The sequence below is a fragment of the Candoia aspera genome, chromosome 5 (assembly GCF_035149785.1).
Source record: "Candoia aspera isolate rCanAsp1 chromosome 5, rCanAsp1.hap2, whole genome shotgun sequence".
NCBI classification, from domain to species: Eukaryota; Metazoa; Chordata; class Lepidosauria; order Squamata; family Boidae; genus Candoia; species Candoia aspera.
In genome coordinates this window covers 91,950,096-92,022,184 of record NC_086157.1, presented here as the reverse complement: position 1 = coordinate 92,022,184, position 72,089 = coordinate 91,950,096, and the positions used below count along the sequence as shown (strand labels likewise).

The window sequence follows — 72,089 nt, the reverse complement described above, 5'->3', positions numbered from 1 at the left end:
CTTCTCTGCACTTAACTGTTTATAAATAACACTGCAGTCATTACCACAGCAGCATTCACAATACTTGTTCTGATTGGCAATTACATGGAATGAGCAAGTTAAAACATGCTGATGCAGACTACATCAAAGCATGATTTTACTAATTTTTGTTTTGAGATCTAGTGAAAATTATCTTAACAACCACACACTAGTAGATTGGTAGGACAATTAAATTTAAAATGCTAATTCAGGATCATAATCAGGATCAAACCTCTACTCTTGTAAACGTTTATTTTGTGCCTATGTCATTAAAATTAGTAGTTCTGAAATTAGTAAGGTTTATAACTTTTCACAAAAGCAACTGCTCTGTAGGGCCTTCTAAAAAACAGAATGTCTTCTTTCCAGCATTAATTTTGGGATGCTACCAATAATTGATTTTGGAAATTTTCTCTTCAAAACAACTAAAAATCAGGCAGATAATATAGTCTGGGACTGGAAAAAATTGTCAAAGCAATATCTTTTATATAGATCTATAATTATCTGGAAGGGCTAGAAGAAGGGTAGGAAATCTATTTGTTGAACAATGATGGAAACTCTATATAGAAATATTAAAAATAAATTAAGCCATAATAGTATTACCATTGGAACATCACTTCATGGAAATAAAATTCAGATAAAAATAATGGCAAAGTTGACTAATTTCATAACTTTTGGCAGAGCCGGTTCCTAGCATGTGCTGGTTTTCATTTTGGTTATTTCAAGTAGAGAAAATTGATATCCACATTTAATGGAACTTATCATATGAAATTCAAGCCCATAATATGAAATTCAAGCCCCACCTATTTTGGGTGGGAGAAACAGGGCCTCCCACTCGAAAGAGAGGACTGTCCAACCCATAGCATAACTGAGGGTTGGGGGGAAGAAAAAGGCACAAACCAATGAACTGATTTCACTATGAATACACAATGATTTTGATACACAGCTGTCATGTTCACCATTCCAATGTTGCCGGTACATCGTAACGTTTCGCATGTCATTTGGCTGATGCGTGTTTCGTCTGGGAGGGGAGGAGGATTCCATCTCATGGGATTGTTATATGTTAGCAGCTGGATTGGAATGTGTTTGGGTTATCTCGTGTGTTCAAGGTTCCTTTCCCAGGACACCAGCAGAAACGGTTATCAGCACCTGGGGGGGGGGGTTGCAACGGCAGGGCGAGGGGAGGGATTACGTTTGAGCTGAGGGTTTTTAGTTTGTATTTGGCGTGCTTTTGCTCATTCTCAGCTTTCTCTGTATTTGCATACTATTCTTTAATAAATCAGATATCATTAAGTTCCTGCTTGTGAGTCTGAGTCTATTAGAGTAGGCAATCATTACAACAGCAATCACTGTATTCTTTCATAATGACTTGTTTTTCCTACAATAAATTACTTACCAGAAATTCATGTGTGTTTAGTAAATTTCAACCTAGCCTTACAGAAAGAAAATCTGACACACTAGTAGTCACAACGATATTGCAGGTGATCCATAGTGTGGACAAAAATAAATAAAATAAAATATCAATAAATAAATAATTAAATGGCCCGAATCTCTTGAAATCACAAAAAATTGTAAGTTCTTGCCCCAAATTTAATGAGATTTGTTGATTATAGAAAATTTAAAAAAAAATTAAAAATATTTAATTTGGGGGTTCGACGGGAGCCATTTCTGAAAATCATGAATCATGGCGCTGTCAGGCTCCATTTAAAAACCCTGCCTTATGTAGTGGTCCTCAGAAGTGTTCAAAGGCACATGGTAGTTTGTATTTTTTTTTTTTTACTGCAAAGCTAGGAACAGCTGATTTAGAAGTTAAGTAAATTCTGGATAGAAATGCAATGCTTTACATAATCAGACTGATTCCATTTCCATTATACACTAGACAGAAGAATAGCAGTAGTAGTCCAGGTATGCAGATCTCACATATTGTATCTTCATCCTCATCTAAAATTTAGCAAGGTGGCTAAATTGAATCAAATTGCTTTAGCTTTGGAACGTAATGCTGATGAAACAGTGTGGTTTGAGTATTCATAGCTACATTCTCTCTCTTTCTGTTTCACTAGCTCCTGACATCCCTGCAGCAATTCGTTGCCTCTTAATGTTCACAGTCTCCTAGTCTTGTTGCCTCTGCAGGTTAGGAGTCTAAAAAATATGCTACAGCCATGCTGAGAGGTGTTGTACTATAACTAAGGATGCACTGATCAAGGGTGGACACATACAGACATACACCATAGGAAAGTATGCATTGGCTGGCGAGACAGCTAAGCTTCTGGAGATGATCTCATCTTTTAGCACTGCAGAGATAAGAACCTAACAGCATTTTGGGAAGAGGAATCTGTGAAATAGCGCTAAGGATGAATCTCTTTGTGATGAGTCAGAAAGTAGGGTAGGCCCCCCAATTCTTAGAAACGTTCATTTCCATAGCCATGTCGTGAGTCTGATAAAAACAAGCTACACCTCAATTTGTCATCAGCTACCATTACTGATGACTAATACAAAGATTCCAAAAGCATGTACAGTAGGTCATCTAAACATGCCCACCTAATATCCCCATATATGGGGCTCTAAGAAGTTTCCAGAAACACTTGACCAAACTTATTCAGGATTTTCTACTCAGATGGAAAATGCCTTACCAGGATTCCTATTTCTATGGATGATTAAAAGCATTTCAATCAAACAAACATAAATCTACAGAATAACAGGCTCAGTGTGCAAAGATCTTTAAAGCAGCCTTCTCCATGGATTTGCTGAAGGAACCATATAATGAAGGAATCTTATACATTCATACCTCTCTACAAAATTTTAGCCCTCACAATTTCAGGCAGCTTCCTAAAGAAATGTTTAGGGCTGCTGACTGCTTAGTTTTGCTGCTAATGGAAATTATTCAGTCCTTCCATTATTGCTAGCCACTAGCCTGCTTGTATCCAAGTGATGTCCGTTCTTAAGCCTGAGTAATTAAATGTCTTAAACTTGTAGCTTGAAATTTCTTCTTGACCCAGTTATTCTCCTTGGTGCCTCTGCATGTAGCAATGGCCACCAGTGCTTTCTCTCCCTATCGCGCCCCTAATCCAAGACCAAAACTATTGTTCATGTTACAGTAGCTTTGTGGATTGCATCCTGCATAGGCTTATGGAATTTGCTTCCTGTATCTTAATTCAAATTTTATTGGGCTGGTTCACTCATCACCAGAAAGCCATAAGTTAGTTCATTTTTGGCTTAGCACAGTGTTGGATCAAGACATTAGTGCTTGTTCAATAATCTCAATTTTTAAAAAAGCCCTAGCATATCATTATGCATGAATATAGCCATCGTCCACTATGATAAAGAATCTGTGAACCTTAGAGTTCATGGATTCACAAACAGAAATATATTATAATTGCTTTAGAAATAATATTCAGAATGCCTACTTCAGCAAATTATGATGTATTTCATTGGTAGCCAGTCTGAACACAACACTTGTGAAGGTGGGAGATGCATATAAAATAGGAAGTACAAAAAGAAAATTTAGTGTAGTTCAGTATTAAGTTTTGTTGTTTATTCGTTTAGTCGCTTCCGACTCTTCGTGACTTCATGGACCAGCCCACGCCAGAGCTTCCTGTCGGTCGTCAACACCCCCAGCTCCCCCAGGGACGAGTCCGTCACCTCTAGAATATCATCCATCCATCTTGCCCTTGGTCGGCCCCTCTTCCTTTTGCCTTCCACTCTCCCTAGCATCAGCATCTTCTCCAGGGTGTCCTGTCTTCTCATTATGTGGCCAAAGTATTTCAGTTTGGCCTTTAATATCATTCCCTCAAGTGAGCAGTCTGGCTTTATTTCCTGGAGGATGGACTGGTTTGATCTTCTTGCAGTCCAAGGCACTCTCAGAATTTTCCTCCAACACCACAGTTCAAAAGCATCGATCTTCCTTCGCTCAGCCTTCCTTATGGTCCAGCTCTCGCAGCCATATGTTACTACGGGGAACACCATTGCTTTAACTATGCGGACCTTTGTTGTCAGTGTGATGTCTCTGCTCTTAACTATTTTATCGAGATTTGTCATTGCTCTTCTCCCAAGGATTAAGCGTCTTCTGATTTCCTGACTGCAGTCAGCATCTGCAGTAATCTTTGCACCTAGAAATACAAAGTCTTTCACTGCTTCTACATTTTCTCCCTCTATTTGCCAGTTATCAATCAAGCTGGTTGCCATAATCTTGGTTTTTTTGAGGTTTAGCTGCAAACCAGCTTTTGCACTTTCTTCTTTCACCTTCATCATAAGGCTCCTCAGTTCCTCTTCGCTTTCAGCCATCAAAGTGGTATCATCTGCATATCTGAGATTGTTAATGTTTCTTCCAGAGATTTTAACTCCAACCTTGGATTCCTCAAGCCCAGCTTGTCGCATGATGTGTTCTGAATACAAGTTGAATAGGTAGGGTGAGAGTATACAGCCCTGCCGTACTCCTTTCCCAATCCTAAACCAGTCAGTTGTTCCGTGGTCTGTTCTTACTGTTGCTACTTGGTCGTTATACAGATTCTTCAGGAGGCACACAAGATGACTTGGTATCCCCATACCGCTAAGAACTTGCCACAATTTGTTATGGTCCACACAGTCAAAGGCTTTAGAATAGTCAATAAAACAGAAATAGATGTTTTTCTGAAACTCCCTGGCTTTTTCCATTATCCAGCGGATATTGGCAATTTGGTCTCTAGTTCCTCTGCCTTTTCTAAACCCAGCTTGTACATCTGGCAATTCTCGCTCCATGAACTGCTGAAGTCTACCTTGAAGGATCTTGAGCATTACCTTACTGGCATGCGAAATGAGTGCCACTGTTCGATAGTTTGAACATTCTTTAGTGTTTCCCTTTTTTGGTATGGGGATATAAGTTGATTTTTTCCAATCTGATGGCCATTCTTGTGTTTTCCAAATTTGCTGGCATATAGCATGCATTACCTTGACAGCATCATCTTGCAAGATTTTGAACAGTTCCGCTGGGATGCCGTCGTCTCCTGCTGCCTTGTTATTAGCAATGCTTCTTAAGGCCCACTCAACCTCACTCTTCAGGATGTCTGGCTCTAGCTCACTGACCACACCGTCAAAGCTATCCCCGATATTGTTATCCTTCCTATACAGATCTTCCGTATATTCTTGCCACCTGTTCTTGATCTCTTCTTCTTCTGTTAGGTCCTTGCCATCTTTGTTTTTGATCATACCCATTTTGGCCTGGAATTTACCTCCAATGTTTCTAATTTTCTGGAAGAGGTCTCTTGTCCTTCCTATTCTGTTGTCTTCTTCCACTTCCGCGCATTGCTTGTTTAAAAATAATTCCTTATCTCTTCTGGCTAACCTCTGGAATTTTGCATTTAATTGGGCATATCTCCCCCTATCACTGTTGCCTTTTGCTTTCCTTCTTTCTTGGGCTACTTCTAGTGTCTCAGCAGACAGCCATTTTGCCTTCTTGGTTTTCTCTTTCTTTGGGATGTATTTTGTTGCTGCCTCCTGAACAATGCTGCCAACTTCTGTCCAGAGTTCTTCCGGGACCCTATCTACTAAGTCCAGTCCCTTAAATCTATTCTTCACCTCCACTGCATATTCCTTAGGAATATTAGTGAGCTCATATCTAGCTGATCTGTGGGTCTTCCCTAATCTCTTTAGTCTGATCCTAAATTGTGCAAGAAGAAGTTCGTGATCTGAACTACAGTCAGCTCCAGGCCTTGTTTTTACCGACTGTACAGATGTCCGCCACCTTTGGCTGCAAAGGATGTAGTCAATCTGATTTCGGTGTTGTCCATCTGGTGAAGTCCATGTATAAAGCCGTCTCTTAGGTTGTTGGAAGAGAGTGTTTGTTATGCAGAGTGAATTGTCTTGGCAAAATTCTATCAGCCTATGTCCTGCTTCATTTTGTTCTCCCAGGCCATACTTACCTGTAATTCGAGGTGTCATTTGACTGCCCACCTTAGCATTCCAGTCTCCTGTGATGAAAATAACATCTCTTTTAGGCGTGTTGTCCAGTAGGTGCTGCAGATCCTCATAGAACTGCTCTACTTCAGCTTCTTCAGCATTTGTGGTTGGGGCGTATATTTGGATCACTGTGATGTTAGATGGCTTGCCCTGAATTCGAATTGAGATCATTCTGTCGTTTTTTGGGTTGTATCCAAGCACTGCTTTAGCCACTTTACTATTAATTATGAAGGCTACTCCATTTCTTCTGTGGTCCTCTTGTCCACAGTAGTAGATCTGGTGGTCATTTGAGGTGAAGTGGCCCATTCCAGTCCATTTCAGTTCACTGACGCCCAGAATGTCTATCTTTAATCTTGACATCTCACCAATAACCACATCCAATTTGCCCTGGCTCATAGATCTTACATTCCAGGTTCCAATGGTGTGTTGATCCTTAGAACATCGGATTCGCCGTTCACCACCAGCACCGTCGGCCGCTAGCCGTCCTTTCGGCTTTGAGCTAGCTGCGTCATCACGTCTGGGGCTAGTTGAGCTCATCCTCTGTTCCTCCCCAGTAGCATTTTGACCATCTTCCGACCTGGGGGTCTCACCTTCCGATGGTATACTGACATATCTCTGGTTGTACTGATCCATTTAGTTTTCACGGCAAGAATACTGGGGTGGGTTGCCATTACCTTCCCCAGGGATCGCATTTAGTCTGACCTCTCTGTCATGACCTTCCCGTCTTGGGTGGCCCTTCACGGTTTAGCTCATGGCATCATTGAGGTGCTCAAGCTCCAGCACCACGACAAGGTAACGATCCTTTGCTGAAGTCAGTATTAAGTAATATCAGCAAATCTATTTTATGGTGTAGCCTCTGCCCCCATTCAAAATAGAGAATAAGCATCTCCAATGTCTGAAAAAAGTATTTTTAAAATACCATTGTATGAACCACAAAGTGTTGTAACTTCCCACATTAAAAACAGTTAATGAAAAAAAAAAAAATGCAAATAACAGAGGTCTCTGGTAGCAAAGATCAGTCCTACATCTGTACTTCTTCCTTGCTTATCAATCCAGCTTTGTTCAGATAGTCACCCCTGCTAAACAGTCTGCAACTGCTACAGTATGGAAGATCAAACTCAATTGGGTATAAAACTGCACAATAATTAAATTGTGTGTAAATGTGGCACAGTCAAATTAAACCTAACCAAATAATGTCTCAGACACAAAATGATAGAACAATATTGGTGCCATATGGTTGTCATTTTCTCTTTCACATCACTGTCATTTTTCATCCTTGTCTACTGCCCATGTTGACTTACCAGATCATACTTGCACCATAGCCAAAAATTTCTAACAGCTGGCATAATGCTCTTACACTGATGCAAGGCTGGTTAAGTACCTGGTATAACTCAAAATTTAGTATGCCCCTAATCAAGTTAGGAAATAAATAATCAGAGCAGCTGTTAGAGTTTGTACTTTGTAAATTAACTTTTGCACCAGATTCTAATAAGATTTCTTATTTTATCTTACCCTTATTTTGCATTCTTATAAAGTAATAATGCAATCCTATTTATCTTTACACAGAAATGCACCCCACCCCATTTAACAGAAGTTGTTTTTGCTCCCAGATATCTCTAAATCAGTGTTTTTCAAATTTGGCAACTTTAAGAAGTGTGGACTTTAACTCCCAGAATTTAAAATGTGTGGAATTGAAGTCCACACATTTTAAAGTTGCCAAATTTGAAAAACACTGCTCTAAATGGATTGGGTGCACTTTAAATACATTCCCAAATACATTCCCAGGCTGTTACATGAAATATCTGTTGTTGACTGAAGTAATGAAGTATATTCTATGTTAAACCAGCTAAAAAAACCTAGGGGTCCCTTGGTTTAGCCATTTCTTCTGTACAACCTCTGTGCCAGACCTAAACACGTTTATTTGACATGAACTGTCATTGTTGTTAACTAAAATGTCAGTTGAAATAATTGGATTATATATTTCACAGTTAAGGTATCTAGAACTAAGACATAACTTAATCTCAAGGACATCTTGTGGGTGATAGTTTATATTTAAAAGCAAGTAAATCTAGGATGCTAAAAAGAAATTCTTCCGGAAATGCACCCCCACCAACTATTTATGCTCTATAAAAACATAAAAGCACACATCAAATGTGGAGCTGAGAAGTTTTTCATAGCAGGGGTCTACTTGGTGAATTTTGTGGGGACGGATAGTATTTGAGGAATTTCTCCGTCTCTTTTTCCTTCTCTTTTTTTCTATCCATTCCCTTTTTGATCTTTTGGGAAGATGGCATTAAAAATATGAAAATGAAAATGTGTTCAGACTACAATACAGGTTCCATTCAATTTCTGTCCCAAAGTGGCAGGAAACTAAAATTCAGTAGTGAAATTAAAGGCTCCAGATGCTGCGGGGGGTGGGTGGGAAGGGGGGGGTTCTAGGGCTGCACATGGTTCATTCCTGATGTCATCCATAACTTCCTTCTTGCTGAGGCTAAACAGATAATTCTGAGATTCCTGCAAGCACTACATGAATTTGTAGCAGCAGATCTCCTGCTTTGCCTTCAGGCTTTCTGTATAACAGATAGATACAAATGATGGCAAGGAGAGAAACCTGGGAGCATGTCTGCATGTATCAACCCTGGAAACCCTTCGGAAGGAAAACAAGGAACTTTTATTCAGCATATTTTCTATTCCGTGAAAGTATTACTCCGTATGTCCAAAATTCATATTTATGCGTGTAATTGAAAAATAGATTTCTCATTGATATGGAACATTTTTTTCTAAAGAGATTAATTTATATTGGTTATATAATAAGTAATTTAGAATAATATAGGTAACCTGCAAAGCTTGTTCTGGTTGTTCTGCCTCATGAATAAAAATTGGAAAATGAAAAATAGAGTGCCAGCTATTTATATTCGGTAAATAACTTGTGTTATATTTGGGCTGACACCTGCTGTCCTTGCATTCATTTTGGGGCACTTGTTGAGGAGACAGAAGGAACACCTACTGGGAACATTGTAAAACATTGTGTATTTACTTAGCATTTCCATTTGCTTGATTCTTAATGCATGTTTTTACAGTGGAGTCATTAATGTTGCATCAGCATTGAATTTATGGGCAATTTGTACTATGGGGGGACCTTTGACATGTTTTGGGCAAACACTTTCAGATAGGATAGACTAAAGCCACTTAGAATTTTAGTTTAGGATTATAATCTGGTTCTATATTGCATAAGAATTTGTATCTAATTACTGGTGAGATTGAAAAAAGGTCCAACCAACAGATAAAGTAAGTTGTCTACACACAAAGAATAGGAATAATTTAATAACTGTGGATTTCAGACTAAGGTAAAGCTTTGTAAAAGTATCTCCTCTCCTGTCCGTTTTAGGAAAGAGATGACAATGTTAACATATGAACAGTTTTTTCCTCTCCACAGTAAGATAAATTTCTGCTGTGTCCTTCCAAACCCTCTCTGCAGTGATGAGAGATACTTCCAAAACATGAAGGGTAACAGCAGAGCCATCAGATCTAAATAAAATGGCAAGAAGTGTCTTTAGGTGGTCCATGAAAACTAATGTAGTATAGTGGTTAAGGTGTCACACTGGGACAGGAGAAACCCAAGTTCAAGTCCATATGCAATCCAAAAGCTCAGTGAATTACTCTGGGCTAGTCAGTATCTCCCAGTCAGTCTATGTCAGACGGTGCTGGCTTTGGGATAAAATTAGGGAAGTTTCCTGTATATACCACCTTGAGATTTCATGGAAAAAGCAGCATATAAATGCAATAATGCATGCATTTGTTCAGCTTTTTAACTTTATTTAATTGTACTCATAACCTGTTTTATGATTGTCATACACAACTGATCACTGTCAACACAGTTTGCATCCACAGATATGAATCTAAGCACATACCTCCTCTATGGATCATGTTAGCAGCACTGAATGTCCTTTCATTTCTTCTTTCCCGTGTATCTGAGGAAAGCTGGGGTAAAGCATAAAGTGGAATGGCATGAATCCATCAAGCCTTATAACTACCATGAGGATGCTTTATGATAAGTGAATGCATGTGACTTTAGCCATGTGTTCCTAAGTCTAATTCTCTTTCTCTTTGCAGAATTTCATACACAATAACAGGCTTCAGCAGCCAAATGAACATCTTTGTAGGAATGGGTTAGTTACATTGCTTTCATCGGAGTATCCATCTGAGTCATCTTCTGGGTTTTGTTTTGCAATGTGGAAAAATTGCCAGTGTTATGTCCCTTTTAATGTGTGTCCCAATATGAACATTTGTTTATAGCTACCAATAGAAATGCACCAAGTAGTATAGTTTTATCTCTCAGTAGCAAAAAATACTTATTTTTATGTGAGCTTGTTATGTATAAAATCTAATACACAGATCTATATGATATAGAGAAATATTGTGATGTAGCTCACTTCTATTAAGTAATCCATCTATTAAATGGGAGATGGGGGGACATATTCTATTTCAGAGGTTGCTGTAATGATGACGATGATGACGACGACTATTATTATGCTTCCCAGGGAGTCCAGCCAACATTGCACTGCATGTTATGAAGGACAGATTTTCACTATTATGAGAAGAGACAATGTATGTATTTCCATAACCAGGAAATACTGTTTATGTATTATAGGTAGAACTGGGGAGGAGGATTTTGTGGGAATATATATTTTTTCTGCCAGATATGCCCCATTTTTAAAGATGGTCTATCCTTTGTCAGATTTTCCCACTATACCAAATTTAGTCCCGCTCCGTTTAGTTTTGTCATTTGGCAGAAGGACACAATCCCAATCCCTTTACATAACCTATTTCCAACATTCTTTTGGATTAGACAGAATCAAAAGTATAATGTGTGACCTCATCAGTTGTCTATGGTGTTTTTCTTCAATTGATCAAACACAAAAGATGAATCCAAATGTCCACTCAAATTCCAAATATGACCTATTTGCAACTGCAAGATGCTCAGTGTAACTGAAGGTGGGACTATAGAACAATCTAGACAAAGACTAGAAAGAGTAGTCTGCTAATAGTGACCAATCTTCTCCACGTGGTATCTGGCAAAACTAATGTCTATAGGTCTCTGTCAACACCTGACTTTGCAGGCCAAGAAGATTATAAGCTTTTGGTTAAATTCTTCCCTAGAAAAGTCTGAAAAGCTGGAAAAGCCTTCCAACCAGCAGCAAGGAGGGATTAATGATGCCTTTAATGTGCTGATGGGAGGCAAGAATAGCTTGCATGATCTTGACCCCCCCCCCCTTTGCATGGATACAAGATAAATAGGATTTTCATCCTATTTATCTTGTTTCCATGTTTTTCCTATGCAATGTCTAGCCTACAGATATTTAAAACGTACAATTCCATTAAAGGTACTGCATACCTAAAGTGCACTAGGTAAACATTAGAAAAGGAAGTGGAAGGAAATATATTTTCAGGATGAAGTTGTGTTATAATCTATTTCTTCTTTGTATTAATACAATGAAGTGCATTGAAGAGAAATATAATTAAGTGATGAAGTATTTGCTTTCTTTGGTTCAATCTCCTGCATCTCCAGGTTGAGAAAGACTGAAATCTGAAATGCTACCAAGTTGCTGCTTCTCTATATAAACCAGGGGTGTCCAACCTTTTGGCTTCCCTGGGCTACATGGAATGAAGAGGAATTGTCTTGGGCCACACATAAAATATATAAGCCAGGTTTGGGTTTGTTGTTTATTCATCTAGTTGCTTCCGACTCTTCGTGACTTCATGGACCAGCCCATGCCAGAGCTTCCTGTCGGTCGTCAACACCCCCAGCTCCCCCAGGGACGAGTCCGTCACCTCTAGAATATCATCCATCCATCTTGCCCTTGGTCGGCCCCCTCTTCCTTTTGCCTTCCACTTTCCCCAGCATCAGCATCCTCTCCAGGGTATCCTATCTTCTCATTATGTGGCCAGAGTACTTCAGTTTTGCCTTTTGCCTTTCAGTTTTGAAATATAAGCTGGGCCGTGCCTTTTAATCCACCCCCAGACCCCCCACCTTCTCCTGCCCCCCTCCCTCGCCACTCAGCATTCCCAAAAAATGCTTGAGCCCTGCTTCCTGATGCATGGAACCACAGCTCCCACCATCCATATGCAGCCCCCCATGCACCCCGCAAGCCATGCAGTGGGTAAATGCCGCCTGTCTCCGAGGATGGGCACGCGGGGTGAGGCGGTGCAGCGCGGTGGGCATGGGCTCAAGGGGCTGTCACCGCACCTGCGCGTGCTCCCTCCCAGCAGCTGGGGAGGGAAGGAGGGAGGGTGTGTGCTCTGCCTGCCCCACATCCAGGCCAGCCTCCTGCCTCTGCGCCCACCTTCCTCTTCCTTCCTCTGCTCGCTCAGTGGCGCCTTGTGTGTGGAGGAGGAAGAGGAGCAGCAGCAGCAGCTCCCCACTGGGGGGAGGAGGTTCAGCCACCCGCTGCTGGCCTTTCTTTCCCTCCCCTGCTCCTGCCAGGAAGCTACTTCCTCTGCACTCCGCTCTCTCTGCCTCTTGTCTTTGCTTTCCGCCCCATTTTCCTTCCCTCTTTCCCCCCTCCTTTTCTTTTTTTCTCCCACTTTTGGGCTGCGCTTGGCTCTCGCTCCCAAGCAGCAGCGGCGGAGCAGCAATTCCAGCAAAGGCACCAGTGGTTCCAAAAAAATTCCAAAATAATGTTAAAAGTTTACAATTTTGGGGGGCCGCATTACTAGCTGTCAGGGCCGAATGCAGTCTGTGGGCCGCGGGTTGGACACCCCTGATATAAACAATACTGGTGTAGGTGGACCAAGAGCTTTTCCTTATTTGCACCTATCCATGACACAAACATGAGCTGTGCCCTGATGAAGTTCCCTTCATGATCAAGCCATAATTGGTTGGCAGCCTTTTCTCCAGCAGTCTTTTGGAATAAACTCTAAAAGATGTTATTCAAGAACAGTGTTGACCTCTTTTATTTACAACAGCTTCAGATTAAAAGATGTTGCATGTCTCTGCATACTCTGGGACCAAGAATTCCTTTTCAAGCCCTTAAGTTACAGGCTAGCCATGCATTTCTGTTTGTTTCTTGTAGAGATAATTCATAGACATGCAAACTCAGAGGCCCATGGCAAGTTCTTAAAAGGTTTTTAGAAGTAGCCGTTGCACACTCCATCCATTTAACATCCAAACATAATAATATAAGAGGCTTATGTAAGAGCCCCAAAGCTCTTTTCTCACTTTTTCTCTCTCCAGAATGAAATTATTCCTGTAGAGGGTTGCAACTCAGTGTTTATAAAAATACTAAGCGTATGGCTGTTGTTACTAATGAGGCCAGGCATAACAGTGGCTAGGTTTACACAGTGGCAAACTTGACTTGTTAAAACATTGTTAAACCACAGCAACCATTGTGTAAACCAATTAGCTGTGTTTGCACAATATAGTTGATTGCAAACCAAGTTTTGCTAATGTGGTCAGGTTTACACAGTATCCTAAAGCAAAACTAAACCAACCACATTATGGCTTAGTGCAATATGTAATCCCACCTACTGAGATAAGTCAATAGGTATTTAAATGATGTTTTTGCCCTGTATTGAATCCAGACCACTGATCCAACCATCTTGTCAGCAGCTTCCCCAGTTTTGCCAGCTAAAATCTTTAACTGATTGTTGATATGGAAAGAACATAGTCTCCCACCGAGCTAAGACATTCCTTAATTGGTTCATGGTGCTGATATTTAGATGCATGAGTATGTAGGATTACTTTATTAGGCTCAGTCTGAAAGATTAGGAATGTCTTGTGACCAGGAAAGGGTATAGACATGGATAACACCATGACTGAGTATAGTAGATTTATATATTTTGTATTAGATTGTGCCAAAGGCAGCCAGCACAAGGTACAGAGATGGGAAAAAAATTCATTTGATTTGGATTTCAATTTGAACAAATCCAATTTGAGAGCCAGTCTGGTGTAGTTGTTAAGGCACCAGGCTAGAAACTGGGAGACCGTGAGTTCTAGTCCCGCCTTAGGCATGAAGCCAGCTGGGTGACCTAGGGCCAGTCACTCTCTCTCAGCCCTAGGCAGGAGGCAATGGCAAACCACTTCCAAAATCTTGCCAAGAAAACTACAGGGACTTGTCCGGGCAGTCGCCAGGAGCCAACACTGACTTGAAGGCGCGCGCATACACACACATACAAACACAAACCATCTTCACAAACTAATATTCTTGCTGGAACACAAAAACTTTGGTTTTCATGCTTTATCAGGTGCAGTTCTTTTAAAAAAGATATACAAAAGTAAGTCTATTGTGGAAAACATACTGCATACTAAACACATACAGAGAACTATAGGCTAGCTGAGTGAATAGCCTGCTGTCTACTGCTGTTGTCCTCATCCTCATCCAGTGAGAGGCAGGGGAAGGAGAAGATTCCAGGGGGGGAATCTTTTTTGTTTTTTGTTTTTGTTTTGTTTTGTTTTTTGGTTTCCACTGGGTTTGGCAAGCTAAGAAATCCTGAATGCATCACAGTATTGTAGAATAACACAGCCCGGTCAGGAAAATGCAACACACATCAGTCAGGAAAATGTATCCCCAAGATGTATCCCGATAGGAAAATGTATCCCCCAAACCCTGAGCATGGAAACCAGTAAGGTAAATTTGGCAGGGAAAATATAGACAGGTGTGCAAGGGATCTTTTAGTTATTTTGAGTGCTGATTTGTTCAGTCTGCATAGTTTTAAATTCCTTCCCATTTTCTCTCCCTCTCTCTCTCGGTTGGTTTTCCTACATTAATAATTTCCTCCTTTGGTGTTCCAATTTCAATTTCATGTAATCTGATGTACAGTAGCTATTTCCCCCCCCCCCACATCCTTATTTTGTTGACTTTCTCAAATAAAAATCAGAGGTACTAGAACAGTGTTTCTCAATCTCGAGCTACACCCCTGAGAAAGCTGCATAGGACTGAGACTTTGATGTCCTTATAGGATACCCTATGGACCAGTGTTTCTCAACCTTGGAAACTTTAAGATGTGTGGACTTCAACTCCCAGAATTCCCCAGCCTGCCATGGGGTTTGCACTAACACCATGCACGCTAAGAGTGCTTCAGCCTGAGATCCCTGCGTACGGGACTTTCATTTCTGCCTGTCCTATCTGGTCTGGCAGGAGAGGCATGCTCTGGGTGCCACCTGCTATCGAGTATCAGCTGGTGGGGCCCAGAAAGACAGCCTTTCCTGCTGTGGCACTTGCCCTCTGGAATATCATCCCTCTGGAGATCACTTTGCCCCTGACCCTGCTGGCCTTTCATAAGGTCTTAAAGACCTGGTTCTGTGTTCCTGCCTGAACATTTTAGAAAAAGAAATATACAGCTTTGTTTGTCTCAAAGAAATGTCCTTGAACGAGTCCATATATAGTAATGTCATGAATGTACACATAGAAGCTAAAGAAGCCCAACCTTTAATGTTCCAGTAAAACTTGCGTTTTCTTCAAACTGCTGTTTTTTTTTTATTTTTACATATTCTGACAGGATGGCACAAGGTAGACAAAACGATTAGCTGTCTCAAGAGATGAAAATGTAAATTCTATCAAAGAAAACAACATATAAAAGTATGCTTCTACATAATAAGGCTGATAAATGCTACTTATTTCAAAACTAATGTTTTCTGTCATTTTAAATTACAGCTTTTGGAGGCTTTATTCTACATCATTTAACATTCATGAATTAGCTTTTTCTCTCCATTTTCTTCCATAAACCTGCATCGGTAGCATAAAAGTAAAGAATGCCAACAATTAAAAATGTTTCATGTTTCTCATTTACAACAGATTTATAATTGGATCTGTAAAGCATCATCCCGCAAACACTATAAAAGATGATAAAGAGAAGAAAGGAAAACAATCAAGTTCAAACACAGTCGGCTGGTTTTGCAACAGCCAAATAAAAGAGGTTTATCTATGCTAGATGCTTTTGGCTGGAAAGAGAAGAAAACACAGTGACATATGTAAGGCATGGTGTACAGTATGCAGTTACATCCATTTTCTTGACATAGAGCTTTTGGAGAGGTGGCTCCAGCAGCACTGAGTGTTTGCTCCTTTATCTTACTGACTACTGAGGGCCTTAGGAGCAGAAATGTCAAGCAAGGGGTACCTCTTTGTTCCTCTCTTTCCTCTGACTGGGGGACAGATAGGCAATTCCATTCAGTTAGCTTTTTTTCAGGAAAAACAGAAAACAAAGCCCTTCCTTCCTTCCTCTCCTCTCCTCTCTTCTCCTCTCCTTCTTTCTCCTTTCCCAGAACATGAGATCAGTAAGTTCAAAGATGCAGGCTTTCCAGCCTTTCTCAACTTTTTGATCCTGGAGGAACCCTTGAAATATTTTTCAGGCCTTGGGGAACCCCTGCACATTCAGGCTCAAATATAGGCCAGAAGTTACAAAAGTGTTGTATTTGTTTCATGGGTAGGCCTGTATACATACTTCAACAGTGTTCTTAAGCTCAAAAGAAAGAATGAAACTTATCTCTTTAATGTGAAGTTGCCCAAATTTGAAATAATTTTTTAAATAAATTGTGATCTCTAAGGGAACCCCTCGTGGCCTCTTGCAGAACCTTGGGGTTCCATGGAACCCTGGTTGAAAAACACTGCTTCATTCTACTGGAGCAGGAAACTTTCTTAAAAACTCTTGGACCTTAAGAATGTAGGATCTGAAACACCTCTTGGATCATAAGCATTTATCTCTACTCTTAATGGGCTTGCTTCTATCCACACATGCTTTTGAGAAATCTCAGAATCAGCAGCATCTTGAAAATGAGAGCCAGTCTGGCATAATAGTTAAGGTTTTGGACTAAAAAACCAGGAGACCCTGAGTTCTAGTCCTCCCTTAGGCTTGAAAAGCCAGCTGGGCCAGTCACTGACTCACAACCCAACCCATTTCAGACAGTTGTTGCTGTGGAGAAAATAGGAGGAGGCAACATCACATATGCTGCCTTGCGCTGCACAAAAATAAAAGCAGGATATAAATCTAATAATAATAACTCAGCAATCATAGAATTAGGAAAAAGCAAGAGATTTGATATACAGCTGATAAAAAACCACCTGGAACGCTTTACCTGGTGGTAAACAATTATAATTTTGGTTCATTTAAAATATGAAAGAAATATAAAGGATAAAATGGGAAAAGCTGAAGGGACTACATGAGAAAAAGCTGAAGGTACTACTTTAAAAGTGCAACATGAAGGTTTTGAATTTGTGGCAGAAAAGGTTAGATCATAGAAAATAATCCCCTTCTTTTCTGAGCTCTTGAAATGGCTGGAGAAGGCATGCATCTTTACCAGATTAGATTATAAAGGCCTTCTACTGAAACTTCACTTCTCAGCTCACACTTCATCATGCAGATCCCATCCCTCTGTTGTACAGGATAACGTACAGAAGTGGAACATATTTTGGACTTCCAACACAGGAATGGTGGGTTAGAATATTTGATTTATAAGAAGGGCTACCCAGACACGTGCAATCATAAGAAGCATTAGATACTGTACGTACTCCTCACCTCCATCAATAATTTCATCTACATACCCAGGTTTGAAATCCCATGTAGCTGGCAAAAACCAAGGAAGCAAGAACAATAGGGATTTTTGGAAAAGTATATTTTCTGCTAGTCTGGGGTTAATACAGAACGTTGAAAACTTCAGGAGCTTCAGCCTCAGTGAGTTAATTGCTGTACAATGAAGTCTCTGTGAAGCATTATCTATCCACGCTGGGTCTGAGTTGCTTATTCTAAGATAAGCATTTAACTTTCCCACAATTTCTGATACCAAATTGCCTGACAGACCAAATGTTCTGCCTCAGCTTAGCTTCTGCCAGTACTAACCCTGAGGGGGTGTGGGGTGTGGATTGGAGAAGGGGTGGACATCTGTACAACTAATGAGGGACAGAGCTCTGCCTGAAGCTGGGAAGGAGAGTTCTGGAATGGGAGGAGCTTCTGAAAAAGGAGAAGAGATGGAGCTTCCTTCCTGCTGCTGGGTTCAAAGCATGCTCTCTCAGTACATATCTCACACTTAACACACTGAAGTTGATTCACTGGGGATAATAACGAATAGGGAATGGGTTGGGGAGGCTTCCTGGCCCAGGCATACACAGAATTGCCAGATCGGCTCTTTAAAACAGGACCAATAAGAAATATGCATGGCTGCGTAGTGTATTAGAGAAGCGCACTCGCTGCAGTCAGCAAAATTTGAACTGGTTCTTACATAGTCATTGCCTATTTATTAATACACAGTATATTTGTATATATCTTTAAAAAACATGATGTATACTTTTAATAATACTACATACCGAAGACTGCAATAGGTAGAGATTCTTGATGGATACAAATGTACTAAATCCTCTGTGCTTGTGTCCCCCTCAAGTTTTTATTAGCGATTGCTTCCCTATTTAAGCCACTGGCAATTTCTGCCTAAATTTTGGGCAACATGTATGAGAAATGTATAATCAACTTAAAATGCTGCAGAACTAATTTTCTGTTCAATGAAGACAATTAGAGCACACTGCTTGAAAATATTACTTAGTCTTTAAACAAAATTTAATCATATTAATAAAATCATAATCTACGTAGCACAAGAACAACTGAATTGTATATGTTTAATGAGGATCAGATGATATTGCTACTGCTGTTATTACAGTAGTTGCGATCAGGCACTGAAGCAGAACAAGGAGAACTATGCCATCTTGTGGCTAGATGATTTCAATTTTTTTAAAATCCATTCAATCGCGTCCGATTCTTGGAGACTGCCTGGACAAGTCCCTAGTTTTCTTGGCAAGTTTTTTTCAGAAGTGGTTTGCCATTGCCTCCTTTGTAGGGCTATGAGAGAATGACTGGCTCAAGGTCACCCAGCTGGTTTTGTGCCTAAGGCAGGACTAGAACTCACCGTCTTCCGGTTTCTAGCCTGATGCTGTAACCACTACCCCAAACTAGCTCTTGATTTCAATTAGATAATATCAATTATTGCAAAGAATGGGAAAGGAAAACAATTGTACATTTATAATATGCAATATATTCTCATGTGTTTACTCAGAAACATATCTCATAGCATTAGCAGGACTTACTCCCAGGACCTTCAGCAAAGGATCGTTACCTTGTCATGGTGCTGGAGCTTGAGCACCTCAATGATGCCATGAGCTAAACCGTGAAGGGACACCCAAGACGGGAAGGTCATGACAGAGAGGTCAGACTAAATGCGATCCCTGGGGAAGGTAATGGCAACCCACCCCAGTATTCTTGCCGTGAAAACTAAATGGATCAGTACAACCAGAGATATGTCGGTATACCATCGGAAGATGAGACCCCCAGGTCAGAAGATGGTCAAAATGCTACTGGGGAGGAACAGAGGATGAGTTCAACTAGCCCCAGACATGATGACGCAGCTAGCTCAAAGCCGAAAGGACGACTAGCAGCCGATGGTGCTGGTAGTGAACGGCGAATCCGATGTTCTAAGGATCAACACACCATTGGAACCTGGAATGTATGATCTATGAGCCAGGGCAAATTGGATGTGGTTATTGGTGAGATGTCAAGATTAAAGATAGACATAGGCTGATAGAATTTTGCCAAGACAACTCACTCTGCATAACAAACACTCTCTTCCAACAACCTAAGAGACGGCTTTATACATGGACTTCACCAGATGGACAACACCGAAATCAGATTGACTACATCCTTTGCAGCCAAAGGTGGCAGACATCTATACAGTCGGTAAAAACAAGACCTGGAGCTGACTGTAGTTCAGATCACGAACTTCTTATTGCACAATTTAGGATCAGACTAAAGAGATTAGGGAAGACCCACAGATCAGCTAGATATGAGCTCACTAATATTCCTAAGGAATATGCAGTGGAGGTGAAGAATAGTTTTAAGGGACTGGACTTAGTAGATAGGGTCCTGGAAGAACTATGGACAGAAGTTCGCAACATTGTCCAGGAGGTGGCAACAAAATACACCCAAAGAAAGAGAAAACCAAGAAGGCAAAATGGCTGTCTGCTGAGACACTAGAAGTAGCCCAAGAAAGAAGGAAAGCAAAAGGCAACAGTGATAGGGGGAGATATGCCCAATTAAATGCAAAATTCCAGAGGTTAGCCAGAAGAGATAAGGAATTATTTTTAAACAAGCAATGCGCGGAAGTGGAAGAAGACAATAGAATAGGAAGGACAAGAGACCTCTTCCAGAAAATTAGAAACATTGGAGGTAAATTCCAGGCCAAAATGGGTATGATCAAAAACAAAGATGGCAAGGACCTAACAGAAGAAGAAGAGATCAAGAAAAGGTGGCAAGAATATACAGAAGACCTGTATAGGAAGGATAACAATATCGGGGATAGCTTTGACGGTGTGGTCAGGGAGCTAGAGCCAGACATCCTGAAGAGTGAGGTTGAATGGGCCTTAAGAAGCATTGCTAATAACAAGGCAGCAGGAGATGACGGCATCCCAGCTGAACTGTTCAAAATCTTGCAAGATGATGCTGTCAAGGTAATGCATGCTATATGCCAGCAAATTTGGAAAACACAAGAATGGCCATCAGATTGGAAAAAATCAACTTATATCCCCATACCAAAAAAGGGGAACACTAAAGAATGTTCAAACTATCGAACAGTGGCACTCATTTCACATCCCAGTAAGGCAATGCTCAAGATCCTGCAAGGTAGACTTCAGCAATTCATGGAGCGAGAATTGCCAGATGTACAAGCTGGGTTTAGAAAAGGCAGAGGAACTCGGGACCAAATTGCCAATATCTGCTGGATAATGGAAAAAGCCAGGGAGTTTCAGACAAACATCTATTTCTGTTTTATTGACTATTCTAAAGCCTTTGACTGTGTGGACCATAACAAATTGTGGCAAGTTCTTAGCGGTATGGGGATACCAAGTCATCTTGTATGCCTCCTGAAGAATCTGTATAATGACCAAGTAGCAACAGTAAGAACAGACCACGGAACGGACTGGTTTAAGATTGGGAAAGGAGTACGGCAGGGCTGTATACTCTCACCCTACCTATTCAACTTGTTCGCAGAACACATCATGCAACATGCTGGGCTTGAGGAATCCAAGGCTGGAGTTAAAATTGCTGGAAGAAACATTAACAATCTCAGATATGCAGATGATACCACTTGGATGGCTGAAAGCGAAGAGGAACTGAGGAGCCTTATGATGAAGGTGAAAGAAGAAAGTGAAAAAGCTGGCTTGCAGCTAAACCTCAAAAAGACCAAGATTATGGCAACCAGCTTGACTGGCAAATAGAGGGAGAAAATGTAGAAGCAGTGAAAGACTTTGTATTTCTAGGTGCGAAGATTACTGAAGATGCTGACTGCAGTCAGGAAATCAGAAGACGCTTAATCCTTGGGAGAAGAGCAATGACAAATCTCAATAAAATAGTTAAGAGCAGAGACATCACACTGACAACAAAGGTCCGCATAGTTAAAGCAATGGTGTTCCCTGTAGTAACATATGGCTGCAAGAGCTGGACCATAAGGAAGGCTGAGAGAAGGAAGATCGATGCTTTGGAACTGTGGTGTTGGAGGAAAATTCTGAGAGTGCCTTGGACTGCAAGAAGATCAAACCAGTCCGTACTCCAGGAAATAAAGCCAGACTGTTCACTTGAGGGAATGATATTAAAGGCAAAACTGAAATACTTTGGCCACATAATGAGAAGACAGGACACCCTGGAGAAGATGCTGATGCTAGGGAGAGTGGAAGGCAAAAGGAAGAGGGGCCGACCAAGGGCAAGGTGGATGGATGATATTCTAGAGGTGACGGACTCGTCCCTGGGGGAGCTGGGGGTGTTGACGACCGACAGGAAGCTCTGGCGTGGGCTGGTCCATGAAGTCACGAAGAGTCGGAAGCGATTAAACGAATAAACAAACTCCCAGGACAATTTGCATAATAGGATTTACATGCTGTAGTCTCCTTGGTGCTCTTGAGCTGTTGTTTGCTTGCAGATGTTTCATTACCTGACTAGGTAACATCATCCATGTGAGCAAGTGTGTGGTTTGCTCCCTGTTTATATATAGTAGCTTATACATATTCACTCAGATGGATGATGTTACCTCTTCTATTGGATTTACATCCTAAAATATAAGGGCTACAAACTAATCCTTAAAATCTGTTGGAATTTCTGTTTTAATTAGAATAATGGGTAAATTGGATAAGTTTGCCTGTTCCATTTCCCCAGGCAGTGACAGGTGTTCCCGAGAAGTAGTATTTCCTATATTTTGTTCCTTTTGGCAAAAGAGTTCAGTAGAGATTTATGGCATTTTTATTATATGAGTTTATTTACAAATACAAGTTGAGCAAAGATTTTTCTATTAAATAACATAAACCATTAGTTCAGTATTCATGTTTGCTATTCAAGACTACATTTATTTAATTAGCCATTAGTAGTTGCTTGTAATTAATTTGTTTTTCCTTTTAATTTCAATATGCCTCTACAGTGAATTTTGGCAGCTGCTCTGAAATTGTAAATGAATTCCATTCAGTGCGATTTTCCAATTTTTCTAACATTAATACACACCCTTGTGTGTGAAGCCCTGAGATGTCAACACATCTGAAGTTCAGAATGTATGTTGCTATTCCTTCCCTTATATTCCCTTTGTGCCACTCCTCCAAATGTAATGTAAATGATGAATTATTCTTATTACTGGAACATCTGACAAATCTGAAAGAACCATTTGACATAGAATTAATTTGTCTCTTGTCACAAATCTGTAGGTGTGAATTCATGTTTTCAACACATTATGAACTATTCACAGCATACTTCAATGGATACTTAGATTATTAAAGTGGCTGTATGATCCCAGTTTTGAGTTTGAAATTGGTCTTGGAGTCTTTGAAGCACAGCGTTAGTTATGTCTAAGTCCAGCCATATTTAAGTATCAAGTAAGGTTAAGTATGTGAGCTGCTTTCAAATGTTTTCAGTAATCAACAGGATAGTACTTATGGTATCTGTTAAGTAAGACAGTGAAAAAAGTTTATAGTACTTGAGAAGTCATGGAGTTGGGTGGCCTTATAAATTTAATTAATCAAGAGTTGCTTTTTCATAATTAAGGCCAAGTTCCTCTATCTGATTTTTGTCAATTCTTCTTCCACTAGATGATAGAAAACATCTGGGATTATGTGCCCAGAAACTGAAATCTTGAAAGCTCTGACAGATAACCACTGCCGTTTATTTTGATGTGGTGAAAAGAAATGAAAACATTTACAAATGGAGAGAATATGCTTAAGCCAGGAGTGAGCAGACCACAGGGCCTCTTTGGAGATTTCATTGGTGTTCTACCGCATTGCCAACATTTGCTGGTAAAGCACTAAACTGCTAGAGCACAGTTCTCTGAATTTTTAGAGCTATGTATGGAGGAAAATGTTGTATTTTACTTTTTTAAAAAACCCTCATATTTTCTAATAAGGCTCAAAGTTTTAGCTCCACCCCAACGTATGCTTCCCCATAGACCCTGTCAGAGAGCATTTCCATTTTCCAGGAAAGAAAAAAATGCAGCCCTTGTGCTGGAAGACCATGGGGCGGAAGGCACAATGCAGCGTGAGCACAGGAGGGCTGCAGGGTGGACAGTGTGGCGCTGCACAAGTGCAGGAAGGCCGTGGGGTGGAGGGCATGGCTGTGCATGAGCGCAAGAAAGCCAGGCGTAATGCAGGAAAGCCAGGGAGACTTACCAGAGCAACTTGCAATATTCCCTGCTGGCTTCCCCATTGCCTTTGCTTGTGGGAAACCGGGAGGGAAGGTCACAAATGGCAATCACATGACTGCAGCTCCCTATGACATCGTAATTGGGGTGTTGCGATGGATGGCTGGAACGTCAAGGATTGGTTGTACATCCATTTTTTCAGTACCACCATAACTTTGAACGATCGCTTAATGAATGGACATAAGCCAAGGACTATCTGTACTTTTGTTGAATAAGCTCTATCGAATCTACTGTAATCTAAATTCTACAGATATTTTTGGTATTGATATTAACTCTGCCTCCCATTGTCTAGGCAGACATACAGTCCTTTTCATAGTTAAACCTTTCTAGCCAACCAATTCATGCCCCATGGAAGGATTCTTTACACTAGGGTTTAACCTTAGCCTTAGCCCTTCGTCTTCATTTCATTAGCAAACAAGAATGGATGTTTGGCTCATGGCTATTAAAGAGCAGCTGCTGCCTTCCTTGGTCAGAAGTTGGAAACCTGACGTATTAAAACATGGACCGGTCTCATGTAGACCGGTCTCATCAATTATAAGGGCATATTTTTTCTCTTGTAATTAGCTGTCTTGAAGCTATACAACCATCATGATGTGAGGAAAGGACAATAATTCCAAACTGAAGTGACAGCTGACTGAGACCAAACCTTCAAGGATGACCAATATTACTGTACCAGGATATGCTCATATGTTGTTCACAAAAATATATTTTACATGAAGTACATCAAGGCACAAGTGCTGAGGACTGCAAATTAAACATGTGATAAATACACAGTTGGCTCCAGTGTCATAAATACAGTGTAGGCAGGGATAGCAGTCCCCTGATACCACAATTTTGGCTTGTGGTCTGCTGCAGGGCCAGCATGCACCCACAGAGTTACCTAGCAGTTGCCTACCAGTGTGATGCATAGAAGTAGAGTGGGAATCAGTGGAAACAGCAGGCAAGAGCTAGCCTTGGGGCATATTGATTAGGACAACCATTAGACGGCAGCAGAGACACATAAAATTCTACCTTTTACTTCCATCCAGTGGTTATCCAATTTTTTTTCAACTCAGATCTTGTAGCTCTATACTGATATGACCTGCCAGTATTGTTTTAACCCTAGGAAAATGCCCTGAGCTGCCACTGCTGCCATTCCTCCCCAAGATCAGACTGTGTGAACAAAAGATCTGCTTCTCTGAATGTGGGCAATAACTCTCCAACGGGTAAAGCTGGGAGGCCCATCTGAGGGGTCTGCCTTGGCTGCCAGAGAGCATTACTTATGCCTCTTATTGGCTGTCTTGAGGCAATAATCTTGTAGATTGTTCACAGTACTTGCATTCTGCCTTTCTCTATATAACCAAGCGAACATGGTTACTTTTAGAATTAACATGACTTCAAAATGCAAGCTCTGTACTTTAATCTTTTCACCATACTCCCCAGGCTTTAGTTCTGCTCATCTGCATAGCTATGTGTTAAACTATATCAATCTGATTGTCTTTATTTTTTCCTCTGGAAATGTCTTTGATTGGCCTCTATCCTTTGCTCCAGTAAGTAAAATGCACCTATATAGCATTGTAGAGAAAGAGCTTATTATAGGAGTAATAATAAGCCTCAAAAATCCAGATAATTGGAAAACAGCAAAGATTTCATTTTCTCTCTCTCTCTCTCTATATATATATTTGCTGCCATATGGATTTTTGTATCCTATATCCAGTACTCCGATTCTAAAAGAATTTTCAGTTGACTAACATGATTGTCTTTAAATATATTTACAACTTAACAGCACCCCAAATATTTTTAGAGCTACTGAAGAATAATATTAGTCATTTAAGACACAATGGCTATATCCCCTTTTCTATCTGCTATGCAACTAAAAGAAATCTAAATCAACCTGCAACTTGATAATAATGTGTCTTACTCTTCACTTTAACCATTCATTTTCATCTCCTTTTTAGGTCATAGTAGTCATAGTAGCCTGAAAAATTATGTCTTTATCAAAGAAAGCTGACCCTGTTAATTAAGCAACATTATATGCTTTTCTGGAGTAATTTTCATTGAGCCAGCAAGTTTTACTTTTAAATAGATAGGGATGGGAAGCTTATGAACCTTCGTGTAGGAGGAATAAGCCCTACTAAGTCAGGCTTACTGAACAAATATAGCTAAAATTAGTTGGTAATAATACATCTCCTAAGTAATATGTTTTGTTAGGTTAAGTGGCTCTTACTCCCTGGCAAGAAAATATAAAGTAGCAACTGGTTTCATTTTAAAATTTCACAAGTTACCCTTCATCAGTGTTCCCAGGGCACTTCACAAAAGCAAAATAATAAAACTAATGAAACTGATTTAAAGACTGTAGCCCTAATGATGTTGTTGCCTATATACATTAGGCCTAACAATAAACAAAGATATTTCAGCACTCTCTTAGGAGCCATAGGTGATGAAGGAGATGCGCTGAAGTAAATGAGAGAGAAAGGGAAGTATCCCAACTTTCTGTAGAAAAGATGTTATTGGGTCTGATGCATTTTCAAAACTTTATTTAGGATTTGTTCCTCCCTCTCCCCTTTACATAGCCATAGGTGCGGAGAATTTCAATGCCCTCTAATTGTTTCATCCTTTCTCTGCCAGTTCAATTGATTTCTGTGCTAGCTGTGACAGTGGGGAAGTATAATTCATTCTACATATGGACTGTATTTACAGGCATAGATATCCATGGTTTACCCAACCTAATTTACTGGATTCACATGACACACCAAACAAAGCAACAGCATATAAGCATTGCATAGAAGCTGGATCCACAGAATGTATTTAGCTCTTTAACCATGTAATAGTAAATAAAGCACATCTGCTAGTTTACACAAACTAACCATGATTTACAAATCATATTCAGCGGTGTCTCAAGACAGGCAAAACGTAAATCAAACAAAATCACATCATAGCCTAGAATGGCTGGGTTTGCACAGTTTTCAGTATAAAAAGATAAAATCTTCGAGTCGACCTCAGCTTCTGGTAACTTTTTGGAAGCGTTTCGGTATCTTTTTCCAATACTCAAGTGGTTCTGAACTGCCTTCTGCCAGGATTCCCCCCACGCCCCCGATTTCCCAGTCTAGCCCACCCCTAGGATTTTCTCCAAGTGCTAACCAGTTTGTGTGAATCCAGCCCGGGCTGTTAACGTATTGCTCAGTGGATCATGCCATCTAGGAAAATTGGGTTGAATAAAGCACAATTCAATTGATCACGGATGAATGGGTTATGCGAAACAGCCTATAAGGCTGAGCCTAGCTCACAGGCTTATTAAATAAATTTTATTCCAAGTTAAAGCGCAGTCCTACGAACATCACCTCCACGCCGGGAATTTCTCCATCGTCACATTTTTTCTGTGTTCTGCACATGCACTGCGGTTATTCGCCAAACTTCCATTTCAATAGCGGTAGTTTGCGTCTTTTTCTTTTATCCCATCCCAGCCACCGTACTAAAAAAAACACCACCACCACCACCACCCGAAGCTGACATAATGACCGGAAGACAACGAGCGCAGGCGAATTGAGGCGAAACTCAAATGGGGCGCATGCGCTGCTACGCCATTCCGGTGCTGGGGTGCTTGTACAGGGCGGGAATTCTGAAGCTTTTGCGGTCGTAGAGCGCGCTTTTTCAACTCGGTTCTTTTACTTCTTCAGGTTTCGGTCGGCAGATCGCGGCCATGAGCCTCTGGGTGGACAAATACCGGCCGACTTCTCTCTGCAAATTAGATTATCATCGAGAGCAGGCGGCGCAGCTTCGCAACCTGGTGAGAGGCGGTGGTGTTTGGGCTCTTTCCTATCTGGAGAGGAAGGAAGAGGAGAAATAGCATCCCCGGGTGCATGTCCTTTTGTTACTTCTTCCTCTTCATACTTGCTTTGGCAGCCACTGTGCCCTGCTGCTTTTACTGCCTGTTTCTTAGCTATTAGAAGACCTTTTATTCCCTGGGGCCCCTTTTTAGTGGAAAGCCGCATTTTCAAAGCCAAGAAATTAAAAGGATTGTATCTAACAGGAGCATATATAACATCGTGTTTACCTGTATAGACAGAAGCCTCCTTGGTCACCTGTGGATGACCTGTGCTGGGAAAAAGAGAGAATGCAATCCTGCTGGGCCTCTTGAATCTCTCAGTGGCTTTTGATGTTGACCAATTCCAACAGCCTTCTGGACAGGCTGTCAGAAGTGGGATGTGGGGTTACCAAACTATTGTGGCTGCACTCCTACTTGGATGGCCATTTCCTTGCTGGTGGGTTATTCTTCTGACTCAGGGCAGTTGGGTTATGGAGTCCTTCAGGGCTCCATTTTAACCTTTATGCTCTTTAACATCGACCTAAAACTGGGTCATCTGGGGATGTGAGCTGAGGTGCCATCAATATGCGGATGATGCGTACCTTTGCTTCTCCTTTTCATCTAACACAAGTGATACGTTTGGTGTTCTGAACCAGTGCTTGGGCAGAGTCATGGACTGGATGAGGGCCAATAAGCTGAGCCTCAATCCAGACATGATGGACTTATTGTTTGTGGGTAGTGCATCTGTCCAGCTGAGAGGTGACTGTACTTGTCGTAAAGGAGCAGGTTCACAGTTGAGGGTGCTCCTGATTCTATTGCTGTCACTAGAGGTCCACGTGACCTTAGTGGCACAGAGTGCCAACTATGACCTTACCTGATCAGAAGAAACCTTTCAACAGTCATGTTCTGGTAATTTCCTGGTAGGATTATTGCAACGCATTGTACATGGGGCTGTCTTTGGAAAAAAAAATCTGGGAACTTCAATTAGTTCAAAATAGAGTGGCTAGACTGTTCTCTGGGACTGACTGCTATGAACATATTATGCCAGTACTTTGCCATCTATACTGGCTGCTGGTCCATTTCCAGATCCAATTCAAAGAGCTGGTTTTGACCTTTAAAGCCTAAACAGGACGAGGTTCCCTGAAGGAGTACTTTCTCCCATAAGTACCTACCCAGACTTTAAGGCCCTCTAATGAGACCTTCCTCCAGGCTCCTTCACCTAAGGAGATCAGATGGGCCTCTATAAGAGAGACTTTTCTGTGGTGGCAGATGACTGAGAGGTGTGTGTGTGTGTGTATGTATGTATGTATACTGCCCCAAGGCCTGGGAGAATAACTACATTTTCAGTAGCTTTCTGAATGTCATCATGGTGGGAGCCATACAAATCTTGGGGGTGGGTGGAAGCTGTTCCAGAAGGCAGGTGCTGTGACTGAGAAGGCATGCTTCCTAGGTCCTGATAGATGACACTGTTTTATCAAAGAGACCCGATTTCACCACCTGGGCAGAAACAGTTGAATGTAGGCGGTTCCTCAAACAAATCAACTTTCTTGAAATTTAAACCTGTTGTTGCTTATCTTGTCTTTTGGAATAACTCTAAATAGTTCTGCCCCATCTTCTATACATCAGCTCTTCAGATACTCAGTGACAGTCAACCTGTCTCCCTGTTGCCTTTTCTGCTCCAAGCTAAACATACTCAATACTTCCAATCTCCCCTTAAAAGTTTTTCCTTCTATTCCTCTTGTCATCTTGGTTGTTGTCCTTTGGACAACCTCCAGTTTGTCAATGTCCTTCTTAAAATGCAGTGTGTGTAACTGGATGCAATAACGTACCTACATTATGCAGAATAGACATGAAGAATTACGTCACTTGATCTTGATGTAATCCTTCTGCTGAAAAATAAAATTGAATTTTATTTTTATGTAGTTGCATCACACTGTTGGCTCATATTTACCTTTTGATCCATTAAGACCCCTAGATCCTTTCTGCATGTATTACTATTCTGTATGGTCCCTCCATCTTATACTTCTGCCCTTGATTTTTCTAACCTCTTATTATTTTATTATCTTTCCTAAGCAATGGGACCAACCCTTTTTCCTTCGTTTTACTACTGTCACTGCCAAAAGTCTTTTTGTTGTTTTTAGCTTCCCTTTGTAAGCATAATTTCCTTTTGTGCTTTAAGCTGTCTGACTTGCTTTCCACAGAAAGTAAGGAAGTATACTTGTTGGTATACTTCCTTGGTTATACAAACTGCCATTTTCTGTCATGTCCATGTCCTGTTTAACTCTTACATGAGTTGATTACTCTCTATGTGTCTACAACAATTTCCTAAACACCTTGACTGCACATGGCTGCACATCTCATCTGTGACTCTGGATGGCTCATAACAGGTAAAAACAATCCAATAAAAACAAGTTAAAAACCAATATACAAACATATAAAAACTGTCCATAATCAATTTAAAAAACAGAAAATCACAATCAGCAGAATTCATTCTATATCATCTCCACACAGCCATTGTAAGAGCTCCCCACTTTTGAGTGTAAATTAGAATATATAATTTCTGTTGATTCAAAATCTGTATCAGAGCTTGATGACATGTTTAGTGTTGTACTCCAAAATTGGTCAATACCTGTTTGGCAGGGGCTAAGTGTGATGGGGGTGTTCAGGTGTTTTACAAGATAAAATGGGTACCTGAAGTATCTGCATGGATATCTTAAATATTTGTCTTAAAATGCCCAAGCTTGCCAAAATTTCAGTGCCTGTTTTTTTTTTTGCTTCACCCATTTTGGGGGCATAAAAGGGATGCTGGGGGTCCCAGGGCTGCGCTTTTGATATAAACAGTACTGAAGTACGGACTAGCATTTATATTCTTAAGTACTCTAGTCATGCTCTGCATCTAGTGTTTATTAATAACATTACAGTTCCACTGCAGACTTGTAGATATATTCTACAATCTCTATATATAGAGAGCATGACTTGTAGATATATTCAAATCCAAGTCATTGCCCATTAGAAATGAAATGTAAGATCCAACACAATTTTAAGTGCACATGCTTGATTCCCATTGGAGTGTAAAAACAGTGAACTCTTATTTTGGACTATGGCCAATATGGTTAAAGGATGAACTATCTGAAGATGGGGATTTCCTTCGCTAGCATAGTTCAGAGTTTGAAAATTCTGTAAAATAAATCTCACGGTTCCCCTATTTGGATTTTGAATGTGCTCTTTGTGTTTTAATTTCAGGCAAGACATAAAATACTTTCTTAAAAGGTTTCTTTATGAGCATTTGTAGATGTTCCTTCAGGAATATCCATAAATTAGAAAGTATGAGGTTCTTGGGTTGGAAGGCATATATTTTTGGCAAGCTTAAATTGCGGCATCTTTCTTTGTAGCAATTATTTACTACAGTTTGCCATGTCTTCCTCTCAGACTTGTTCTGTTTGACCCTAGATGGTATTGTTCATTTTGAAATCTTGTTTATGGAGAAATGATACATCCCAGGATAACTGTCTGTTTATGCCTGACTTAGTCCCTCTGTACAAGGTTGTGTCATGCCAAAGATGAAATAGGAACACCTTGTAAACTTCTGCAATAAAATAATGAAAGTGCTTTGTTGCAAAGCTAGGGATGAATTGAAACTGCTTTGGAGTGAAAGTAATTAATCTTAAACAAAACTCAAATTTTGCCTTTTGTGATCTAATACAGACCTTGACCTGGAATGTAAGATCTGGTGAACCTCGTTTTATGCAGCAGTTTGAGTTGTATACAGCAGTCTGAAAATAAATTTAAAAAATGTTAAAACATAAACCATGTTTTACAATTCATAGTGGCTGGGTTCACAGGATTTACTAATCCAAAAAAATTGTTGTTTATTCGTTTAGTCGCTTCCGACTCTTCGTGACTTCATGGACCAGCCCACGCCAGAGCTTCCTGTCGGTCGTCAACACCCCCAGCTCCCCCAGGGACGAGTCCGTCATCTCTAGAATATCATCCATCCATCTTGCCCTTGGTTGGCCCCTCTTCCTTTTGCCTTCCACTCTCCCCAGCATCAGCATCTTCTCCAGGGTGTCCTGTCTTCTCATTATGTGGCCAAAGTATTTCAGTTTTGCCTTTAATATCATTCCCTCAAGTGAGCAGTCTGGCTTTATTTCCTGGAGGATGGACTGGTTGGATCTTCTTGCAGTCCAAGGCACTCTCAGAATTTTCCTCCAACACCACAGTTCAAAAGCATCGATCTTCCTTCGTTCAGCCTTCCTTATGGTCCAGCTCTCGCAGCCATATGTTACTACAGGGAACACCATTGCTTTAACTATGCGGGCCTTTGTTGTCAGTGTGATGTCTCTGCTCTTAACTATTTTATCGAGATTTGTCATTGCTCTTCTTCCAAGGATTAAGCGTCTTCTGATTTCCTGACTGCAGTCAGCATCTGCAGTAATCTTTGCACCTAGGAATACAAAGTCTTTCACTGCTTCTACATTTTCTCCCTCTATTTGCCAGTTATCAATCAAGCTGGTTGCCATAATCTTGGTTTTTTTGAGGTTTAGCTGCAAACCAGCTTTTGCACTTTCTTCTTTCACCTTCATCATAAGGCTCCTCAGTTCCTCTTCACTTTCAGCCATCAAAGTGGTATCATCTGCATATCTGAGATTGTTAATGTTTCTTCCAGAGATTTTAACTCCAGCCTTGGATTCCTCAAGGCCAGCTTGTCGCATGATGTGTTCTGCATACAAGTTGAATAGGTAGGGTGAGAGTATACAGCCCTGCCGTACTCCTTTCCCAATCTTAAACCAGTCTGTTGTTCCGTGGTCTGTTCTTACTGTTGCTACTTGGTCGTTATACAGATTCTTCAGGAGGCATACAAGATGACTTGGTATCCCCATACCACTAAGAACTTGCCACAATTTGTTATGGTCCACACAGTCAAAGGCTTTAGAATAGTCAATAAAACAGAAATAGATGTTTTTCTGAAACTCCCTGGCTTTTTCCATTATCCAGCGGATATTGGCAATTTGGTCTCTAGTTCCTCTGCCTTTTCTAAACCCAGCTTGTACATCTGGCAGTTCTCGCTCCATGAACTGCTGAAGTCTACCTTGCAGGATCTTGAGCATTACCTTACTGGCATGTGAAATGAGTGCCACTGTTCGATAGTTTGAACATTCTTTAGTGTTTCCCTTTTTTGGTATGGGGATATAAGTTGATTTTTTCCAGTCTGATGGCCATTCTTGTGTTTTCCAAATTTGCTGGCATATAGCATGCATTACCTTGACAGCATCATCTTGCAAGATTTTGAACAGTTCAGCTGGGATGCCATCGTCTCCTGTTGCCTTGTTATTAGCAATGCTTCTTAAGGCCCACTCAACCTCACTCTTCAGGATGTCTGGCTCTAGCTCACCGACCACACCGTCAAAGCTATCCCCGATATTGTTATCCTTCCTATACAGGTTTTCTGTATATTCTTGCCACCTTTTCTTGATCTCTTCTTCTTCTGTTAGGTCCTTGCCATCTTTGTTTTTGATCATACCCATTTTGGCCTGGAATTTACCTCCAATGTTTCTAATTTTCTGGAAGAGGTCTCTTGTCCTTCCTATTCTATTGTCTTCTTCCACTTCCGCGCATTGCTTGTTTAAAAATAATTCCTTATCTCTTCTGGCTAACCTCTGGAATTTTGCATTTAATTGGGCATATCTCCCCCTATCACTGTTGCCTTTTGCTTTCCTTCTTTCTTGGGCTACTTCTAGTGTCTCAGCAGACAGCCATTTTGCCTTCTTGGTTTTCTCTTTCTTTGGGATGTATTTTGTTGCCGCCTCCTGAACAATGCTGCCAACTTCTGTCCAGAGTTCTTCCGGGACCCTATCTACTAAGTCCAGTCCCTTAAATCTATTCTTCACCTCCACTGCATATTCCTTAGGAATATTAGTGAGCTCATATCTAGCTGATCTGTGGGTCTTCCCTAATCTCTTTAGTCTGATCCTAAATTGTGCAAGAAGAAGTTCGTGATCTGAACTACAGTCAGCTCCAGGCCTTGTTTTTACCGACTGTACAGATGTCCGCCACCTTTGGCTGCAAAGGATGTAATCAATCTGATTTCGGTGTTGTCCATCTGGTGAAGTCCATGTATAAAGCCGTCTCTTAGGTTGTTGGAAGAGAGTGTTTGTTATGCAGAGTGAATTGTCTTGGCAAAATTCTATCAGCCTGTGTCCTGCTTCGTTTTGTTCTCCCAGGCCATACTTACCTGTAATTCGAGGTGTCATTTGACTGCCCACCTTAGCATTCCAGTCTCCTGTGATGAAAATAACATCTCTTTTAGGCGTGTTGTCCAGTAGGTGCTGCAGATCCTCATAGAACTGCTCTACTTCAGCTTCTTCAGCATTTGTGGTTGGGGCATATTTGGATCACTGTGATGTTAGATGGCTTGCCCTGAATTCGAATTGAGATCATTCTGTCGTTTTTTGGGTTGTATCCAAGCACTGCTTTAGCCACTTTACTATTAATTATGAAGGCTACTCCATTTCTTCTGTGGTCCTCTTGTCCGCAGTAGTAGATCTGGTGGTCATTTGATGTGAAGTGGCCCATTCCAGTCCATTTCAGTTCACTGACGCCCAGAATGTCTATCTTTAATCTTGACATCTCACCAATAACCACATCCAATTTGCCCTGGCTCATAGATCTTACATTCCAGGTTCCAATGGTGTGTTGATCCTTAGAACATCGGATTCGCCGTTCACCACCAGCACCGTCGGCCGCTAGCTGTCCTTTCGGCTTTGAGCTAGCTGCGTCATCACGTCTGGGGCTAGTTGAGCTCATCCTCTGTTCCTCCCCAGTAGCATTTTGACCATCTTCCGACCTGGGGGTCTCATCTTCCGATGGTATACCGACATATCTCTGGTTGTACTGATCCATTTAGTTTTCACGGCAAGAATACTGAGGTGGGTTGCCATTACCTTCCCCAGGGATCGCATTTAGTCTGACCTCTCTGTCATGACCTTCCCGTCTTGGGTGGCCCTTCACGGTTTAGCTCATGGCATCATTGAGGTGCTCAAGCTCCAGCACCACGACAAGGTAACGATCCTTTGCTGAAGAATCCAAAAAAATAAGAATACATTTAGCTGAGTTTTACAACCGAACATAATTAATTTTGTCCTGGGTATAAATTGCCAGAGGAATGTAAGAGCCTGTATCATGCTGAAGCCAGCTATTGGTTCATTTAGGTCATTGTCAACTAAATTATCTAGAATTTATAGTGGAACTGTTTTGCAGTCCTGTTAGATATGATCGTGGCAGATTTGGCCTAAAAACATGAATTCTGCAACTGAGCTCTAGTTTTGCTGGGTTCCAAGTAATTTTGTGAGCTTCAGGTCTTCTTTATATTGCTTCTTGATAATGGGCTTCATGCTGTCATTTAATATTACTGCAAATGTCTGTTGTGGGTTGCATTCCATCAAATTCCAAGAATACTCATCCTGGTATGCCAGGAATCTTGGGCCTCTCAGTATATATTGACAACTCTCAATAGTGGTATATCCTCTTGAACTCTATATAAGTGTGTCCTTGTCTTATGAATAAATATCAGTAATCTTCAAAATATAATTGAAGCAATCTGAAGGCTTGGTGGGAATTGTGTCTGGGATATGATCAAGTTTTCTTTATCTTTACAGTACAAACTACACATAAAAGTACTACCCTTGTATACGTTCTGTTTCACAGGTTCAGTGTGGTGATTTTCCTCATCTTTTAGTTTATGGGCCATCGGGAGCTGGAAAGAAGACAAGAATAATGTGTCTGCTAAGAGAGCTGTATGGCTCTGGAGTAGAGAAACTGCGGATTGAACATCAAACTATAACAGTAAGAAACATCTTGAAAATAAATCTTTAAGTGTTTAAGACAATTATTTTTAGAAGTTGAGCCTTTTAAATGAGCATAGGTCTTGTCAGGTCCATTGTTAGATGACTTTCAGTTTATAGGTGTGAGGAGGTTTGCAAGATGCTTTGTAGAATATGTCTTAAATCCATATTCACTTCATTGTTACTTTTCATGGCTGGCTTCTAATGAGTTTTAATTTTTTATATTAAAGATTTTAATAGCAATAGTAAAAACAAATACAAATTAAACTCAGAAAAAGAAAAAAGAGATAGAATATGAAGTGCAAAAAAAGAAAAAGACAAAAAAAAAGAGGAAAGAAGTAGAATAAAGAAAAAGAAAAGAAATATGTAAAGAAGACTTCCAGTCTTCATCACAACAAGTAAAAACAGATAACTCATCACCCCCTATAAAGTTACAAACAAATATTTCTTCTTCCCATAACACATTCCTTCTATATGAAAAACCATAAATAATCAACTTTTCAGTCCTGGTGTCAGCAAAAAGTCTGTAAAGGGTTACCAGAGCTTTATAAGACATGTCTTGTTTTAACCTTGATCAAACAAACCAACTTTATATTACTTTCATTTACATCTAACAGTCTTGATCTTTAATTCACTCAGGTGTTGTCTTTTTCCCACCACAAGTACTTCTTCGAGGCTTTAACAGACCTCTTGTAAATCCAGTGGAAAGTCATTATCCAGGTCATTGTCTTGGTTTGTCTTTTGTATTTCCCCTTTGATTTTCAAAGCCTTAACAAACTTCTTTTGTGTATCCTGTAAAAAGTCCTTATCAGGGTCGTTCTCCTGGCTCTTCTCTATCTTGTAATCCATACTTTTTCCTGTCATTTGTATTTCCAATTTGAATGCCTTGTCTATTTTGTAATCCACACTTTTTTTAATCCAGTATTTCTGATTCCACTACTTCTGCATCAAGCAAAATTTGTTTCACATCTATCATTCCTTCATTAACACCCTTTAGTCATAGTCTATCCATAGAAGCAGACATCATTACTGATATTGTTGATGTTGTGCCTACTAATTTCTGGCCCCATTCTTTGAAGATCTCCTTTAATATTTCAAATGTTACGGTATTTTGGGTCATTTTGTAAATCCCAATCCTGAAGGTAATTTTTTTTTTTTCCCTTGTTTGCCTGGACTTTTGTCGCCTCTAGAGTCCAATTTAAATCATAAGATCTCTTATCTCTGTTATGACTTGTGGTAGTCAAAATAACTCTGGTTCTCATGAAAAGCTGTTTATTTTATATTGTTAATTCCAAAATCGTATAGTAAAAGTTTCAATTTCAATATAACTTTCTTAGTTCAAAATCTTATTTCGCTTTTTGCTGTTTCTCTCAAGTTCTTTAAGTTCTTAAACTTATAGTTATTTTTTCTTTTGTTCAGGAATAAATCACTGGTTCGTTGGTCTTTGCCGTGGTCATTGTCTCCACTTTCCACTGAGATATGTTTAGTTTGCCATGCCTCCACCGGAAGTCCTTCATGGCTGATTTCTTAGGAAAAGGAATTATCCCAGGTTCCTTTGAACAAAGAGAAAATATGATCAGTCCTAAATAAGCCACCTGTACACCTTCTAGATCAAGGGAAGGTACTTTGGTGTCCATTGTAATTATTAGAGCTTTAAGTAGCCTATATGGTTCTTTATGCCACTCTAAATAGATCCAATCAGGAATAGAAATAAAACATTTCCAGGAATTCTGAAGCTGACAGGGTAGGGATAAGAACGGTTTTCTGGCTTTTTTCAGAAAAAAAAATTGGAGAGAGATACACATAGGCATGGAACATTTTTTAAAATCCTCTGTAGATGTAAATGAATGGGCGGACAATATAGCCAGTACCCACCCTTCTTTTAGTGCTTGAGGACAGGTGGAGGATAGGAGCATCTACCAAGCTCTAGCAGCAAACCTATGAGACCCGAAGTCTAAGTCCTTCTCTTTTGAAAATAAATCTTAGTGCCCCCTGGAAGAAGAAATACATTCTTAGGTTTCTGTTTGAAAACTCTGCTATGTAATTTGTTCTCAGTATATAGGTAACTGTAATTACCTGATACTGTTCAATCTGATATAAAAATTTTGCTAGGTTTTTAGGTAATTTTGGAGACTGAAGGCTTTTTAATCTATCTAGGTGTCTATTCTTTAAATTTAAAAAGAAAATATTAGGAAATAGTTTATAATCCATTCGTTAAATTCTTTCAGTTTTTAAGACAAAATGCAAAGAAAATGGTTTTATCAAACTGGTAATTTTATGATTTGGCTAATGTAATATGTGATTGAATCTGACAAGAATAATTTTAGCAGGATGAGGCAATTTTAACACATTATGCCAATCCATCTCATCTGTATTGGCTTCTGGTTGTTGTTCCAGCTTGGCATTTCAGTACAACATGTAACATCTGGACACTATGATTTGTTTTTTTAATTGTTCTTTTTTTTGTAATGTAAGCCACTCAGAGTCATTTGGGGTTGAGTGGCCTTTCAATTGTATTAAAGAAAGAAATCTCCTTTTTTTTTTTGTTTCTTCAGAAACTTAAGTATTGAATGAACATGTGGCCCTTCAGGTTTTGTTGAACGGCATCTTACGGTATCCGTCACCATTGGCCATGCTGGCTGAGGTTGTTGGGAGTTGTAGTTCAGCAAAATATGGATGACTACATGTTATACACTCTTTTCCTAAAGCCACATTGTTGAATTTGATGTTTTTCAGAATATGTATGATTTTAATTCCCATAACTGCCATGCTGGTTGGTAATTATAGAAGTCGAAATCTAACACATCTGGAGTGTACTGCATTGGAAAAGGCTGCCCTAAAGTCACCTATACAAGAGACCACTATAGATGGAAAGAGAGCATTCTCGGCATTATCACTCTAAAGATGTTTGTACAGCCATAACACTATTTCTTTTGGTGTTAGATTTAAATCACTGTTCACTCCTTATGCCGCTCTGATTGTATTAGCTCTTGAATATAATATTTGCTCTTTTTTTGGCTTTGCATTGAGGGATTTTTTTTTTCAAATAACAACTTTCTAATTTTATATTCTTAGATTTTAGTAGTTTTCTGTTTTTGAAATGACCAGTGCCTAGGGAATTTATTTGACAGACGTTGGAGAATAAATAATAACTCAGTTTTATGCAATACAAACCAAATGTGCAGTTCCTAATTGTGCAGTTTCTAATCTACATTGGCAGTTAGAGCACATTTCGTAGAACTCATCAACCATGGAGTTGAATGGGATCTTGGAATCAGCAAAGCCATTCCTGAGAAATGGTCATCTAACCTTTGCATAAGTGTCTCAAAGAGTCCACCATCTTTTATTCACCTGTCAAACAACTGTTTCCAGTAGGAAGATTTTTCTCGTGTTGATTTGAAATCTGTTTCCCCATAATTTGAATATACTGTTTCTAGTTTTGTTTCCAGAGCAGAGAACAAGACAGATATTTAAGTACTGAAATCATGTCTCCCCTTTATATTTTTTCTCTGGTCTAAATATATCTAACACTTTCAAATGTATCTGATAGAACAGTTTATGTATCTGTCAGTCTGAGTTGTTAGAAGCTTGCCCAGCCTCTCCCAGGCATACAGGTATCATCAACTTATAACCATTCAGTGACCATTCCAAGTTACAATGGCACTGAACAAATGGTGGTTATGACTGGTCCTCAGAGTTCTAGCTATCCCAGCACCCCCGCAGTCAGGTCACATGATCGTGATCATGGCACTTGGCAGCCGGTTCGTGCTTATGACCAGTTGCAGCACCCCACAATCATGTGATCGCCATTTGCGACCTTCCCTATTGGCTTCCCTAGAAAGTCAATGGGGAAGCTGGCAGGGAAGGTTGCAAGTCACTGGAGTAAGTTTCCCCCACCTGTGTACCCTCTCCCAGCCCCTCTGCACTCACACTATACTGACCACTTGCACACCCCAGTGCACCCTTCCAGAGCCGCACAGCGCCTCCCTCACAAATCCCCTCACACCCTTGCATATCCTCCCTGAGCCTCACCACACCTCCCTTGCACCCTCACACGCCCTTGTGCACTCTCCCTGAGCTTTGCCATGCCTCCCCTCGGGCACCCTTTTCAAGCCTTGCCGCACCCCTGCGCAGCCCCATATACCCTCCCTGAGACTTGCCACACCTCCCTCACACCCTCCTGCACTCCTTTGCACCCTCCACCACCCAGCAGCAGCCACTTACCTGCCTTCTGGCCTGCTTGCAATCCACCTGAGACTTGCAACTTCCTGCCTGCTTCCCTCTGATTTGGTTGTGGGAAGCCAGCAGGCAGTTGCCTTGCCGAACAACTGGGATTCGGTTAACAACAGCAACAGGAACTGCAGGGATTGCTATCGCTAAGTGATGCAGTCACACTTTATGACCGTATTGCTTAGTGACAGAAATTCCAGTCCCAATTGCTGTTGTAAGTCAAGGACTACTGTACCTCACTTTGTCAAACCCGTTCTTAAAATGCGATGCCCCAAAGAACATTGTACTTAAGATACTATCTGACAAATGCTGAAAATAGTGGAATTGTTATTATCTGGAAACTGTTACTATAATGTAGCCTGTTTTTTTCCTGCCAAATGTGTGGACTCGGTTAGTTTAGCCTTTTAGCTTTACAGAAAATGTAATTAGCAAATTAGCATTAAGAGTATTGATTTGCGCTATTATCTTTCTTCAACTGTATGATATTGGAAATAATTTGGCCTAGCATTTAGTTTAGTTTGTGCTGTTTCACACTGAATCAGCAGTTATAATCAAGAGATCAGTTAACTTTACTGTGCTTTTGCTTACAGTGACCAGTGGTTTCTCATATAATAGTAATAATTTGATAAAAATAATTTTTAAAGCTCAACAGTCAAAATGAGTTCTTTTGCTTAGTTAGTAGCTTGGGGAGTAAAGCAACCACCAGTAAATATATTATTAAAGAGATTCCTTCTGTCACTTCAAATTTGGAATGATTTTTATTTTAATCAGCAAAATCAAAAAACTGTCAGTATTTAATAATTGGCATGACTTGAAGCTCAGTGTTTCAGTGTCTAAAACATTGTGCAAAATGAATATAAGTGGTCTTTATTATTCCTTGTTTAGTTTAGCTTTTGCCATTTAACTTAATTTTTAAAAATTAAGTAATATACTATTATGACAGGCTCCCCCACCGTGTGCATTCAACTACTACCTTCCAGTGGCTTTGGCCATTCAATCCCAACGGTGCCATTGTGGAGAAAGCTGTGCATTGAAGCATGCAGTGTCTGTGTATCTTATGTGAAGTTTGATGGAAATCAGCTTTTAAAGCTTCTCTTCATTTGAAGTACTCGCTATTCTTTGTGTTTGATGCTTCCTTGCTGTTCCTGTATCTAAGTCCCTTTTCTCACCCAACTCTAGAACTTGGCAGACAGCGTTGTCATCACTGATGTTCAGAGACAGTTCTTATGTCAAGAGGGACATAATTAGTACAAGAAATAAAAAGCAGTGGACAGGTTATCATTTCTCTAACTAAAATGGAACAAAAGCCTTTAAAGCCCTATATGGCATGGGGCCAGGCTACCTGAGGGACTGCCTGTTCCCCATTACATCAGCCCGTCCCACCCAATCATGCAGAGGGGCCATGCTGCGGACCCCATCTCTAAGACAACTTCGTTTGGCGGGGACCAGGAAGCGGGCCTTCTCTGCAGTAGCTCCTGCCCTGTGGAATATGCTGCCCCCGGAGGTGAGATTGGCCCCATCGCTCCTGGCCTTTCGGAAGCGTCTGAAGACCTGGTTCTGCCACCTCGCTTGGGGCGGAGAGGGGAATAGATCTACATGGGGATGGCTGCTATAGACCACTCCTCCCACACCTGGACTGTTTTAGATTCTTTAGCCACTTGGATTCTTTATTTTTTGCTCTTATTTATATTATTTATTACTGTAATTTTATATTGTATATTTTATTTATTGTGTGATTGTTGTTTTAATTGATTATTGTAAACCTCCCAGAGTCCCCTGATGGGAGGAGGTGAGCGGGGACAAATTGGACAAATAAATAAATAAGGCAAAATTACTTCAAAACATCATGCTTGACATGTAACAATTAAAAAAAAACTGTTCTGTTTGTTGTTCAGTAATGTGAGCTAAGTCTCATCCATATTGATTTCCTAAAATTCATTTTGTTTAGTATCACTTCTTTTCAGGCACCTTCTAAAAAGAAAATTGAAATCAGCACTATTGCAAGCAACTATCATCTTGAAGTTAATCCAAGGTATGTTTATAATCAGGTCTGAATATCTCGTTTTGGGCTGCAGGATCTATGCAATGTTTAAAGAGACTGCAATTTTAGTCATGGGTTTTATATATGGTACAGTTGATTACCATCATTGTTTTAAATGATATTCATTTCACATTAAAAAGTTAGCATATGTCAACTTAGAAGGTAGTAAATTTTATAGATTAAAATTTCCTGTAATGTTGAAGTAACATGGGAAAAAATATTTGGGAGGATGGAAATTTAGAGGAAAACTGAAATATATGCAGTATTCATACATTTTATAAAATATATTATTGTGACTTGATTTGCGTATAAGATAATGTTATATAAATTGAAAAGTATAATTTATTTAGACAAAATAATATTTAATTTACTTCAAACGTTATAAATTTTTGTTGCAAATGGAGCTACAACCTACTAAAATCTGAAGAATATAGTCTGTTTAGGAAAAATATGCAGGAAAAACTAACTATAATCACCATTGAAGTGAAGCAAAAAAGTTGTGTATTCTGAATTTTGTTTTCTGGTATATCTGACAGATCCAAAAAGAAGTAATTTTCAGGAGAGGAAATTAGAAAAATGGGAAAACAAGACACAATCGATATTATAATGTGCAGTCTGATAGTTTCTTGGAGACTAAGGAGATCTGGTGTATAGCTGGGTTAGGGTTAGTGGTCTGCACATTTACAATCCATGCTTATGTAAGAACTCCCTGAAGTTCTGCATGCATTTTCATGGCAGTAAGCTCCATTAAGAGAGCCAGTTTGGTGTAGTGGTTTAGGCCCGAGGCTAGAAACAGGAGACAGTGAAGTTCTTGGTTCTCTCTGAGCTTTGTTATTTGCTTGCAGTCGTTTCATTACCCGACTAAGTGACATCATCCGTGCTAGTCAGTTTTGTTTTGTTCCTGTTTATATATAGTAGCTGTAACGATTGCCTAAACCCAAATACTCAGTCTCACAAGCTCGGGCTTAAAGATAACTGATTTATTAAAGGAATAGTATGCAAATACAGAGAAAGCTGAGAATGAGCAAAAGCGCGCCAAATACAAACTAAATACCCTTGCTTCAAACCCAATCCCGCCCCTCGCCCCACCATAGCAACCACCCCCTCCCAGGTGTTGGCAACCGTCACACATCGGCCTGGGAAAGTAACCTTGAAGACATGTCATAACCCAAACATACATTCCTGCAGAACAGCAAGGAGATTACAGCCTGGCACGGCTGAAATTCCCCTCCCCGCAAATGACAGACACGGAACAGGAGAGTGACATGTGAAACGTTACGATGTATTCAAACCATTGGAACGATGAACATGACATATCGCCCCCCTTAAAGAAACTAAACTAAGCAGCAAGTTCATGCGGCTAGGCAGAATAAAGACGGGCTAAGTGATTTTACAGTGTGGGACACGCATCAGCACCTATACATAGGAAGACACGCATCAAAGAATCCACATGTGAAACGCTCCCATTCATCTCTACACAAGATCTAAGCATTGGCATGAAAATTTTCACGATGCAGATATTAGCATTGAACATTGCGATCATGACAAAACGCAAGGAACAGGTTACAGTGGTTAAACAGCATATAAATGCAAAAGGCTAAACAGCATGAGAATGCTAAAGCAAACCACAGAGCCCCGCCCCTCCACTCAGTCCGGAGGGACATGCTTCCAGCAAACAAAGCCCTGAAACCCACCCCTATCTCGCCCGAAATCCAGGATTTCTCGCTGATCGCCAGCCTCGCTCGGTGGGTCCACCTCCTCCGCCCTCAGTGCGATGAATGCGTCGCCTTCTTCCTCGGGCCCCAAGGCGGGCTGTCTCACCTCGGCCTCTCCGCTGCATCCCGCCCGACCGCCGCCGCTCTCCACGCAGCCCAGGCCCCTCGAGGCCGCACCCTTCTTGGCGCTGACACAGGCAGGAACGATGGCTCTCTCCTGCCGCGCTTGCATCCCGTGGAGCAGCGCCATCTCCAGCCACAGGAAGTTCCTCATCCAGTCCCGCTGCGCCTCCGAGCGCTCGCACCGCAGCTCGGTTTCGGTCAGCAGGAACACCCACCACTCCAACGAAAATGCCGATGTGCCGCCCTCCTTCGCCGGAACCATGCAGCCACGCCGCGTCCCAGCCTGGGCCATCAAGGATGCCAGCCACTCCGGGGACCACACCGGGGCGCCGCTCTCCACCTCCAAACCCATCCCCGACTCCGGAACATCGCTACCGGCCACCGCGCTGAGGTCGCTCCCCCGCGACTCTGCCCGTTGCGGCCTGACCCGCCGATCAGCGAATTCCACCTCCGGAAACGTGGGGTATTGGGGTCTCCAGGTGGCATGAGCTAGCCCCGACCGAGCTTCCGCCACGCCGTCCCCGCTGGAGCGCTGTTGCGCCCCGATTCGTCCATCCATTGTTAAAGTCATCGCTAGCTCTCCCCTTCACCAAAGGCTTGGATGGGGGCTAGCGGAAAATTTCATTATGATTCTCAGCTTTATGTAATGATTGCCTAAACCCAAATACTCAGTCTCACAAGCTCGGGCTTAAAGATAACTGATTTATTAAAGGAATAGTATGCAAATACAGAGAAAGCTGAGAATGAGCAAAAGCGCGCCAAATACAAACTAAATACCCTTGCTTCAAACCCAATCCCGCCCCTCGCCCCACCATAGCAACCACCCCCTCCCAGGTGTTGGCAACCGTCACACATCGGCCTGGGAAAGTAACCTTGAAGACATGTCATAACCCAAACATACATTCCTGCAGAACAGCAAGGAGATTACAGCCTGGCACGGCTGAAATTCCCCTCCCCGCAAATGACAGACACGGAACAGGAGAGTGACATGTGAAACGTTACGATGTATTCAAACCATTGGAACGATGAACATGACAGTAGCTTGCCCTGCCAGTGGTGGGGTGGGGGTGTGGTTTTCCCCTTGGTAGTTCCTTGATTAGGGTATTGTTTTCGGCTACACTGAGATAAGAATGGATTAACATCAGACAAGCAATCAAGCAGAAAATAATACCCTAATCAAGGAACTACCAAGGAGAAAACCACACCCCCACCAACCCCAAGGACTCCACAGTTCAAGCCTGAGCTACATACATTCTCTTTTATTAGGAGGCTGTGAGTCTAATCTTGCCTTAGGCACAAAACCAGCTGGGTGACCTTGGCCGGATGACTAGCACGGATGACTCCCTCTCAGTCCTAGGAAGAAGGCAATGGCAAGCCACTTGTGAAATCTTGCTGAGAAAATTGCAAGGACTTGTCCAGGCAGTTACAGAACTCAACACTGATGCAAAGGTGTGCACACACAAACACACAAGCCCCATTGAACTCACTAAAATTTTATTTTGCATAAATGTGAATATGTAGGAATGGGAATGTTGCTGAACTTCAACCCTCAACATTCTATTAGTCATGCTGTCTAGGGATTATGGGAGTTGTAGGATAAGATCAGACAGAAAAATCTTGCAGAATTTTTTTTTTTTATATTACCTTTCAGTGATGCAGGGAACAGTGACCGGGTTGTAATACAGGAGTTGTTGAAGACAGTAGCACAGTCACGGCAACTTGAGACAAGTACTCAGCGTGATTTTAAAGGTCTGTAAATAAATTGTGCAATGGTATGATGAGTTATTTCTACAAACTTAGTCAACATTATATGTTTTTCCCAAGCAGAAATGTTTGGGAAATTGATCATATGCAGTAATTATAAAGTTATATAGTAATGTGTAAATTAGCACTTATATTCATTAAAAAGTATCTATCCACACATAGAACCACAACTCAGTCATAAAAGTTTTAACTCTTCCATACATAAATTTTAAAACTGCCAATAAGTTACTACAGCTCCTTGGCATCATTGTAGCTTATAAACCAATGAAATCCCTCCAAAGCAAAGCCAGAGATGACAAAACAGGCATCATTTACAACATCCAGTGTAAGGACTTCAAAAACTACAAACTTCTACAAACAGGTAGAAGATTGGCAGAATGCATCCACAAACACCAATTCTCAGTCAGAAGTCATGAAATCAGAAGACTTCTGGATGAGGAAAATGGTGAAGTAGACATCTCTGAAATAGTGGAGATTGTGCGGCAAGCCCAGTCCAATGGAATCCTTCCGTATAAGGAGAGGACAAGAGTTTGCCACTCGTGCTCTGGGTGGCTGCTCGAGTTGGCTTGTTTGATCATGGCTAAAATATGGAAAACAATTTTAAAATTCTGGAAACCCTTTATGGACTTTTTGCTGACATTTGGACAGAAATGTCAGTGATTTTTGGATTTGTGAATGAATGGGGAGACTATAGGAAGAAGTGAACCATGTGTATGTAATTTCATAGGGGGTGGGGAACTATTAATTTGCCTGTGCTTGTTGCAAGGAAGTTCGGGAGTCACTTTTTAAATACTTTTTTCTTTTCTTTTTTGCACTTTGTATTTCTTTTCTATTCTTTTCTTTTTCTTCTGATATCAGTTTGTATTATCTTTTAGCATTGTAAAACTCTTTAATAAAAAGTATTTTTGTTTAAAAAAAGACATGATGAAACATTAGTAATTTCACAGCACATGAATAGGTTCAACTACAATTTCAACTCGAAAGCTATAGAGATTTTAGATCAAACCAAATTTAAGAAAGCAAGAGAATTCCTAGAAGCTTGGCAGTCTGCCTAATTAACAGACATATAGAGATAAGACCATTTATGAACCATTCAGAAGCAACAGCCAAAGGTCAAAGAAAGGGGGAAAAGCAGACCAGAGTACATCCTTCCTTATCACATACCTATTAACCTGAAACCAGATAAGCAGGAACCAGCACCTAATTACCACAGTAAGGACTAGAAAATAGCATGCTGATTAAAGAAAAAACAATACCATCTATCAGTACATTCTGCCCAATTCCAATCAAGGCTGATAGAACAACTTGCAATATATAGACAACCAGTAAACCTCACTTCCCTCATGTCAGAGTACTGATGATGTTAACTAGACTGATAATGAAACACCTGCAAGAAGAAGACCAAATTTGGAGAACATTAAGAACCTAACACACTTATATCACTTATAACACTTAAAATAATCATATAACTCAGATTTATTTCTTTAATCAAGATCCTTTCCATATCTACAATTTTCACTTAAAGCACATAATTTTGAGCAAATGAAAGTTTTGTAGGAATTCTGTGACCTTTGAATGAGCATTCCCAAACACTAGCAGCTCTCTTCATTTGATTCAGAAGATGGGGAAATCTGATAAGAGAATGTGTTATATGAAGCCTTGCAATCATGTTTTAGGAACAGTACGGTTTGCATACTTCTGTATTGTAAGAAAATATATTTTTAAACTTTCTTTTTTTCCAATTTCAGGTGCTATATATATTGTTAAATAATCCAGTGAAATGCAATATTTATAACATTAGCATCAATAGAAGAACCAATGTCCATATATTTGTATCTTGGACATTAAATGTTTATAGTCTGTGAATCAGCTGTGAAGTAGTATTTTAGATGTTGCCTGTGTCATTTAGAGGGCTAGTTTGTTGTAGCGGTTAAGGCACCAGGCTAGAAAACAAAAGACAGTCAGTTCTAATTTTGCCTTAGGCATGAAGCCAGCTGGGTAACTTTGAGCCAGCCACTCATTCTCAGCCCTAGGAAGAAGACATTGGCAAACCACTTCCAAAAATCTTGCCATGAAAACTGCAGGGACTATGCAGGCAGTTGCCAGGAGTCAACATTGGCTTAAAGGCACAAATAATAAATAAAATAATAAATGGTCTTTTATGGTAAAGTGATTACATATAGGTCTTCCTTGTCTAAAACAAGTTACATTTTTATCATTTGGTTAGAATGGAAATTGCACACTTATCCTTGTCATATTTTGTTTGTGATTTGTTTACAGAAATACTAACCCAAACATGCATGTATACAGAGCATTATTGAAACTACTTACATGTGCTGTGATTTTGTATCTTTAGGTAGGTAGGTAGGTAAATAAATAAATAAGCAAGCAAGCAAGCAGATTCTTTTGGGAGGGTGTCTTTCTCATTGGGTGGATAGATATGATGGAATATGTGTTTAGAATATTTACAGAAGCTATGGGATGAAAAACAATCTCATGGGTGTATGTGGGAAGAAGGCCATAGTTTTCTGAGTAGGAAGGCTTCATCCTGGCTACTGAATTCAGTTGTAACTAAAAGTAAAATAAGAATATTATATTATGATAATATAACTAAAAGTGATTGCTCATTTACTTTTAGTGGTGCTGTTGACAGAAGTGGACAAGCTTACAAAGGATGCCCAGCATGCATTGCGAAGAACAATGGAGAAGTATATGGCCACCTGTAGATTAATTCTTTGTTGCAATTCTACGTCAAAAGTCATTGCACCCATCAGGAGTAGATGCCTTGCAGTGCGAGTCCCCGCTCCAAGCATCGGTGATGTAGGTTCATGATGAAGGCGAATCATTTTCCAGGGTTTATTTGTGCAGTGTTGTTTGCATGAAGTTTCGCACTTGATTTAGCAATCCTTGTTTACTGTCTTTCTCTGAATTATTTATGCTTATTTAGTTAGCTTATATTGAACAATGTTGCTGAGTGTGAATGTAATTTTTACAACTTAGATTCATGCTTACTTTGCTTTCTGCAAGGACAGGGAGATGTAAAGAACATAGTATTTTTGAAAAGGCTTGGAATGGAAGGATTCAGTCTGTGAAGGAGGAATGTGGTGGGGTCCTAGAGGCAAAACAGTAGGGAATACAGAATCCTCTGAAACTCTTCTCATTTGTCAGCACCATTCTTATACGTCTTCACTAGGACACAGTCTTTCAACTTTATCTCTAAAATAAAAAGAATTAAATACCAGAATTTGTTCGGTATTTGATAAGCACATTTCACTGAAGTATCTTGCTAAATATGTAATTTAGACTCCAGGTTTGGGTATAATAGCAGGAACTATGATATATGATATCTCCCCCCTCCTTTGGTGGGAGATGGGCGGTGATAAAAATTTGACAAATAAATATAAAAGAGCCAGTTTGGTGTAGTGGTTAAAGTGCTGGGCTAGAAACCAGGAAAGCAAGAGTTTTAGTCCTGCCTTAGGCATGAAAACTGAGTGGGTTACTTCGGGCCAGTCACACACACTCAGCCTAACCTACCTCACAGGGTGGTTATTGTGGGCAAAATAGGTATTAGCTATTTTGCTGCCTTGAATTATATATAAAAAGGTGTGATAAAAATATAATAGTAGTAGTAGTAGTAGTAGTAGTATAACAACTGATGATTGTTGTGTGATGCACTAGTGGGTAGCATGTGCTGGTAAAATCTGCTCCCCCACCCTTGAAGCCATTTCCCTGATGTTAAATTTTGTGCCAGACTCTGAAATGTTCCCTGACTATAAATTTTATCTGGCATTTGCCAGTTTTGAATCTGTTAGTTGGTGGTGGCTATTAGTCTTTGGCCTGTGGTAAATACGGCTGATTAATCCAGCAATTAACAACATTGCCAACTTGACTGCATAAGATATTCTGTGTCTCTTCTGCTGTAAAGAGTCCAGGGTACAATTACTTTCTGTGAACCAAAAGGCACTGATTTATTTGTGGGAAAATTGATATAGAAGAAAAGATCACACTCAGGGCTGCTGATTTAAGGTATATGTGACTTACAGAAGGCAAAGAAGGAATAGATGACTGGAACTAGGTAGATGTAGGGCCGGTATAATCAGTATTTCATCGATATTGTCTCCAAACTGATATCCTTCTTAAACAGGGACTTTCCTCTTTGTTTACTCCTGCATTAATTGAATTCCAACTAGTGCAGGGATGTGCAAGCTTTTAGAAAGCAAGTAAAGCTAATTTTTGCCTTATCAAATACTTAGATCTGTATCGTTTTGTCAAATGTTTGCAAGAAGGAAGGCCTGACTCTTCCTCAAGAATTAGCTCGGAGAATTGCTGAAAAGTCTGGGAGGAATCTCAGAAAGGCTCTTCTGATGTGTGAGGCATGCAGAGTACAGCAGTAAGTTTTTTTTAAAAAAAACTTGAATGGATATGGAGACAAATAAAAAAAAACAGCACCAAGTTAATCTTAGCAAGTCTTTACTACTTGTCTCACAGGCTTCCTTTCACACCTGATCAAGACATTTCTGAGGCTGACTGGGAAGTATATCTGAGAGAGACAGCCAATGCTATTGTCAGTCAACAGACACCCCAGAGGTAAGTTAGCGTAGCAGATAATAAATGACATTGAAAAATGTCAGGTTGTAAAATATAACACACATGTTTTCTGACACTAAAGATTTACATTGATGATTCTAATACTGATGATTTTAATACTGCGACCTTTTAAAGGGATGACTAGATAACCTGTAACTAGACTTAAAACTTGTAAGAGGTGCTGTAGTTTGAATTAGATATATATCATAAAACAGTCTTTTACAGATGCATTCAAAATAAAAGGAAAATGATCTGTATACTAGCTGCGTATGTGAAGACAGCAAGATCCTAATGGGTAACAAAGAGAAAATGAAACTACTTGGCCCCTCTTTTGGCTCAATCTTCTCTGGATGTATTCTACCAGGTCACTGTGAAGAATGAAGGAGCAGGAATGAAGCTTGGAATTATAGAAACATGATCAGGGGACACCTGGATATTTTGTATAACTTAAATCTTAGGGCCAGATGAATGGGATCCTAGGGTGCTGAAGGAACTTTCTGATGTCTGGCTAAACATTTGAGTATTAGTTTTGAGAAATATTGGAGAAAGAGTGGAAGCACCAGATACTGTAGGTAAAGAGGACAAACACTGTCCTGGTCCTCAAGTGGGGAAAAGGAGTTTTGATGAAGCTATAGATCAGTCAGCATCATCTGAGATCAACTTATAAAGAGATCAGTCTATATGTATATGGTAATACTGGGATGTCTTTGTTGAACTCTTGCCAGACTACTCTAATCTCATTTTGATCAAGAACCTTCCTTGGTATAATGTGGGAATGTAATGCATATAATACCTTGAATTTAGCTAAACATTTGACAAGGTACCCTATGATATTTTGATTAGAAAGCTAGTTAAATGTGGGTTGAATGAGTGACAATTAAGTGGATGCACAACTGCCTCAAAATATTGTGCTCAAAAAGTGCTCATTAATGGTTCCTCATCAAACTGGAGCATTATATCAAGTGGAATGCTGCCAGGTTCAGTCCTGGATCCCATACTCTTCAACTCTTTTATTAATGACTTGAATGAAGACATGGAAGCAATGCTAATTCAGTTTGAAGATGACACAAAATTGGGGGGATTACTAATGCTGTGGAAGGAATTAGCTCTTGGTAGGTTTAACAAGTGACAGAATAAAAAGTACTTTGACAAAGTAATAGAATGAAATTTTACAGAGACTAGCGCAGAGTTCTTCATTTAAGAAACAGACTTCTAATGGAGAGAATAGAATTGGCAGTGGTGGGTAGCTTTCTTGGATAGGCAATAGTACTTCTGAAAATGATCTTGGAATGGGAGTTGATTGGCTTATAGTCAGTCTGCAGTGATGTGCAAAAAGGCAAATTCAGTTTTAAGCTGTCTCAGCAGAAACATTATTTCCAAATCATGGCAAGAAATTATTCCAATTTATTCTGCTTTGGCCCATTGCTAATTTAAGTAATATGTCAGGTTTTGGGCCCCATGCTTTAAGGAGGCTTCAGAAAAATTGGGACAATTTTAGAGAAGAGCAAAAAGGTTGATTGGGAACTTGAAATTATGTCCTGTAAAGGGATTGAAGGTGCTGGGGATATTTTGCCCTAAGAAAATACAGTTGGGGGACAGAGGAATGTAAAAGCACACATCAAACATCTGTCAAACAGAAGAAGATCAAGACCTGTTCTCTCATTCACAGGGCAGGTCGTAGGATAATTTGCTTAAGGTTCAGGAAAGCAGATTAATATAGAAAATAAAATCCTAATGGTAAGAGCAGTTGGACAATAGAACCAATTACTGAGAGAAGTGGTAGGCTTTCCTTTATTGGAAGGACACAAGTAAGATTAGGTATCCATCTGTTGAGATGCTTCAACTCAGTGTTTCTCAACCTTGGGAACTTTAAGCTGTGTGGACTTCAACTCCCAGAATTGCCCAGCCAGCATGGGGAAGTTGAAGTCCACACAGTTGACATCCACACAGCTTAAAGTTCCCAAGATTGAGAAACTCTGCTCTAACTCCTGTTCCTGCACTGAGCAAGGGCTTGGACTTGAGGGCCTATGAAGCACTTTCCAACATTATGATTTTATGAAAATACAGTGGCCCAGTAGTCTAGTCAGCATACTGATCACACACTCCCTGTTTTTTATAGTCAACTTACATTTTTCAAATCTGCAGCATAAATGAACAAACAAATTAAATTTACTTCTTACTTTTCTTTAACTTGCTTGATAAAACCTGCTCAGATCTTGATTATGGATGCTGGCCTAGACTGTGGTCCTACAGCTCTGGTGTACTTGCTTTTAACCATATCTGGAAGCGTTCTTTTTGTTTATAATAAGTTCAGCGTATAGCATGTAGTTTTCCCAATAAAATGTAAAAGAAAAAATCAAAAGCGGAGCAGGCACCACCACAAAGGCTACCCAGAGTGATGGTGGACTCCCTTTTGTTGGGTGTGCTCAAGCAGAGGTCGGAAAATCATCCATTAGGGATGCTTTAACTCAGACTGACAACCTAGATTGCTGTCCTAATTATAAGATTGTGCTATCGTACTAGTGGATCAGTTAGCAGCGTCAATACTGGTGGCCTAAGGCCTTTGCTCAGTTCAAATGTAGCAATTTCAAAAATGAGTTGCTGACAGAGTATGCTTAATTTTCTACTATTGCTTTCACATACTGTAGACTTCAGGAAATGCTTGTTGCGAAGAATAAACACCACATGGGCTCCATGGATAAAAAGCCTAATCTAGTATTATACAACTTTCCTGTGTTTTAAGCAGCTAAATAGACTGTAGACAACTGTATCTAGTAATTTCTCTTAGCAGCAGCAGCAGCAGTTCTTTTAATACTACTAGTTCTATATATTTTCTTACTCAAATATATGAATACATACTTTGTTTCTGCTAGGTTACTTCACTAGATCTCCTTTTGTTTTGGGCTGATTCAGTATTCCATTTCTTCTCTAATTTGTTAGAACCCTGTTTGCTTCTGGCAGGTTAAACAGATGGGTTCACAGTAATGGCCAGTCTCAGAACTGCAACAGTGAATTAAACTATTGTAAAACAATAGTTTGGTGCAATAAGGAACTTCCATTTAAAAATGACAAAAATGACAAGGGCAGCTTTTTCCTAGTTGTTGATCCCCTTTCACCTAGGAAAAGAGATGCAGTCTGGTTGCCACGTGTTTGTAGGGTGGTATATGTATTGTATTTGCAGAAAAAGACTGAAAGCCTCTTACAATGAATTTGGGGAGTTTTAATTTCCTGTGATGTGAATGGGTGACACCGTGAGTCACATCTTCTGCCTGCTCTCATTAAAGCTTTATAACAGTCTCCATTTTTAAATGTAGCTTTAATAGAAAAAGAAAACTTGTGATTTGATTATAACCATGGATTCTCCTCTATGTGATTTTTATTTTGAGCTTTTTTATATATGTGGCTTTAGGCAGAGTCAATTAGATGGGTGCTTAGGACTTCTTGGTATATTTTCTGTGGTTAAAGACAGACTGTTTTCTTGCTTAGCAATCATTCTGGTTGTAGGGACATTAACTTTAGATAGCTCTGTCTGTTAAAAAAAGACATTGAACAACAGAGAGTGGATTCCCTTTGGCTCAATTTTATGGCATGTATGAGCTTCTCCCCACCCTGGTTTTCTCTGAAACTGTTGGGATTACAGCTTTCAGAATTCTAGCTAGCATATCCAGGTTGGGAAAAGCTGTGATGGACATATTCAGTGGGTTCATGAAGACTTGCAGAATACAGAGTCGGGAGTCTGATAGCACCTTTTCCAACTAACAAATTTTGTTAAAGGCATAAGTAGCTCATGAAAGCTTAGGCTACCAGACTCTTCCTGATTTTTTTTTATCACCATAGACTAACATGACTTTTTTTCCTACCATGTAGGAAAAAGGGAAATCCATTGTTTGGAAGTGATTTAGGAAGCATTTTGTGTTTGGAAAAGTGGCTACATTTGAGCTCCAAAAAAAGAACAAGTCCCATTTTCTCACCCTCCTGCAGCTTTCTTATAATGTACTAGAGTAGAGATTCTTAAGTTATGAGCCAAAGGGGCTTTGCAGAAAATGTGTGAAACCGCCAAGAATGTCTACACTTGATCATTTTTGTTGTTAAAAGAGATTGAAGCCATCTTGACTAGATGTTGAATTTTTGAGCCTGTGGTAGAGAATTACTGGAGTTGTTTATTTTCCCCTAAATGATTATATAGTAAAGGTAAAGGTTTCCCTTGACATTAAGTCCAGTCGTGTCTGACTCTAGGCGGCGGTGCTCATCTCCGTTTCAAAGCCGAAGAGCTGGCGTTTGTCCGTAGATGCTTCCGTGGTCATGTGGCCGGCATGACTAAACGGAATGCTATTGCCTGCCTGCCGAAGCGGTACCTATTAATCTACTCACATTGGCATGTTTTCGAACTGCTAGATTGGCAGGAGAAATGATTGTATAGGCCCTGTCATTTTCATAATGCAGTTTAAGATTTAGTTGTGGTAGTGCCACAACTACCTAAAGATTTTTTAAAACATTAAAGTGACTGTATTTTTAATTGTAGAACAAACTTTTTTACCACTTAAATATTACATTCAGTCCACTCTGATTGCATTCTGTTCTTTGCTCGCCAGTAGGAAAAAAATAAAGAAATAAAGGAGCAGAAAAAAACATTTGAGTTGTGAGCGAATAAATTTATTTCTGATGTAAACATAAAAGTATATTTTGAAAGAGATATAAGGATGCAGAACACTGTAATTTGGGGGATGTTAAACATTTTATATGCTTTTAAAAAAAGAGCGGGATAAACATGTGCAATCTCTGAATTTTATTTTCTTGGTAATTGAATTATTCTAGCTATATGTTTTAAAATTACATTTTGAGATAGAGTGTGATTGTTAAATAAAATTGGTTGAGTAAATTAAAACTTTTTGTAAGACTTGAAAGTTAAATTGCAGCTCAGTAATAATTTAATTTTATTCTAATAGACTACTTGAAGTCCGTGGGCGACTTTATGAACTTTTAACTCATTGTATTCCTGCAGAGATCATAATAAAGGTAACTACTTCTATTGATTCCTACTTGGTTTACTAATTGAGGCTAACATTAATTGGAGCTGGGAAGCAAGAAGGACTAAGGTTTAGAATAAACAATTTGAGCATATTTTTTTATATCTTGAAAGAACTATTGATATCCTTCCTGTATCAAATCAGATTTTGCTATTAAAGTTGAAAAATATCATGGATAATTGTAAGGATTATTGATTGTTTTTTAGCCTGACCCAACAATATGTTGGATTCCACAATCCACAGCAGGAATGTACAGATTGTGGATTATGAGAGTTGTAGTTCAGCACACCCGGAGAAGGCTAGACTGGGCAAAGCTGCTTTAAGTTACGGAAATTTCAGAGCATACAAATGCACTCATTGTGCTTTTTCCTTTTGGGATAAGCAACATTGTTCAAAGGGTAAAAACAAAGTAAGGAATAGTAAATAAAATAAAATAAATTGATTAAAGGAATGGAAATCTAACTAAATCAAATTTATATTAATGCCATTCATAAAACCTTTCCATAACTTTCTATTTCAAACCATCCTTGCTTCTAACAATTCCATAAACTAATTTATAAATTGCCTTTGCTTTTACCTCTTGCTTTCTGAGGATTCCATGAATTAAGCAATCATAATTTTTTCCCCTTTTGTCTCAATGCATTCAATCTTCCTACATATATGTATTTTACAATTCAGTGTTCATTCATTCTTTCTATATGACCAAGCCACCTTAGGGTTCTTTCACACTAGCCACTCAACTTTTGTACTTAATCCATTTCATTCATCACCCATTCATCCTTGATTATTGGTACTTGTTTTACCACCCATACTTCTTAAGTGTCCCATTCCCACTATGTTCAAGTGTTATGTTTCTCCTGACATACCCAGCTCTAACCTCTGTTTAACGAAGTAGGCAGAAGCATATTCTTATACACAATCATTTTTGGTTTTTTTGACATTCATTCCTTGCAACGGACCACATACTATCCCTCTACTTTTCTACCAACATTTGCACATTTTCAAATTCCTCCATCCATTTTTCTATCTGTGTGAACATTCTGCCAAGATACACAAATTCATCTACTAGGTCTAATGTTTCACTATTTATGTGTACCTTGCAGTCATTCATTCTTTTTTCCTTGTGAAATACAACTTGATTGATCTTCAATATATTCATTTTCAGAACCATAGTCCTCATTGCATCATATAGTCTATCCTACATTCACTGAATAATTTGGGTTCTCACCAACTATAGAGCATCATCTTCATATAGAAGTACACACAGATTCATGTCTCCAACCAATACAGTACTTGAATCACCACAAGCATTCCTTGTTCATGCATCTTTAAATATATTAAATAACCAAGAGGAGTATCTTGTCCATTCCTAGTTCATTGGTGAACTATTCACTAAGCATTCAATTTATTCTCTTGCCTGATCACATACTGCTGGTATACCACTCATGTTGCATTTCGCAACCAATCTTCAACTACACAAACAAAACATTCCTAGCTCAGGTCCTTTCACTTTATCATCAACAAATGTATAATAAACTTTCTCAGTTCATACATTTATTAATAATATGCTGAAAGGCAAAAATCTGTACCTCTCCTGCCTGGCTTAAAACAGCAGTTCCCAAATTTTGTTCACCGGTCACTGTTTACAGTCAAAAAGCAACAAGTAAAAGCAGCATTACAGCACAATGATAGTAACATGGAAATAATAAAATCAAAGAAATATCTTTACCTTCGCCCTCATTTTTGCAGCAATCATTCTGTGGCACATTTTTTTTTTCATTATCCACTGCCTCTTTCATTTTATCATTCCACCAAACATAGTTTTTCATACTTTTGTCAGCATAAGTTCACACACTACTGCAGCACTTTGCCACATAATTCTTTCCATTTTGTCATAAGCTTCTGCTTCCTCTTTATGTCCATTTTCTAATCATTCTGTTGGGAAATTAATCTGTCTTCTAATACATTTTTATAGAGAGGACTTTTACTTTCTCTTCCTATAGTCCTCCTTTCACTGTACTTTCTATTGCTTCTTTTTGTTTCTGTGTCCATTTTTCTCTAAGATCCATTTTTTACATTACCCAATAAATGCTGTCCCACATTTAGGTCTTCTCATCATCTTCTCATCATCTCATAGGTAAAGGTAAAGGTTTCCCTTGACGTAAAGTCCAGTCGTGTCCGACTCTAGGGGGCGGTGCTCATCTCCATTTCTAAGCCTTAGAGCCGGTGTTGTCCGTAGACACTTCCGGGTCATGTGGCCAGCATGACGACACGGAACGCCGTTACCTTCCCGCCGAAGCGGTACCTATTGATCTACTCACATTTGCATGTTTTCGAACTGCTAGGTGAGCAGGAGCTGGGACTAGCAACAGGAGCTCACCCTGCCGCGCGGTTTCGAACCGCCGACCTTCCGATCGACAGCTCAGCGGTTTAACCCGCAGCGCCACCACGTCCCTTCATCATCTCATAATCTTCACTAATTCTGTCATGTGTCATAAACAATCAAATCAGTCATGCTTTTCAGTTCAGCCCTTTGCCATGTGAATGTATGAATATTTACACTGAAGTTGCATATTTCAATCACATTTTTCTAAGCAGAAACCACTCACCATTTACATTCATTCTTGGCCTCCACATGGCACAAACACTTTTAATATATTCTCTTATTCCCACCCAATTCTTGTTACTTAAGAGAAATAACTTTTCCCCCAGATCTCATTCATTCCTTCAACTCCCAAACCCATTCCTGGTTCTTTTACCAGCACAATTCATTGGAGAATTGTCACCAGTCTATGAATTCCTACTTTCATACATACTTGCAATCATCTAGGTAGCACCAAGTCATCATTTCTGACATACATTTAGACCTTTCATTCATAAGAATTCATTTAGACACCTTCTCTGGGTGTATTCCTTAGCCTTATTCCACAAAATTGAATCACCTTCATTCAGATCTATTATATCCTTTCTCTGTCTCTTATAAATGTATTTCACAAATATAACATCTTTTTTCCCTGTACTTTTAGTTATTTGTTAACAAAATAGTTAACAATTTGTTAAAAAGTTATTTTGTTATGCTCCAAGCCTCAGTGTTCCATATACCATATTTAACAGATGGCCCCATGAATGTTGATTTTTACTACTCATTAAGGCTTTGATCAACTTTTACAAAACTCTTTTAATAAGATAAAATAATAGACTAAGTTAGCAACCTAAATCGTACCTTTGCTACATGTAGCATTCTCTGCTAATGGTAAGTACATATGCAAGTCAGTTTTGGCACATTTTGGCCAGTATACCACAACTTAATCAAAATCAGTTTTATTCCAAGCATTCTATTTATTCCATACACTCAGAAGAATGTAATTACCTTCCTCTGAACTACTACTGTTTGTGATCTATTTTAGGGTCTTCTGTCTGAACTTCTGAACAACTGTGATGGGCAACTAAAAGGAGAGGTTGCACAAATGGCAGCTTTCTATGAGCACCGATTACAACTGGGCAGCAAAGCTATTTATCACCTGGAAGCATTTGTAGCCAAGTTTATGGCCCTTTATAAAAAATTTATGGAAGATGGACTTGAAGCTATGGTGTTTTAATACATAGGTTTGAGAATGCTCATGGTTTGTGATCCTGAACTGTAGGAACTGCAAACCACAAGAGTTTTACTGTATCCTGACAATAAAACAAAATAGTTCAATTTCTGTAATTCTGTCATGTGTAACCTTTCAAAGCAGTCCAGTTACTCTGGGAAAAGTAACTTATTTTTGAAAGATTATCTTGGCAGCAGAGCAATGCCAGCATCAAGGATACTTTTTTGAGAAGTAACCCATGTGGCTTTTTTCACTGTTTCCATTTAATTTAAATTTAGAATATTGGCTAATGTTGGATAGCTGCAATTTCCAATCATGAAATCGAATAGTTAAGCTATTGTTTTATAGTCTGAAATTAAGCATGTTTACCAAGAAGTAATTCATTAAGTTCAGTGGTATTTCCATCTGAAAGGTCTACTGCAAAGCATACATTATGTTTGCTGCAAAGCATACCTTATGACCCCAGTGATGCTATTTCTGGGTAAACATGCATAAGGTAGCATCCTTTTTCTGTTTTTTAACGTAACCTAGCAATTAGAAATATCCTTTTTGCATGTGTCACTGAAATAAGCAGAATCCAAAGGTTGTTAAAAATGGATCACTGTGTATTGATCCATTTGAGGATGAAATGGCTTAGGTTCATGTAGTTCTTTACTTTAAAAATGATAGTGAAACTTTTCTGCTTTATGAACACTTTAAAATACTTCTTGAATAAAGTTATAAGTATTTAATAAATCCAATTATTAATTAAATCCTCATTAAATTATTATTAATTTATCAGCAATGTTTAACTGTCTAAGTTCATATATCAGATAATTCTTGTTTAAGTTAGATTTAATTCTCTTTCAGAAAACTTCTGAGGGTGTATCCATAGGAAGGCAACCTGGACAATGGGTGGGGTTTGGAAACCAAGTGCTGTGAGGGGATATTTCAAGAGTGGGCATGTATAGCCTCTAGAAGAATAGATTGTGGGAAGCATAAATGCTCTTGATAAGCCCTGACTTCATGTTCAGTCTTTGGAAATAGGATGCTTTTGGATGGCAAGGAGGAAAGAGCTAAAATTTCTCTGTCACCTTAGATGGAGTCAAAGGGAAAGGGTGAACTGACCCTCTTCTAGCTAGTAGGCAGGCCTTGACTTTTTCCTGTCTTGTGGAGGAAACTTTTTGTCCTGGAAGGAGCATGGCTTTTCATCAGCTCCTCTTGGGATAAAAAAAACCAAGATCTGTGCTGCCTTTCCTTGCCACATGAAAGCTCCTTCCTGGCAATCATGGCTTAGTAAACAGGTGAAGTAGGGTTGGGGGAAAAACACCCAGTTGAGGTTCCAGGAATAGCAGGGCACGGAGTCCACTCATAACTATCCCCCCTCCCCCTGGCGATGGACTTAAGTAGTGGTGCCAACTACTGAAACCTCCTGGCATCCTGATCTAACATCCCCTTGCGTGTATTAATATTTCACTTCCTCTTACAAACTGGCTGAAACTTGTTGGACTGAAGTCACTTGCAAGCTTCCTAAGCAAAGGAACAGCTGTTAAAACAATTCATGATTGTTACAAGTTTAATCTTTGAACAAGTGTTCTTGTTTCAGAGGAAAAAAAGCATCTGTCTGAACAAAATAACTAGCCGAAAAAACAAAGAAGGAATGTAAATTCAGTTCAGTGTTACAAAAAAGGAGCAAAAAGGAAAATGGGTAGGGAAGAAGGAGAGAAAGAATGGAAACTTGCAAAAAACAAATCAGAGATAAGTACTAAATTTCTTAATTTAGCCTCTTGGGGGACTGCACAGTTTGACAAGAGTATCCATTTTGTTTCTTAATAAGTATTTTGTTGCTACTTTACTTTTTTTTAAGGACCAAAACTGTATCTGAAATCTGGTAGTGTTGCGAGCATAGTCTCCTTGCTGACCAGACAGGTTCAGCCATTTGCAAAACATATTCCCATAAGAGAGCAGTTGCTCATGCCAGACTGCCAATTCAATCCCCAGAAAGGAGAGGTGTGTGCCCTGATCTTATCCCAGCTTCTTCCTGTGCAGGGAATAAAAAGAAATGGTCATTTTAAAAATAAAGGCACAACTCAGGAGGAGCTGTGAACTGAGGCTGGGAAAAGCACAGGATTTACATTCCCCCCCCGCCTCTGATTAAAGTTTGACTGTTTAATTGTCTCATGATTTTATTTCTCTGTACAAATTGTGGAATTGTGTGTAATTTCAAATCAAATTTATTGAAATCTCAGGCTTGTTCATGCAATAATAATAATACTTTATGATTAGCCATAAGATCAAATCAGAATACAAAATACAAAATAATAAGGCCAATAGAAGAGAATATATGTAGCTCTTGGTTGAACTGTAGAGTCCTTGGTGTTCTCTGAGCTTTTCTTGCAGATGTTTTGTTACCCAACTAGGTAGCATCTTCAGTGCTAGAAGGGAGTGGGATTTGCTCTCTTTATATGCAGTACCTTGCCCTGTTATTGTCCCCCACCAACACTGACAGGGCAAGCTATTGCATATAAACAAAGAGCAAACTCAACTCCCTTATAGCACTGAAGATATTACCTAGTCAGGTAATGAAACGTCTGCAAGAAAACAGCCAAGCTCAGAGAACACCAAGGGCTCCACAATAATAAGACCATATATAACAAAATAAAGTAAAAGGCAGAACTAAAAGGAAATGCAAATGATATTCTGTATCATGCATACTATTTACCCCAATCAGATCCACATATGCAGTTCTCAGTTATACTGTTTTATTCAGGTAAAAGGCCATGTTATATGTAACATTTGGGTTCTGACCACACATGAAATATGTTGTTCTAAAGTATGGGTCCCAATATGCTGTTCATGTAATGTGTGATCCAAGATACTGGTATCTTTCTTTACAATTGGCATTCAAATAATACATGAGCTATACCCTCCACCTCGGACCTCCACAAATACATTCATGTAAGGAACTTGGGTTAAATATTTAACCACTGTGTTTAGCTGTTCAAATCTCACTTAAGTAAATACCCTCCTAAGACGCTTGGGCATTTCTGTATTTAAATATTTTTCAGTTTGGAAGGTGTGTTTAGTGTCTCATTCATTTCAATTTGCTGGCCTTCCTGAAGTTAGCTTTATCTCTTTGAGCTTCTGTATGTGCGGCAGTCTTTTCAACCTGTCCGGAGACAGTTGCGCAAGAAACTGGGAGACCACAACTCTTGATATAGTTTGTGTGTTTTACTGTGCAAAAGGTCTCTAGTTGAGATTTAGTGTGTTCTATCAGACACAATTTTTCAAGTCTGTCAGTTTCCGTAGAATTGATTCTGCACTGGTAATTATATGCCCTAATTTATGACAAAGAACAAAGTGTATAAATTCCCAACTCAGCCCTAAATGCAGCAGCTGAGATCTTTTTATCCACACCCAAAATACTCAGATGCTGTGATTTTGTTTGCTCGAGTAATGGTATGTGTTTTAAGCCCCAAACCTCAGCTCCATTTAAGAGCATAGAGGTCAATAATAATATTTTTGTATATTTTTCCTGTTATAATCTGAAAACCTCTCCAGCATCTCTTTATGGTGACACATGATTTAACATACTCAGAGTTGCACTCCCCCCCTGCCCCCCCGCCTCCATTAGGCAGATTCCTACTAACATCCTTACTGGGAAGACAGCCACCTGTGGATTCCTAATTGCAGCTTGGAGGGTTGGTCAGGGACAATCTATGCTTCCATCAGGACAAGGTGAGTATAAGGCCAGGTCTCCGTTTCATGCTAGAGGTGTTTCCAAATTCTGCATGGACCACTGCACTCCAAAAAATGCAGCTGGTTCAAGCTAGATATATGTGGGGCTCCAAGAATTAACTTCAAACGTACATTAGGGGGCAATGGGCTAACCGTTTTTCTCCTACAAACAAGAAATCTCTTCCTTCAAAGTTAACAAATCTACCGCCTGTCTTCCTTTGTCATAGTACATGGTGAAAGGGATGTGTACCTAAGTGGCTTGAGGAAAGATTACCCTAAATAGAGTTTTGTAGGAACCATCTATCTTTGTAAAGCTATACAATAGATGTCTGCCTTTTCACACAGACTTTGGGCCACAGAGTGCTTTAAATTGTTACACTGATCCTCACTGGGAATCCTACAATATACTCCTTCCCTTTTGACTCCATCTCTTGTGACTGAGAATGGTAATTGAAAGTATCTTTCTGGAAACCCGAAAGTCCCATAATATTTAAAGGGGCAGAAGATTAAGAGAGTATCCTATTGAAGCAGGGGTCATGATGCACTCTACTGTTGGTTGTTCTTATCTGTTCCTTACCATTTCCAGGTTAGTGTTGCAGTGGAATATAGAATAAAAAAGGAGTTGAACAACACTCAGCTAAAGTCAAGCATGCCATTAAAAGATTTTCTCTACTGAGGTTCGAAGCCTTGTTTTTTAGCTAGAAGAGGTGGAATTAATATTTTTGTGTTGGCTCTATCTTTTCGTGACCACAAAGGTACTGTATATAAAGTTCAACTACTGTTCTATAAGCTTCCCTGTGAAATTTTTTACCTAACAGCAAGCATGCATTAGAATTGGGTGGAAGAGACATTAAGTCCAACTCCCTCTCAGTATAGGAATCAAAACTAAAACACCCCTGAGAGGTGGTAGACTAATCTCCACTTGAAAACACCGCTTTAGGTAATTGGTTGCAGAGTCAAAACGTTCTTGCTATTAGGAAGTTTTTTCCTTGTAGCTATCCCGTTATTTGAATCAGATTAACCTATGTTAAATACCTTTGGCAAAGGACAGCCCACCACCTCCTGAGGTAGCCCATTCCGTTGTGGAACAGTTCTTACCATTAGAATTTTTGTCTCATATCTGACCAAGATCTACTGCCTTGTAATTTAAAGTCACATTTTCTTCTGTCCTCTGGAGCAACTCTGGATAAATCTACGTAATAGTCTTCTACAAAAGAGCCCTTCAGGGACTTCCGGTGGGGAATGGTGGACTGAGCAGCTGTGCTTGCGGGCTTAGGCAGAGCTGACATCATGGCAACTTTTTTTGGGCTCAGGCAGGTTCTTCTGAAGCCCAGAAATGTTTTCTGGATAAAGGAAAACACCTGGAATCACCCTACCTGTCCTCTGGATGGCTGCTTGCAGCCAGAAGATCGCAAACAGTATTTCACATTTGACTGGTAAGAACTATCCACTTTCCAAGCTGCACTGTAGCCTTAAAGGGACACTAAGACCGGCCAGCCCATTTCTAAATCTCTGTCTCACACACACACACACATATATATATATAGTATGCGTACCCTAAGAGAGGCCTTCTACAGCGAGGAGAAGGTGGCTCTCTTGCTGCTTATTATTTTGGGGATTACTTTTTTTTTTTAAAAATTAAGTTTTGGATTTCGTTCTTCCAAATATAAAGGAAGATTGAGAGTAAACAATCGTCTTCCCGTTATTATTTTAGTATTAAATTTGAAGATATTAGCATTTTCCTACATGTTGAATCAGCTGATTTGAACCTTCAGCTTTCTGTTTTCACTTTCCCTTGGGAACTGTCTGTTCATCTCACTTTCACTTGCATAAATACATTTCAGAACTTTTTCATATCCTCGACTTTCGCTGGTTAAGCTCCTTGGGGTGCCATAATCTACTGCATGATACATGGAGGATTATAAACGTATTTCTTCTGACTTGTACCAAACTTTTATGCAAGATATTCAGGACATTGTGGAAAATATGAGATTTAAAATGTGCCATCAGGTTGGGGATGTGGTGGATGAAACAGGAATTCAACAGTGATAAAAATGTTTCTTTTAAGAGTGAGATTCGGATTTTTATTGAGATGATGGATGAAAATTGGGTAGTGGACTTGGAGAAATTTAAGGGAGAGAGATCTGCAAGAACAAGTGAAATTGACTTTCTGGGGGAATGCCATGAAAAGAAGCTGGAATTTTTGAGTGGGGCAGTTGGGCTGTTTGATTCTTTCAAGAGAAAAGCTCTGTGCACATTGTGGGGATATGTAAATGCTCTCGTTTATTTTGAAGTGGGCTGAGGGTTAAAGAATGATTATTTGGTTTGCTTTAAGGGTCTGATTGATGTCATTTGCTTTTAAAGATTTGGATTAAGATGATTAGGGTTAAAAATGTGTTGATTTGGATGGTTTTAAGGATTTGATTTAAGGTTACTGTTTTGAATTGTTCTTGTTTTTTGGGTTTATTAAGATTAAGATTACTAAAACTGTTGTATTATCAGGTATAATAACAGACAATCTGTGCTTTTTAATTTGATTCTTATTTTAGTAGACAGAAATGTACAGAATAGTGCTAGGAAGGGAATAATTAAATATGTGTTATCTTTTGGAGGGGAGAAAGATGTTTAGGAGGTTTATATGATTTTTTTTTTATTTTAATACAAAGGGGAGGAGTAATTGTACTCAGTGATTTTTATTATGTGCCAAAGTGGAATGATTTATAGAAATAATGTGGTTTTGGTTTAATATAGAGTAAGCGATTGATGATGGAAATTTTTCTATATCCTTGCTGTTTAAAGTCAGAAGTCACATCTTTTTGTAAATCTGAAAAAAAAACTTCTGTTTTCACACCTTTTTAGTTCTTTTATCCTTCTTTGTAGTTTTTTGTTTTTTTGTAGTTTTTATTCTTTTCTTGAAACCTAATAAAATTTACTTTAAAAAAGAGAGACCCTTCAGGTATTTGATGACAGCTATAACGTCTCCTCACAGTCATCACTTTTTCCATCCAGGCACCTTATCATCATGATTGTTCTCTGGACATGCTCCAGTTTCTCAGTCTTCTTCTCAGAATGCACTGCCTAGAACCAATCAAATGCAATACCCTATGTGTGGTCTGACCTGTGCAGACTGGAGAGGAATTATGACTTATCTTTAAGTAGAGGCAGCCTAGACCTGCAGTTCATTCTTTTGAAGTTGCATTACACTGTTACTATGTGTACAGCTTGAGTACTGTGGTTAGGAATAATGGAGAACAGATCTTGACCTCCTTTGGTATAGCATATCTTTAGTTATTTGAGGAGTATTATCATATTCCTTCTTCTTTTCTTATGACTAACATTCCCAATTCTTTTAATTTCTTGTCATCCCATGGTCCTTTTTAAAATTGTTCCACTCTGTCTGAATATCTCTTAAGGTGTGGTAACTAGAACTAGACACAGGTGGGGTTTGACTAATGGAGTAAAGTGGAACAATTATTTCCTGTGATTTCCTGTGATATTTTAGTTGATGAAATACACAACTATTTGAAGGTTCACATTCATCATCATGGAGGAAATCTATCTATATGGTTGCTATGCATGGACACCAACTTGATGGCACATCATCAACAATCAGTCAAGATTCATATTCAGTTTGCAATCAACCAGCATTTCAAGAACTTTTTTGCCAGAACTATTACCAGTATTTCCATTCTAATTTGTATATTTTATTTTTTTTCTTAAGAATTTGTTAAATTTCATTTTCTTCCTTTCAACCCATTTCTGTAATGAATCAAAATGGTTTGACTTTTATTTCTGTCTCCTATTAGTAGTAGTATTAGTTTTCACTATTCCACCCAAGTTTTGTTATCCGCAAATGTGGTAAGCTTTTCTTCCATGTCTGCATCCAAGATCTTTAATAAGAGTACTGATATTGCATTCATGGTCTTTGCTTAGTGAGTTCAATGGATGATCAGAATATTTGCTCAAAATAAATTAAGTTTCTCTGATCATAAATTAAGTCCTCTATCCTGACATGCATCCTTAGGAACATGGTTATTAATACTGTAGTTCCCATGCCAAACGTAGCCCCAGAGAGATTTCATTGAACCATCATTGTCTCCTGTTGCTTGCTATTATTATTCCTTCATATGATGAATCCTGAGAAAGGGGATCACTGAACATTCATATAGGTTTTTAAAAATATATATTTAGGGTGAAGAAGGTAGAAACAGCTAAGCTAAGAACCTTGGAATACTTTTTAAGGCTAATAGTAGTTGCATCTGGAATAAAAATCCAGCATTCTAGTTCAATGAACCTGGCAATCCTTTAATTGTCCTTTTCTTACAATTCATATCAATTATTTGTGCTTTTAGTGCTCACTTGTAGTAGAAATGTAGGATGTAAGCTGACTGACTGGTTTTCCCAGCATGTTCAATGGCTGCAATGAAGTCATGAAGGACCTTTTTAAAATCTCTTGTTTCAGGGTTATTTGTAACTTCAAATAACGTTTCTGTAGTATGGGTCCCAAACCTTTTTGGCCCAGTGTTACCTTTGACATTTTGAGAACACATCTTGAATAGTTAAGGAAAATGGCTCGCCTAGAGTCCCTGCCCATTCATAAAATGGTTGCCATAGTAGCTGTGGTTAATTAGAAAAGATCAATTGACAATAAGACTAAAACGAATAAGGTTGTTTCCTGTCACATTCAGGGATACTTGATCAGCCCCTAGCTTTGATTGCCTTACCACAAAATAGAGGTAAGTGACCACTAGAAAAGAAGAATAAAAGAGGTAGGTGAGCATACAGTAGTTACAAGCAATGCAGGGAGCTGTAGCCACTCATCATTTTTCTTTCCTAAGAATGCTTATGGGGCCTAAGCAAAATGACTCCGTAGGTTTTGCTTTTCAGCATGGCAGATTCCTTCTACATTTTGTTTAAAATCTACCACAATTTTGAAAAAGTAGAATGGGGGTGGAAGTGGTGGGGACATAGTAAGCACCAAGAGAAATGTCCATAGGACAGATGAGTGCTGACAGGTGACAAATTGGGGGTACCAGTTGGGTACTATGAAAGCTATGGTAACAAGATGCAATTATATTTTTCAGATCTCATTGAGAGTATCATTTGTATATGATTTATTAATAGGAATTAATGGTCATAACCAAAGCAATTTACAAGAAACTTTTTGATTCTTGATTATGGTTTAAGGTTAAACAATGTTTGCATTCTGATTTGTATCCTGGCATTCAGGAAGAAATTACTGTACCACTGAAATTCCGTTGAATAGAAAGTCCCTTTGAATTGTACAACCTGTTCTGATTGAAGCACATTTACTCCAAATAAAATGCTACTGAATTCAATGGGACTCCCAAGTGTATAGGATTACAACTATAATTTCATGAAGCAATTCTGAAATATTCAATTGATAAATGGTGGATAGGAAGAAAATACAATGGTAAGGGGGAAGTGTTCTTGATGCCTCCTGAGCAAGATTTTATTTTAACACTTGTTAAATCGTTTCATTTCTCTTAGGATAAATAGAATAGACCCTGCAAACTATCATTTTATTAGTATTGCCAAGTCTGAAAGACATTAATTCACCAGAGTAAATATAGGGAAAATGAATGTCTTGAACAGTTTTTTTTTTACTTTAGGGAGGTATAGGCTAGCAATGAAACAAGACAAGATAATTAAAATTGCATCTGTCTCCTGTTTTAGAGGTAAATCATATTAAGTGCAGTCTGAAAAAAAAACTTGTATATTTAACATTGAAAAACACTGAGATGATCTTGTAGTGTTTGGCAGTCTATTCACAATCCCTATCGTATTTTTCAAACCTCTGTAAATCTTATAGCAACCCTTAAAAGTCCCAGTCACAAGAAACTCACTAATATATTGACCTGATCCTATCAACTCTAGGAGGATTCTGTTGGTCCTGAAAGATGTGCTTATCTCTGACATAAGTGCAGTCAGTGTGTAATCAGTTAAAATGCGGTATGTCATAACCAAGGGCTTTAGAACCAAAAGGCCACAGTTGAGGAATTTTCCTCAGTCTGATGCCCTCTAGACCAGTTGGATGGTATCATGTTGATTGGAGAACAATAGGACTTCAAATCCAATATATATAGAAAACCTCAGGTGTCAATGGTTGGTTTATGAGATCCAGGACTCTTTGATGCAATGTTTCCATAGAATGTTATGTGGAATTGGCCATGGGAAGGGCCTAAAATCCGTTTAGCTTTTCTGATTATTTTTAACCTTGCTTTTGGTGTGCAAAATGATATGCCTTCAGTTTTAGGTGGACACATTGCCGGCTGAGCCCAGCCTCCTGATCTGTTAGCTGGAGGTGATTGAAACTGGACTTGGGATATCTTTTATGTTAGTTTTTTTTTTTAGCTGCTTAGTTAGAAATTGGAAAACATCCCAATTATTCTTTTTTCGAAGCAGAATATTGAAGACTATTATTGTTCACAGGTTCAGAGTAATAGGCATAATTTATCTTGTTGAAGAAAGACTTCTTAATGCTTTGTTTTGAAATAGGTTTTTTTTAGCCACATTAGTAATTAGTGGTGCACAAATTAATGACCACAATCTTCAATCAAGGCCTATAAAATAAAACCCAAGGTTGCAGTTCATGAAATAAAATGCCTGTGAGTTGTAAATGAAACATCTGATGGTTCCAGAGAGTCTAAATATTTCACCCTTGATCTTTTAATGTTTTCAATGAGCCTGTGGAAATATGTGAATACAGACCACAAGGAGTCATATGGAATAATATGCCAAATAGGCAAAGGCTTTCCACACTATATATTAAAAATTTACTCAGTCACAGTTTAAGGTTAGTCATGCATTTCTAACAGTAATCAGAACACACTTTTCCTCCCTGTCAGTTTAATTGAAATGATTCTGTCTCCAAATTATCCAGGTCACTTGGGGCCAATGTTCTCTCTGACATTCTGGCTTCATTCCATGATGTAAGAATTGCTTGCGTTAATAATAGTGCTAGATGTAGCTGCGTAAGGGGAAAGGTGTGTGTAGCAGGGAGGTGGGGGGAGGAACTGGTGCTCAAGGAATGTCAATCTCATAAAACTGTAGCTTCCCTTCTCAGAATGTAGTGCTCATCCTTTATTCTACTGCATGGGGGCGAGCTCCCATTATTCCTTATAATGGCCATGGTGGTTGAAGCTGATGCAGGTTGAACTCCAGTAACACTTCTAGAGGACTGCAGCTTTCCTTCCTCCATTCTGATGCTTGGAATAACTGAAGGTTGAACATTTTATATATTTTATATACATATTTTATATATGGCCAACTTGGTGCAGTTTTCATGGTAACTTCTTACAAGATGGTTTGCTACTGTCGTCTTCTTACTGGGAGAGAGTGACTGGCCCAAAGTTGCCCAGCTGGCTTTTGTGACTAAGGCAGAACTAGCACTCAGATTTCCCCACTCCTACTTGCGGTTCATAACTGCTACCCCAGACTGGCTCTTTTACTAATAGAATAGGAATACTGTATTTCAAACCTGAATAGCTTTTCTGTGAATGGCTTTGCAGTAAGAAGCATTGGCTTTATGGTAGAGGGAGTATAATGGAATACTTCTATCTACCAAGATGTAAGTGTGGCATTGAAACTATTTTGCTAGACTGATTTGGCCCAGTCTGTTTGTATAGGATCATCTTGGCATCAGGGAAGTCAATTGAGAAACAAGGTTGGCTGTTACACAACATTTTTCACTGGATCATTCTAAGTAGACTATAAAAGAAATGTGAAATACTACAAGAATTACACAACCTTTAAAGTCAGCTTCCTTCCTAGGAACCAACCCTCATGTTACATTGGAGGAGTATGATATGATCTCCTTATGTATTTTGTTAAAAATAGGGACCCCTGATTCAGCTGGGGTAACAGTGCAGTGTGAGTAGGTGTGGCTTTAAAACCCTGACCTGTTAACAGCAGAATAGGTACAGTATGTTCCCCGCCTTGAGTTATTTATAAAAAAAATAATGGCAGGATAGAAAATAAATTAAGCAACTTGTAATTTGGCCTATGGGGGTTCTCCTCCCAGAAATACAGAGGAGCAGGCAAATCATAGTCACCTGTTGACCCTCGGGAGAGTGGAAACATGAAACCAGATTGCTGTCAGCATATAGGCACAATAAATGCCATTGTTTATGGTATATGGTGTTAGTTTCTGTAATTAGGGTGGGTTAGTGTCCCTTTAGTAGAGAAGAATGTAGAAGTGCTGGGATAGCCTTATTAAGGTCATTCCATAGTATTATCAGATGTTCCATTCTGGCTCTAAAGGTCACAATATGGTTTACATTGCTTTCTTTATCATTCCTATTAGCATTTCTGAGATATAAACTCATAACCTTAGTTTTGAGTTCTTTTGCATTCTTTTGGCCAGAAACCCAGTGACCACTGTAGTTTTTTTTAAACTACAGTGGTAGTTGTACATGCCAATAAATGATACTTTATTGCATCTATCTCCAAATACTTTGGTCCTTATTTAAGTGAGCATTTTCCCCATAACAGCCTCCATATAAAACTAAATCTGGAACTTCTGTTTCCAAGAGGCCAAAGTGTTATGGACAAACAGCAACTCTATTTTTCTGGGGATTAATTTGAGCTTGTTTCTCCTCATCTAGACCCTAATAGCCTCCACAGACTAGCTCAGTAGCTTCCCTGCATCTTTGGCCTTACCCAGACTGGTGATACTGAGTACCATCATCATATTGATCATACTTCACCTTGAACCAACCTATGACACACACACCCCAATTTCACATAGACATTAAATAAAATGGGAGAGAAGACCCAGTCCTGTGGCACCCCACAGTGGAATAACCACAGGCTTGATGTCTCTTTCCTCATGACTACCAACTGGAATTGGTAGGAGCCCATTCCAGATAGGAGCAAAATCACAATAGCAGAAGGATACTTCCAAGCTCCAATTCTCACAAGTGGTCCAGAAGGATGGTGTCAAATGCTGTCGAGATGTCCCACAGGACTAGTAGCAGCCTGAGTCTAAGGCTTCTAATGATTTGGCCACCCAGATTCAAGATTTGTGGGTCTTTCCTTCAGGAGCTCATGGCAGTCTATATCAGATTCCCTCTTCCATTTTCCCCCAGAACAGCAGGTAGGTTGTTCTGAGAGAGAGTGAGTTCTCTGAACCTCACTGACTGAGGGTGAAATTCGGTCTCTCCAGTCTGAGTCCAATACTTTAACCACTATACTTTACTGATTCTAAATAGGAGAATGGAAAGCTAATCTGAAAAGATACCAACTACTGATCAGTTTGTAAACAAATTGGAGACTTCCTATAATGCCAGCCATTAGTTGCTATTACTGAAAGCTAGAATTTGCAAGCAAAAAAAATTGTACAGATTAACACCAGCTGAGCACTATATGTAGAGAGAAAAGGTTCTGATTATTTTTTTCCCTGAGAATGAAACAAAGAAAATGGAAATTAAATGGAGAAAAAAAATGTTTTAGGTTATGATGAGGGTCCATTTTTAGGGCAGGCAGAGTATAGTTATGAGCTTTATTTACATTTCAAAGATGACTTAATTTCTCTGAACTGGATTCTCTGTTACAGGTTATGAATAATGCACACAAAAGAAAAGATGACCCATACTATTTCCTCTATAATCTAAACATATTATATGTAATGGTAGATGAGAAATTTGGGGAGTCAAGCTACTATTAGTTGTTGAGAATGCTGGGAAATGCACTGTCAGCCTGCAGGCAATTCTTCAGAAGCTCATTAATGCAACTTGCACAGTTATCAGCACTCAAGGCTATTTTCTAGAATAATTTTGATTGGAGAGTGAAAGGTGATATAAAAAGTTTTGAAGTGAAATTATCTAGCTGTTGCCTCCAGGGGAAAATGGAGTCTAGTTATCCTAATGAGCTTATTTATCTGCACACCTACTTGTATCATCTCCAAGGATCTCATTCTGTTACACAACTCTTCATCTATAGAGTAATATTTTAAAATGCCCCACTGGTGTACTAGTAATTTTGGCCAAAAACTATGAA

At 39.4% G+C, this 72,089-nt stretch overlaps 1 protein-coding gene across 1 annotated transcript; it reads left to right on the top strand.

Annotated features, from left to right (window-relative positions):
• The first annotated feature begins 27,195 nt into the window (after positions 1-27,195).
• On the top strand, positions 27,196-58,463 carry RFC3 (replication factor C subunit 3). The gene is made up of 9 exons (XM_063305697.1): positions 27,196-27,413; positions 35,136-35,273; positions 41,467-41,534; positions 45,033-45,130; positions 47,784-47,965; positions 49,399-49,535; positions 49,634-49,732; positions 54,679-54,748; positions 58,167-58,463. Exons 1-9 carry the CDS (start codon positions 27,327-27,329, stop codon positions 58,356-58,358), a joined length of 1,071 nt encoding a protein of 356 aa, XP_063161767.1. The 5' UTR covers positions 27,196-27,326; the 3' UTR covers positions 58,359-58,463.
• The last annotated feature ends 13,626 nt before the right edge of the window (positions 58,464-72,089 follow it).

Coding starts and splice junctions, on each gene's coding strand:
- RFC3 (XM_063305697.1), top strand. CDS start 27,327: ATGAGCCTCTGGGTGGACAAATACCGGCCGACTTCTCTCTGCAAATTA. Junction 27,414..35,135: donor CGGCGCAGCTTCGCAACCTG/GTGAGAGGCGGT, acceptor TCTGTTTCACAG/GTTCAGTGTGGTGATTTTCC. Junction 49,733..54,678: donor AGTCAACAGACACCCCAGAG/GTAAGTTAGCGT, acceptor TTATTCTAATAG/ACTACTTGAAGTCCGTGGGC.